At 46.3% G+C, this 71,445-nt stretch overlaps 1 protein-coding gene across 3 annotated transcripts; it reads right to left on the minus strand.

Moving 5' to 3' along the window:
- Positions 1 to 12,005: 12,005 nt before the first annotated feature.
- Positions 12,006 to 25,245, minus strand: ARRDC3 (arrestin domain containing 3). 3 transcript variants are annotated; one of them, XM_004586203.2, is made up of 8 exons: positions 24,662 to 25,241; positions 20,695 to 20,776; positions 18,749 to 18,896; positions 17,674 to 17,776; positions 17,107 to 17,363; positions 16,680 to 16,842; positions 16,252 to 16,406; positions 12,006 to 14,677 (listed from the first exon to the last, which is right to left on the minus strand). In XM_004586203.2, the coding sequence occupies exons 1-8, from the start codon at positions 24,939 to 24,941 to the stop codon at positions 14,621 to 14,623; spliced, it is 1,245 nt and encodes a 414-aa protein (XP_004586260.2). In that variant the 5' UTR covers positions 24,942 to 25,241; the 3' UTR covers positions 12,006 to 14,620. The 3 variants fall into 3 exon arrangements, with proteins under 3 accessions (XP_004586260.2, XP_058512228.1, XP_058512227.1); XM_058656244.1 differs by lacking the exon at positions 12,006 to 14,677 and having other exon boundaries at positions 16,253 to 16,444; positions 24,662 to 25,245; XM_058656245.1 differs by lacking the exons at positions 18,749 to 18,896; positions 24,662 to 25,241.
- Between the last annotated feature and the right edge of the window lie 46,200 nt (positions 25,246 to 71,445).

Consider the following 71,445-nt stretch of genomic DNA (forward strand, 5'->3'; position numbering starts at 1 on the left):
CTGTCCTAGAGGAGCTAGCTGTCATGTCCCCCGTGTGCGTCTGGACATGCTGTCCACTGCACAGGCATCAGCCACTGAGGACGCCCAGACCTGATACATGCACTCCCAGGTCAAACCACATATTCCGTGATTTTCCCTGTGGCTTGGGTTTGAGTTCAACAGTCTGATTGGGATGTCCCTTAAGAAACTTCACCCGGGAGGATCCCAGACCTGTTTCTTGTGTGCAACAGTCATTACAAGGTCAGGTGTGGTCCTGTCATCTGCACCAGGCAATGCACCTACTGGTGGATACAGTTGCTTGGTCAGTTCTGCCTCAGCCCCACATCATATGTGTCTGCTGTGGCCCGGCCCAGCCACCCACCACAGACGCAGTCCTCACACATGCTAGCAAATACCATGGCCTAGTCGGGATAACTCCTAGCAACTTGCACCATCCCACCCCCAACCTGTTTTTATGCATGCTAGCTTCTGCTGCAGCCTATTCCATCCCAGCCTGCATTCCATCTAGCTGTCTTGCACACCGCTCAGTGCTACAGCTTAACTTGGCCTGCCCTGCCCCCAGTCCTGGCCCTAAGGTATGCCAACAGGTGCAGTCATCTTGTTTAGCCTGACCCACCCCCAATCCTGGTTCTTGTGCTCACCAGTGATAGGTCCAGCCTAGCAGAGGAATGCGCAGAGTTCCCCTGCCAGGCATGTTCCAAGCTCTGCATCTTGCACCTGTCAGAGGGTTCTGTGGTCCAGCCTGGTATGACTTGTAGCAAGTCCCAGCACTTAGCTCAGCTGCTCTGTATCCATTCTGACTCTCATGAACACCAGTGGGTCCAGCAGCCTTGCCCAGCCTGGCCCATACCCAGCCTGGCCTGCCCCTAGTCCCAGCTCTCATGCCTACCAGTGTAAGCAGCAGCCCAGCAAGAAAGTCCCCAAAGATCCCCGCAGACCTGCTCCCATCCTGGGGTCTTACATGTGCCAGCAGGTGGTGAGACCCAGTCTGAGATGGCACACCCCCAGTTTCAGCATTCACTAGCAGGTACTGGCAGCCTGGCTTACCCTGGCCCTCCCTCAGGCCCAATTCTCACCAGTAGGTACAGAAGTCTACCGCAGCCTGGCCCACCCCCAGCCTCCAGGTGAACTGGCAGTTACTGTGGTCCAATTCATCCTGACCTGCACCTTGTTCAGGCAGATGCTAAGCTCTGGCCCATTCCGACCTGGCCCTAGACCCAGTCCACACAAATGCTGATGAGTGCAATAACCTTGCCTGGCCCAGCCTACCACCAGCCCAGGCTCACATGCCCCCCGAGAGGGAGCCAGGGACTAGTAGGAGGATTCTACAAGTTCTCCTGCCAGATCTGCTCCCACTTCCAGATCTCATGTGTACCAACAGGGGCAGTGCCCCTGTGTGATATGGTCTGCCCTCAGTCCTCCCTTGTATGTGCCAGGAGGTGCTGCAGACTGGCTCTGCTGGGCCTTTTCCAGCTCCAATGCCCACAAGTGTCAGGCGGTTTCCTGTCAGGTGAGTTCTGTGGTCCAGCCTGCCTCATCCCATCACCTCCCCAGCTTTCTGCATAAACTATTGGGTGCTGCATTCCCACAGAGGTAAGTCTACAGTTCCCCTACAGAATCTGCCCCCAGATCCAATTCTTTTGTGTTCTGGTGGGTGGTGTGGTTCATCCCTTGCTCCAGTACTCATAGGTAGGTGTTGTGGTATAGTACAGCCAGGCATGTCCTGCAGCCCCAGCTTTTACAAGTGACAGTAGGAAGCCCCGCCCAGATCACCCAATGTGGGCAGTTGAATTGGCTTACCCAGACATGCCCTCCAGTTCCCATCAAACCATTTCGTTTCAGCTCCCTTGCCTACCTGCTAGTGCAGTGGCCCGTTCTGTGAAAGACCCCAGAATTCATTCCTTCCCTGTCACATGCCCTTGGTGGCTCCCACTGCAATACGTCCCCAGACCTCTTCCCTGGACAACCTGCCGTTTCCCTTCCTGGGGGGCAAGGGTGGTGTGTCCCAATCCAGAGTTGCTTGCCTTCCTCATGTATCTTTCCTCCAGCAGCATAACACTTGTAACCTAGGTACTAGGCAGCCTAGGCAGTTGCGTATAATTGCGACATTGCTATTTGACACATAAAGGAAGAGTCTTTGCAAAGGGCCATTGGTGTTTTCACCAACATAGAACCTTAACAGCCAAAGGATGACAAGAGCTTTACTGGAATATCAACATTTCACAGGGTCTGTCTGATCAGCAAGGGCTGCCATAGCAAAATGCCTTAGACTGGGCGGCCCATAATAAACTTGCATTTTGAACACTTTTGGAAGCTGCAAAGACCTGCATTAGTGGGCCAGGCTGACCTGGTTTCCTGGTCAGAGGCCTCTTCCTGGTTTATAGATAATCAACTCCCATGGCAGAGAGAGGGAGAGACATCTCTCTCTTGCTTTTCTTGTCAGACCATAGTCCTATTGGCAGGAAGGGGGAGACTAAGCCCATGGAGGTGCCCAAGTATCAAATATCACCTTGGTATGTTTGAACAGCTGCTCTGCACTCAACTTGAGCCACACATTGTGAGAATTGGAGGTATGGAAGGATAGAATGAAGCGTAAAACAGGTAACAGATTCAGGGGTGGCACGATGGCTTAACTACTTAATCCTCAACCTGCAATCGCTGGCACCCCATATAGACAATGGTTCATGTTTCGGCTGCTCCACTTGTCGTCCAGCGTCCTGCCTGTGGCTTGGGTATGCAGTGGAAGATGGCCCAAAGTCATCCCTAACCCTGCACCCATGTGAGAGGTCTGGAAGAAGTTCCTGGTTTCAGATTAGCTCAGTGCTAGCCATTGTGGCCAGTGGGGAACGAACCAGTGGATGGAAGATGATTCTGTTTGTCTCTCTTTCTCTCTGTGAATCTACCTTTCCAGTGAAAATAAATAAATCTTAAAAAAAAGAAAAGTAACAGATTCGGTTTGTGCCTTAAAGGACTTCAGCTCAGTAGGGAAGCAAGATCAACAAGTCATAAACTAGAACAAATCCTGTGAGGCAGAATAAGAGCTCAGGGAACTCCAGAATGACTGGAGTTAATGAGCCTTGAAATTATCCAAACAGTTTCCGGGAGGAGTTGATACCAATGCTAGCATTTTAGAATAGTGGGAAGGGGTAAGACATGTATAGCAGGATAAAAGCCAAGACCAGGGTAGTGATGGAAAGCGGGTCAGGCAGCCAAGTGGTTTCACAGAGCAGCACCTAATGACTTCATGAGCCAGGCAGTGGGGCAAATGAGTGGGGCTGGTGGTTCGCTTATCAACAATCAGAAATCCAGGGTTTAACGTTCAGGTTGGGGGAAGCAATTGGAGGTCAATTTAGAAGTACTTGTTGTGCGACACCAGTAAATGAATCCAGTAGTTGTAATTTCATCACGAAGGAGAGCAAAGATATGAGCACCAGTAGGACTGAAGTTGGGGGAGAGTTCAGTCATCATGCAGTTGACAAAAGAGACTTGGGGGAGGAATGATGTCCCTGAGAAAAAATGAGGAGAAATGCATGGAAGAAGTGCTCAGCAGGGGACAGGTGTTTGGTGCACTGGTTAAGGCACACTTGAGATCCAGGCACCTCATACTGGGAGGGCGTAGGTTCAAGTCTCCATCCCCTAATCACCCAGTTTCCAGTATCTGAGTCCCTGTCACCCACACGGAAGACCCAGAAAGAACCCAGGGCTCTTGGCTCTGGTCTGGCCCAGTCCCAGCTACTACAGGCATTTGGAAAGTCAAACAGCACACAGAAAAACTCACTGTCACTTGGACTTTCAAATAAAAATAGACAAATAACATTAGAAAAAAAACCTTGGTAGCCATTAGCACACACCAAAGGATCTAACAGCAAACAGCATAATAATCTAGGTCTGCTTATTGACAATGGAATGAATTCAACTCTGACGTTGCCAGGGCACGCACAGCATTTAGAGCTCCGTGAAGGTGACTGTTCACTGGCTTGATTATTCCAGAAACAGTGTACGAGTATAACATCCACAATGCCTAGCATGCATCAGGGGTGTTTAGAAGTTATAGCAGCATTCCTGCTTCTGTTGAATCTAAACTTTTGGACATTATTCATTACCTGTGCCTGCAGAAATGGGGACTGCTGTGTTTCTCCCATTGCGAGGGGTTACTTAATTCAGTTTGCACGGGCATCCTCTGACAGTCACACCGTGCAGGTACATTCCAGGAAGTGTTCCCAGTGGGCAAGGAGCCTGCAGACACTGACGGGTGACCCAGTTTTCTCGCTGGAGTGGGGGTCCTCTCCCTGGAGTCCACCTCGGCCTTTGCTGACTCTTGCAGTCTGCTCCTACTGATCTTTTTCTCCAAAGCAGCAGCTGCCGCAGACAGTCCAGTTTCGGCGAAGGCTGGAAGGATAACGTGTCTGCCTTCACACCCCCGACTCCCACTGGGTCTCCACTGAACTACCCACAGCCAAGCCTCCCATTGGAGGCCTTCCAAAACCCTTCCCTGCCGGTGACAGGCCATGTTCGCCACTGTCACAGCCCCTTGTTACAGTCACCCTGCCGATGGGTGGGATTTCAGAAAACGGCTAAGAGGATCAACGACACAGCACCTGTGGTGTTGCAGTACCATCTAAGGCCTGCCCATTCAGTCCCTCCTGCTTGGGAGTGGCTTTGAACTTGCCAAACGTGTGAGGTGAGGCAGTTTTCAGACATTGCTGAAAAACTTAACTAAAAAACAGATTAAACTGATGTTCAAAACTGTAAGGATTAATCAGCTAATGTGCATATGGAGACCGTGAATGGCACCTGCTTGTTCAAAGGCTGTTTATGAGCCGGGCCAAGGAAAAGCAAACAGGTAGCGTTTCTCCACTTGCCGAATCACTCCACAAGGCTCAGAAGGAAGGAGATGAAGGTGGACGTGCCATATGCTCCTTTCTCTAAGGCAGAAGTCCATAGTCCATTTGCTATCGGCTCAGCGCTTTTTGAATCCTAGGATATTGTTTGGTAAGCCAGTGCTTCAGCACGCCAAGGAGCAGCACCTTGAAGAACTACACGAGTTAATATATTTTCCCTAAATCAGAGCAAATTTCTTCTCCTTTACTGAATCAAGAAAGCTAACTCTCAAAGAGGCCTAGAGTGCTGTAGATAACTCCATTAGGTAACACAACTCCATTATGCTATATTCCATTACAGTCTAGCCAAGGGTGTATTGGGGGGCTTATTACACACTGTGTAGTAAGAGGGGGAACATAGCAGACTTCATGCTGCTTTTCATCAAGGCTTTCTGCTTTGTCCCACATGGAAATAACCCCAGTCTCCTTATTTCCTAAAAAAAAAAAAAAAAAGCCCAAATGTTAACACCAAGGTAGAAGTTATCTTATAGGGCGGACTGAGACAGGGTAACTATAGCCACCACTTCAGACATTTATGATTTCTTTGTTCTGAGAACATTAAAAACCTTCACCATTAGCTATTTTGAAATAAATACAGAATTTTTGTCCACCATAGTTACCTTACTGTGCAATAGGAAGCCACTGGAAAATTGTTTTTAAAGATTTATTAATTTTTTTGGAAAGGCAGATATACAAAGAGGAGGAGAGACAGAGAGGAAGATCTTCTGTCCACTGATTCACTCCCTAAGTGACTGCCACAGCCGGAGCTGTGCATATCCAAAGCCAGGAGAGCTCAAGCCATTGCTATCATTTGCGGAATGAACCCAGCAAATGGAAGTTCTCTCTATGTCACCCCTTCTTGCCTGTAATTCCACCTTTCAAATAAAAAATAATTTTTACATGTGTTTATTTGAAAGGAAGATTCACAGAGATAGAGGAAGAAAAAGATCTTATACGTGCTGACCCACTCCCCAAAACTGCTGGGAGAGCTGGGGATGGATCAGGCCGAAGCCAGGTGCCTGGAATTCCATCTGGGGTTCCAGATACTTGGGCCACTTGTTGTTACTTTCCCCAGGTGCATTGGCAGGCAGTTGGAGTGGAAGTGGAGCAGTCATGTGGGATGCCACTGTCATATGTAACAGCTTAAGCCACTATGCCATGTGGCTCAGAACTGTGTATGTTTATGCTAGAATTGTGAGGATTGTAAGCAAGAGATTTATGCCTAAATAACCATACTAACCCCCAAAGTGCCTAATTATGGCATTCCTGAAGAAAGGATCCTCCTGAACTTCATCCGCATTCAAAAGGAACAGAATATCCGGCTAGAAGAGATTTCAGAAGCCCTTGGAGGAGCCAGGATCTTGGTGTAGCGTATAAATCCTCTGTCAGCACATGAGTGCTAGTTCATGATCCAGTACCTGCTAATGTCCAGGAAAAGCAGCAGAGGACGGCCGAGTGCTGGGGCCTCTGCACCCACATGGCACTCCTGCATCCCGGGGCTTTGTCCTGGTCTAGCTCTGCCTTCTGGGACCATCTGGAAAGTGGTTCTGTGAGGGGTGCAGCAGGCTGATCCCTTGCACCTGCTTGTCAGCCTAATTGACAAGGGACAGTGTAGAAATGGAGTTTCCGTGTTTCTCCCTTGCTGCCTCCTTTGGCACCAGTCTAGTTAATTGACAGAGCAGAAATGGCTGCCGAGGCTCTGGCTCTTGGCCCCTCCTGCTTTCTATCGTGCTATATAGATCTATTAGTTAACTATGGGAAAACTTTGGGCTCCTGCAGCTCCCTTCCTGGCTCCTGCCCTTAGTCATTGAATGTGTGGAAACATTGTTTTCTACAATTTGCAATCTGCTTGGAGGATGAGAGCTTAAAAACACCTGACTTCTGTCATGTGGGGCAGCGGCTCCTGGAGTGTAGCAAGTGCTGCTGTCATGAGCTTGGGTAATAAACACTCCTCCTAACATCCTACATATGGGTCTCTTGTGCTGTGCAACAGATCAATGGATGGAAAATCCCTGCTATCCTCCACCAAATCTGTACCCCCCACCCTGCCCCATCTGTAACTTTCACATAAATAAATCCATCTTGAGAAAAAAAAAATCCTGGAATCCCTGTACCTTTATTGATAAAGAACGCACTGAGGGGCCCAGCGCAGTGGCCTAGGAGCTAAAATCCTCACCTTGCATGCACCAGGATCCCATATGGGTGCCAGTTCTAATCCTGGCAGCCCCACTTCCCATCCAGCTCCCTGCTTGTGGCCTGGGAAAGAAGTTGAGGACAGCTCAAAGCCTTGGGACTCTGCATCTGCAGGGGAAAACTGGAAGAGACTCTGGGCTCCTGGCTTCAGATTGGCACAGCTCTGACCATTGCAGTCACTTGGGGAGTAAATCAGCAGATGGAAGATCTTCTTCTCTGTCTCTCCTCCTCTTTGTGTATCTGATTTTGCAATAAAAATAAATAAATCTTAAAAAAAAAGAGAGAGAGAGAGAACACACTGAGACAACAAGTCTGAGAAATTGAGTGATGTCTCTGATTGGCTGCTGGAGGAAAGGAGGCTGACTCAGGACATTTTCGAAGTGCTAGCCCCGGGCTGAGGCTGTGGCTGAATTTAAGGAACCTGGTGGTCAACTACCAATGTCAAATAAGGTAGTGTTGAGGCGATAGCACAGACCATTTTCTGGAATGAAATCAACTGCATTGAATGTTCAGCTACGGTATTGGTTAAGACATATCAAAGTTACATACACTAGGAATAATATGAACTCTTAAAGACCAGAGCCTGTACACAAGGCGGTGGTATTTCCCCCTCATTTTATCAGGTTCTGTAGGAATAAAGACATTGATGGAGGCACCTCTTCCCCTCTCCCTCCCTCTCCCCGCAAGGTCCTAGTTTTATAGACAGAGAAACAGGAAACAGAGCCAGAGAGAACTTACATGACTTATTCAAGTTCATTGAACCTCTTTGGGGATGTGGACCAGAAGTGAAGCTTCCTGTCCCCTGTTCTGTGGGCTTCCCCATAGCTGTCCCTGCCTCAGGCCAAAGTGGCAAGGTGGTGGTGCTAAAAGACTTCCTTTGTTGATTCTGATTTTATGGTTCAAGACTGAATCTGCTCTCGAGAGTGGGCCAACCATTTCCACTACAAACAGGAACTATGAGCACTATACTGTCCCCCATGGTTCCTTTCCTGGAGGGAAGGGGGGCCTGTTCAGGGATTACTCTGTGGCCCCCAAAGGCTGTGCTGAAACACTGGCCCTACTATTTTAGAATGCAAACATTCTCAGCAAAAGGAATCACCACTGATGCAGACAGCCCATACGGGTACAGAGTGAACCAATGTGACTGGTGTCCTGACCCAAACAAGCAAGACAGAGAGCAGGATGCGCGCGAGGGGACAGACGCACAGGGAGAAGATGGCCATCAGGCCACAGTGGCGGAGTTGGGCTCAGCGGCAGAGAGGGGAGAAAGGCATCACCAAGCCAAAGGCAGCTGGCCACCACCAGAATGCTGGACAGGCCAGGCACTTTCCTGGATGGCTGCCCTGTGATTTGGGCTCTGCCCATACCTGAATTTTGCACCTGTGTCCTCCAGAACTTGGGGACAATGAGTGTATGCAATTTGAAGCTGCTGGATGAGTGGCACTTAGCTAGCACTAGCCTTCTCAAGAGTGACATGCTCTCCAGCTGACTGCCTGGGTCAGCGGTGGGTACTCCTGTGGCTGCTCGTTCACAAAGAGCTTCCAGAGTCAGCTTTCCCAAATGGGAGGAAGATGAGCAAGAGAGGGAACATTGGCCCCTCTGCTCTCATCATTTTGGAATTAACTGGAAAAGGAAAATGTGTGACTGGGTTGTTTTCAGTTTGCATTTGCTTTTGTGGGCACGAGCATAGTGTCGTTTGCATGATGAGCTGTGTCTTAGTTCCCGTTATTATTGGTTTTTTGATATTCTGTCCATCTTTGAAACTGACTCTTTGGGATTCAGTTGTGTCAAGCAATCTCAATGTTTAAAGCATGCATTTCAGGAGAAGGTAGAAATGCCGATTTCCTTTAACAGTAAAAAGAAAGAGTTTTTAGTGTATCAAGAATTTTCTGATACATAAACATCCTTACATTGAATAAAGACCAGACAATTTTTCCTTTTGTCTAAAATTCATATCATCTAAAAGAATCCTAGCATAGTTTGACTCTTGCTAGTTAAATGAATGAGTTGGGAAAATTAACATCATGTTACAAGATGAAAAATGAAGACAGTGCATTTGAGTTTCTCACATCCTCTTGTTCACTGGCAACATTGTGTGTGTAACTTGTACATGGGCCCCTGCATGCTACAGTTCACTGTTCAGTTTTGGCATTGTTACTGTTCCTGGACACCATCAAATGCCAGAGTACTCATCATTCTTATTTAGATAGGAAATTGATGTGAGCATGTATGTCTTACACGTAGAAGTAGCCAGAATCCTTTTCTAGTTTGAACTGGCTATTGCTGTATCAGAAGTTTTTAATATAAATACTAATTTGCTTGTTTCACATAGGATTATTTGCTTGTAACATATAAATGCCAGAAGCTATTTCAAAACAACTTTATTGTTGTTTTGTACTATCTTGTCATTTGTCTAAGGTGACATCTGAGGCTGTTTTGAAAAAAACAGTTCTTTCCATTTTTAATGTTGTGTGTCTAGTGGCCTATTTCTAATTAGGCATGCTTTTTTGATGAGTTTTACATAGTTGATTAGAGCGTAGAGGGTTAAAGGCTGGAGGAAAGTGGGTGAGACCATTGTTTAAGCATTCCTTTTTTTTTTCTTCTTGTTTCTGGAAGAAGGGGGGAGATAAGGGGAGGAGCCACACCCACCCTCCCAACTATCCTAGGGTCCCTTGTGTGGGGCATGCTCCAAGGGTTCTGTTTAAGTGGTTTTGAAAGTTCAACAGTTCTGAATTGCTGTTGATCTCCCAACTCTGATCACGATGAAATCTCCAGAATCCACTGGCTGACATAGTCCACTTTCGAGTCTTCACCTGCCCAGATTTTCAATGCCAACATTTAGCTGGGGTAGTTGATCAATTTGTTCTGTCCTCTGTTAAGGTATCAGGTGTCGTCTGGAGGCTCCAATGTATTGCCATACCCTCCATGTGCATCTGGATATGCTGTCCACTGCTCTGTCTAAACCATTAAAGAGGCTCAGCTCTGGCAGATGCACTTCACAGTCAGGCCATGAAACCTGCAATTCTCTCTATGGTTGGATTCTGAGTCCAGTAGTTCATTGGGGGCGGGGGTGGTAATTGGCAAAGAAACCTCATCTGAGGTGATCCCAGACCTGATTCTTGTGTGTGTTTGCCAATACAGGGTCCGGCACAGTCTGTCACCCAAATCAGCCTACGCACACACTGGTAGTTGCAGTCAATTGCTGGGTCAGTTCTGCCTCCAGCCCTGTTTTCTACACAAACCAACGGGTGTTGCAGCCCAGTCCTCCCCACCACACACTCAGCCTTCACGCAAACCAGTGGGAGCTGCAGCCTAGTCGGAGCAACCCGCAATAAACCCCACCAGACCTGCCCCTTATCCTGGTTCACGTGCTTGCCAGTATATACAGCTGACTGGTCCAGTCTGTCCCACACTGGTGCCAGCCGGTGTCACTATCTATCTAACCATGTCTGCCCCTAGTCCTGGTTCTTATGCTCACCAAAGGAAGTGGCAGCCTAAGAGGGAGGTACCTACCTTTTCCCTAATGGGTTCATGTCTACTCCTGTATCTCGCATAGCAGTTGATGCTGCGGCAAAGCCCAACCCACCCACACCCACTCTGGCTTATGCATTACCACCAGGTATACTCAACCCAGCCTGGCTTGCCACTGATACAGCTCACATGTAGGCCACCAGGTATTATAGCTTTTTGGGCCTGATCTGCCCCCAATCCCAGCTCTCAGGCTCACCAATGAGAGTAGTGGCCCAGCAGGGGGCCTCCCACAGCCTTCTACTGGGTTTGCCACCCACCCCCCCCCCGCCCCACCGAGTCTCACATGTGCTAGTTAGGTGCTATTGCTCAGTCTGGCATGGCCTGCCTCACCTTGGCATTTGCCAGTGGGTGCTGTGGCCTGGCCCAGCCTGGGCCGCCCCCAATTCTAGCTCATGCTGTTGGGGGCTTTAGCCTAGCTCAGCCCTGCCAGCTCCCAGTCCTGGCCTTAATATGGACTGGCTGGTTTTGTAGCCTGACCTGGCCCAACCTACGCTCCATTCTGGTTCTTGGATTTGCTAGTGGGTGATATGAACTGACCAAGCCTGGCTCACCCCAGAACTGTACCAAATGTTGCCAGTGGGTACTGACTGTATCCTGGCCATGTCTGGGCCACCAGTGTGGACTGGGTTTGCAATGTGTCAGACTGGGCTAGACTCCAGCACCCACTGGTGCTCATGAGAACCAGCGTGGGTATAAGATGGGCTGGGCTAGGTCTCTGCCCTTGCAGAGCCATGCGTGAGCTGTGTCTGGGTGTGAACAAGGTTTTGCTAGAGCACCCAAGAACCAGAATCGGTGAGGGCTGGTCAGGAAAGGCCACTGTTCCTGCTAGGTCAGGAGGTAGACTAACTAGGGTTGACCCATGGAACCACCGGTGTGTACGAGATCTGACATTGGGAAAGATGGAGGAGCTTGGGAAACTCCTCTGTCAGGACACAGTCCCTGCAGGTGAGCGCAAGAACCAAGGAAGCAGCCCAGACACAGTTTGCTAATTTGTGCATGAATCCATAAATGTTGGGAGAAAAATTCTAAAACATGATTTCAAGTGTAGTCTGTATTTCCATACATACTTAAATTTTAGAAAAATTAAGTTTTTCAATAGGATGCAACTTCTGAATTTGTATTCTTCTGAAATACTGGAAACCTATTGTTGAGAGGGAACAGATACTGAAATGTTAAATTATTTTACCTGGTTACAATTAGGTCCTATTTAAGGCTGGTTCCATAACTGTAAATTAAACAAGTGATACTATCATAATTCCATTAAGCTCAATGTTTTCTAGTACCTATTTAGCTATTCTTACCCCAGTATAGGAATTCAACTGTAGTGTTCATAGTCTTGGCATGTATGATAAATTGTTGATATAATCAAGACTCAAAGAAACCTCAAACAAATTTATACAAAAAAAGAAAAAAAAAACACTTTATTTTCCACAAGGAAGAGCAATAGGAATAATTAAATCATTTCCCACATAGTTTTCTTAAAACAGAGCCTACAAGGACATATTCAGCACCAAATAAAAAGAAAAAAAGAGAAAAATTACAAACAGCCATAGAATATAATCTATAAAGCAAACATTTAATATTGCACTTTGTTTTGCTAACATTTTGGATCTTTTCCTAATTGAAAAATCAGGAGTCTATCATGAATACTGGAATACAGCTGTGAACCTCACATCATGTCAGGAATTGACCAATATTTAAAAGAAAGTAATGCCTCTAAATGAGAGTAAGGAAATATTTTAGTGGACAAAACTTTATTTAACAAAGTTTCATAAATTTAAAAATGATCACAACTTGTGATCCAGTGCCAATGATCAGAATATTGGTCGTTCTTGCTTCACGTCTCATTTTTAAGAGTGTATGATGATCAATAATCCAATGCTATGCATATCAACAATTGTTCCCTAGTCTTAGACATGAGAAGGGAGAAAAGGGATTTTCTGGATAATCCCCCTAAACAAAAACAAAACCACCAAATGCCCTTAATGCCAAATATTCCATTAGCTTCTTTTGAGGGGGACATTCACAAAATGATTTAACAACAATAAAAAAATATTTCACCCCCATTTCCTTATTATCTAACATTAGTTTGCTACGGGAGCCCAACCCTTTAACTGAATCACTTAAAACGCGATTCATTTTACACTGGGCTTTCTTCACCCTGTCAGCATTTTTCAAACATGAATTTTCTTCCATGTTTTCTTAAAGGCCACTTATGGAAAAGCCTATTTGTTTTGTATGAAGCTTTAAGACAGTATTTAACCAGGTCAAGCACCAAGCCAGAGTTACTGTTATTTTCAGCCACTTTATTAACGTGGGGTTAAATGGGAGGATAGATGTACTACCCGTTTCACACATATGTTGCAACATGAGATGCTGATTTGCATTAGAAACATCAGAGCCGAGTTCTTTCTGAATGAACAAAACCAGTACACTCGGTACCTTGGAATATGTAGTTTCAAATGTTATGAATGCTGGTATATTTGTTATGAGCCAACTGTTAATTACCTTTAAATGACTGTTCTTCCCATCTTCTCTATATAAACTCAAAATAAGTGATTTCTTGTGTTAACTGTTGTGTAGGTAATTGGAAACAGCATTTTTATTCACTTGCAGACTTATCCCACACACAACTGAAGCTGCTACCCCAGCAAACACCCCAACATTTGTAATCACAAAGTTAGACACTTTTGGAATAACTTGGGTTCTCACAGTCTGCCAAGATGGAGTAGCAAAGCAAATGTGTAACTTGAGCTCTCCAATGTGAGCCTCAACTTCTACATTCTTGTTCATTAAAACATCGTGCCTCAGCAAAAATGATTTCCAACATATGTGTTCCGGAGGTAATTAAGTAGCTCTATATAAAAATAAATGCACTTTCCCCAGTGACTGGTAAATTTCCATACTTCTAAAATAATAATAAAAAAAATAATTTTCAAGAGCAATAGCCCTCAGCTGTTTGCTGGTGCTTGCCACACTGCCTTTCTATAATCCACTCTTAGTTCTGCTAGTTTCTTCTTTTATGTAATGATAAAAAGGGGATGTGGGTGGGTTATCACTTTTGTGTATGTCCCGTCTCCAAATTTCCCTCTCCAAAAAACCAACCAAATAAACAACAACAAAATAACTCAACAGTGCAACAAAACACAAATAGCATTCCAACAGTTTGGCAAGTGATGCGTTCACCTGAGATTAAGTGATTTTAGGCAGTCAGTAACAAAATGCTGCTTTGCTGCAATAGTAGAAAGGCAACACATTCTTAAAAGAAACCAGGAAGGTATACAATCTTGACAAGTCTCTTATTAGCTCCTCCCCTTACGCTTCCCCCCCACGTATCTGTTGCGTATCTACTACAGTAGGCTGCAAAACATACAGCGAAAGGATTGGCTTGAAGGCATTTGATGTTTGTAAATAAATCCACAACAGGATCCAAGCTGCGGCGGTGACACCTGGTCAGCCAGGAGGACGATTCCGAGCATGTGCATACGCAGGTCAAGTCCAGGCTATATTAAATAAAACACAAAAGGCCAGTGCGTGTTTCTCATGTTAAATTTTTCTCAAAGCTTTCTTTTGTTCCTTGTCGTGCTGATCACAAACAAGTTTTAAAAGAGTATCAAGAGTCTGGCAGAAATTAAAAAAAAAAAAAGCTGTAGTGACATCGAACCGCACAATGTTAAGCATTGAGCATGTGCAAATTTTCAAATCAAAAGAAGGAAATCATCCCTCTTTGCAACGTGGTGTCTTGCCACATATGACCCTAGGCTAAGAAGACTGCTCTCAGTAGGTGCCAGTCTTAAAGGAGGAAAACTCAGATCTTCAGGCATGTTGGAGCAGTCCCAGGATGCTGCCGTTCAGGCTTCTAGAGTATCATCATTGCTTGTTTCATGTATTCGCCATTTTTCTGGGCAAAAGCATTCCACTTCCTCTGAAAACGTGTCTCCAAGATACTTCTGTGTCCTCAGCCGGAAGAGAGAGAGTTCAGAACCTACATCAACTTGATTCAACCAAGTGTTCCTTCAACGAGAGGGGCATGATGGCCTATCATCTGCTGACTGATCAGGATTTGGATCAATCTGGAAAGAATTGAATTGAGAAAAAATTTAGTTATTCAATGAGGTCTACAAAGAAAGCTGCAAATAACTAACTTTTGAGCACTAGTGAAAACTGTAATCAACTAATTAGAAAATTATAACCAAGTATTTCCTTTTCATATATGAAATATTTTGGTATATGGAAAAAGGATACTGACATTATCTTACTACTATTCAAGAACATGTCAGAATAACCCTTCTATTTCCAACATTAGTGATAAAATGTTATCACCAAATGCAGGCTTCACCTTGGCCTAAATACACAATAGAGAACATATCTTCACAGCAATGAACTTTGAGAAAGATCCTTTTCATTCCCCACGAAACTCAGCTCCTCCCTTGCTAGGCTTCGGGAAGCGGGAGGCTGCCCGGTGCTCTGGCTGACGTGAGCAGCTCAGGGATGTGACACACAGCAGGCCTAACATGGAGTGTGTCAGGAGGCAGCACTGCCGCCCCCCACTCGTGCACCCCCGATGTGCCCTGCAGTGATTTTCACATACATGCAAATTTCATGAAAATGAACGCATATCAGCTGCTTCGCAGGTAGAGAGACTATAGTCACAGAAAGGCACATTTCTTCCATAAAAATTTATTTCACAGAAATATCTGTTAGACAAGACTAATCCTATCTATTTGCATTTAAATATGAACAATGCAAAAAATGCTTCACCTTTTAAAGCAAACAAATAAACAAAAACAACCCAAACCATTTTTAGTTAAATATATCCTGAACCCTTTTTTATCTAAACTAATTCTTAATTTTCTTTGGTTTACTTTAAAGTGAGGCAGAAGTTCTTATAAATAAAGTAATACTTATAGTGCCATTATTTTAAAAGGCCCCTCTGGACCATCATGAAACTGCATCAACATGGAAATGACTGACTTTATAAGCAATGCAGTACTGTCAGAGTTAAGATGCAGCAAAACGTTATGACTTGGAGTTAATAGGATAGCAAGAATTACATCTATTGAAGAACGTGCAAGGGACTGTGAATGTGTTTTCCTGTTAGTGTCTGCTCATTCCAGGTGACAGACCCCTGCTCCCAGCAGCCCCGCCTGACACCCAGGGCCCAGAAAGCTCTGCCTCAAATGAGATACATTCCCATCACCTTTTCACGTAGGATTTTGTTTCCAAGTTTGTTTTTTCTCACTCTATCTGCACTTCTCCCAAGTAAGGGCCACGCTTTATTCACATTAACATGATATGAATAAAAACAGTCTCCTAATAGTGGAATTGTGATTTAAGAGATTATTGTAAATGTTATTTAATCAATGCTTACAAAATACTTGTTCTGTTGATGCTCAAAAATAAGAAATTATCCCTTCACCAATTAAAATGAATGAGACTGGATCACAATCTACTTTCCCAGTAATATTAAACAATCTGTGTCAAATTTAGTAAAATTTACAGTTGCAATCTTAGCTTTCAATCCAATGGCCTGAATTTTTTTCCTATTGTTTTCATGATAATCAACATCTGTGTGTGTGTGTGTTTTGTTTTTTAAGCTGCAATGCTGTTTTTTAGGAGATCCTGCCACCTCCTGAGGAGTGCTTACCTCTGAATATAGAGGTGGAGGCAAGAACCGAAACTCCTGGATATATGCAAACAGTGGTCCTTGAAGCGCTCTCTCAAAGTCATCACAGGCACTCACTGGTGCCAGATTGGTCCGCCTTTGTTCCTCCGTCACCACTTCGGCATAGCTGGGTGGCGCTGAAGGAGAAAGATACACGCAATTCGAACAGCACGTTCTTATGCATGTCAAGATACACAGAATAGTAGGTATTAAAATGGTATGTCAGGATAAAACAATAATTTACTTGGTGATTAAAACTAGAGACATACAACACAGAAATCTAAATTTAGCATTAATGACATGATATTCTCTTCAGAGAAAGCTAAGTTTATCTTTGCTAATGAAATATCAGAAACAAAGTAAAATATTCTTGATAACAATAAAAGATTAAGCTTAGACATGTAAATTACCTTCAGGTCTTTCAGGAAGGGATAAACCCAGCCAGTTCATATTCATGCTACACTGACTGCTGACACTTGAGGTTCTGCTGCCAAATGGATGTAGAGGAATGGTACCAATGACAAGTGGCAAATTAAGAAATAGATCCATAGCTCCAGGAATATCCACGTACACCTAGACAACAAAGAGACTCTAAGACTTATGTTTTAAAAATAAAATAATCTAATTTTATTGTTACTTGAGGCCCTCATTTACTTCATTTTCTGATTATATACATCAAGTTTCTCTTCTAAGTCCAATACCGTACATCTACATAGTCAATAGATACTTCACACTATATAAATATCTGAATCTGGGTATATATCCATTATAAAGAGTATAAAAATCAAATCCTGGATGTAAAACAAAATATCTTCATAACTTTAAATCCACACATACCATTAGTGAATATTCCACACGGATGATACTACAATCAAGGATTGAGGGAGAAACTGGTGGAATTTTCAGCAGTTTGCCGTTCCACGTCTCTGTCTTTCCAGAAGACAAGGATTCCCCGCGCAGGTTGGCGACCAGCTGTTTGACTTCCTTCATCTTCCCTTTGGCGTAGAAGGCCTGTGTTTGGTAAATGGCTGCCTTTGGCACCACCATTCGGGAAGAACAATTCTCAATTTCAGCAAATATCTGAATTGATTCACCTAGAGGGCAAAAAATATATATATATATAAATACATGTATTTACCATTAAAAACCCAAATCAATGTGAATCCTTTCAAGTAACCGAGTTAAAGTTCATGGATGAAAATGGTGTCCCAGGACTAACCATGCACAGAATCATGAAAATGAAGCTTTCATTTGTATTAGTTGCAAAGACCACGTATGTTACAATTTGGAAAACGAAACTGCTTAAACACAGCCTGTACTGCTCAGCAAAATCACAGCGCATACTGTGGACATTCAGCAGCGCTAGTCCAAGGGCCCGCATCGACCCCGACAGAAAGCACGCACCTGGGGTATAGCCCTTCCTCTCGATTTTGGCACTTAAGGAGATTGGGCCTGAGGTACAGAACCAGCAACACAGGGTCTTTTCTTTCGTGCCTGCTTGGGGTGACTGCAACAGAAATATAGAAAGAACAGTGCACGCATTAGTACATCACCAGAAGATTAAAAAATTAGTCCTAAACTTATAGAGAACATACAATTAAAAACACTATTTCTTTTCTATACCTATATATACTCTATTTTTTAAAACTTTCAATGACTTTATAATGAAACCATTATTTTTATCGTTATATAAATTTCTATTCAGTGAAATTTTCATTTAATGAAAGAAAAAAGGGTAGAGGGCTTAACACTCTATCCTGTAAACATTGTTTTAATCTGTTTATATACAGTAATTAAAGAACCAAGCATCCAAACAAACAAAAAAAAAACCCTTTCCATATTCCACTTAAACTTCCTTAAGATAAGGCAGCAAAGAGTTACATGGTTATAATCCCTAATGTTAACATCTTTTGAGAATGTAAAATTCAGTACTTAAAAAAAGGAAAACTGTTTATGTTGAAGGTTCATTCTTCCTTTGAAGATATTATCATTTGCTTAAATCAAAGTTTTTGAAGTCAAACTCAGATTTCATAAAAACAATTCCTTTTAAACGGAATTAAGTTTTTTCATCAAAGTGACGCTTCCCCGTCATTTGACAACTATCCCTATATTGGAACAATGCAATCAGTACAAATTTCAGACGATGGCATTTTCAAGTGAACAATATTGTTTTATAAATGACACTACTGCTGTATTCTAATCATTCAGGAAATGAATCTATGAATCTGCTTTTTTTTAATACTGCAGTCATATTCTTGGTAAGAGATACCTCATATCCTATATACTGGTATTAAATTTACTTAGTTACTATCATATCAAAAATAGGAGCATATTTCTCATCAATTTGTATGCTTTTAGCTGTACTTAAAATATGTATTTATGGAATTTTAAAATGACTACTATTTAAAGATTATGAGGATTCCATAGTTTCATATTTAAATGTCAAAAACAAAGAATGAAAAATCCAGTCCACTCTTACCAGTAATGAAGGAGTGTTGATATCTATATGCTCAAAGACTGTAAATTCCTTCTTTAACTTTACTGGTAGAAGCCAAGGCCTGTGCAACTCGGCTCTCACCCAATAGCGCACACTGCCATGTCGGCCTTCGAATGAGGTAGCAAGTGGTCTGTGCAGAATACAAAAGTCAACACATTAACCTTATACCTCCTTCTAGAATTACACAGTAGGTCAGAATACGTGTTAATCTATTGTACTGTTTAAGTACCAATAAGCATTAAATAGATACATCTTTCAAAGTTTCCAAAGGGATAAGTCATTGGGGAAAAACCTTTTGCTTTCACATAGCAATAAATTGTAAGTATCATAAAAAGTAGGCTCTAAAAAGCCAGAAGAATGCAATTCCTTTAAACTAAGAAAGGCTACTCTTAATACTGGTGGCAAAATAATGAAAGTTTAATGAGCAATGCCTGAAATGGTCAGGAATTTGAAAATAAAGACTGGTTTAACTCTATTCAGAAACCCTGGGCACTGCCTCGACATTCAGACCAAACTGCTTTCAGTGTTACACTTCTCATTAGCTATTACCTCTTTATGTAACAATTAACATGTATAAAAATCTTAGAATAGTCATTATAATTTCAAAAACTTCACAATTCACAAAGTCCACTGAAATTCTGAACAAGTGATTTACATTTCCCAGTTTACCCAAGGCCTCATTCTTTCTTGGCTGGCTTTCCTAACTTCACTTTATAGACTTAAACATAAGAATAGAACCTACTGACCTGTGCTAAGAGACAACTGTTTTTGAACTGCCAGATTTCATGACTTCTGGAAGAGCTTTCTCTTTTTTACAATTTAATGTTGCATTATTTACAAGGTAGAGTGCTAGTTTAAATTCATAAGTAGCACAGGTGTTTTTACTTTTTTTTTTTCCACCCTCATTTTAGTTTACAGGGTCCAGAAAAATAAAACTCAGCACTCCCAGATTTTAACTTGATGCCAGTCTTTCGGAGTTTATCACCATCGTTCATAACTAAGAAATAAATGACATCTGAAAAGATTCAGGTCCATCATCAGCCTCCTTATGTTCATGCTCTAGTACTTTTCTCGGAAAGATGAGAGCATGTATTCAAAATGATGCCCTTATAACTGTGGTAATTAGAGTACTCGGAAAAATCTCCTTTTTGAACTTTTTGGACCTACATCAACTCAAGGACTAGAATTTACACAGACTCATGTACCTTTGGCACTGGACATTGTTCTGCTAAGTTTATCCTCCTAAACAGTGAGCATTCAGTGCCAGTCTGCAGGTTTTAATATATGGCAAGAGGCATTACCACACAACAAGTTTGTATAATCTCTTGCAGCAACCTGCTATTTCATCAAGGATGTTTCACTTCCCCCCCTGCCTGACACAGTGCACCCGTTTGTAATCAGGTACGATGCATTCCCTTCAGGCCCAGCTCTTAGCATTTGGGTCATCTTCAAAGCAGCTCTGCACACAAGTGATCAAAATCCTACCAAGACAACATCACTGCTAAAGCTCAGGACATTTTTTTTTGTTGTTATTATTTTTACCTCCATGAATTAAGGCTATCGGTTAGCCTTTGCAAAACGTGGAATGCTATAAACTGAAACTGCTGAGATTCAGTAAATAACTCAGCATGACATGCCTGTTGTCTCACTGGCACCCTCTGAAACACTGGTGTTAAACCAGACATTTCATTTGATAAAAATCTCAGCAACTTTGCCACAGGATCCTACCATCGAGGTGCCTTTTCTATAATTTTGCCACAGATTAAAAAGTTGCTTCTTAGGTTGAACATACTGTTTTCCTCTAGCAAATTTCAATAAGGAAAAGGGTTTTTTTTTTTTTTTAACTGAAAACATCAAGTATTTGATTTTCAGAGACTTGTTTTGACCACGGGGGCCTGTGACAACTGCCTAAGCCTGCTAACACTTACGTCTGTGGAAGCTCGAAGCTAAAAGCATACTCGTGCCTTCCCGAAGAAATCGTGTGGAAGCCTTCTTCCGAATTATCTTCATCTACAAGAAAAACAGAAACTGTATTAAGCCTCTATACAGCCCTCACAGTGCCATGACCTCCAACCCATTCCTGCGATAAAGCAGGTTGAGGGCTTTAAGAGATCTGGGTTCTAGCTGCATCTTCATCAGTTTCCCTGGAGAAAGAGAAAATTTGGTGGTCAGGCGGCTTGCCTCTAAGGTGGGGGGGGGGGGATAAGCAGGGAAGGAGGGGGATAATGAGGGGCCGTATCTCTCCTTTTTCTCTCTCAAGTGGAAAAATGACCAAAACTAGAAAGCCAAAAGCTCCCTGTCTGAAGTCACACTAAGAAAATGCTACCTGTGTGTTTAATTCATCATGTGCGGATGCCACAAAAACTCTTTCATGTTAACACCTTAAAATCTGTGGGAGGGGGCGGGCGGGGAGGGGGGCGGTGCATTCCTGCCGATGTTACCATTCCCAAATCACTGGAAAACTGAGTAGCCACACTTACACACAAAAAGGAACCATGATTTTTCTATCAGTTTCATAGCTAAAAATAGCTCTTTGTTGCCCTAAGAAAAAAAAAATCACTAGAGCATCCCAGCAACACCACAAATGGGCAATTGTAGCAAGGGTACCTGAACTAACAATGACGTAAAAGGCGCAGATCTGGAAGGTGTCTAGGTACCAGGGCACCCTTTCGTCCCACGTCCTTGAAAATGTCAGTGTAAAACGAAGTCACTTTGCAGTCCCAAGAACATCTCCCAGTCCCTCCGTCCTCCCAGCCTGCACAGCGGCTGAGGTGAGGAGAGAAGGAAGGCGCAGAGGACGATGGCGTGGCAGGGGGCCGAGGGTCCCCTCAGCCCGTGACACCTCCTCAGGACCTCGGCGGGACGTGGTGGGGGACACCGGGGACCCCCGTCAACTTTTTACTTCACAGAGTGCAGCATCTCCCCCCCAAACGAGGGGCTTCCTCGGAAAGGTAGGGTTGTGTTTGTGTGAGAAGCACCTCCAAGCAGACACTTTGATCCTAAAGACCAGGGTTGACTGGCTTAAAAATATCTCCACATATTTCCCTCCTGCCTCGGGCAACTGCCCTGGGCGGCTCTCAGCCTCCCCATAAAAAACAACAAAAACCTAGCTGGGGACTTTCGGGGTGGGGGGCGTTGACACTCGCGCCCCTCCAAGGCGCCCAAAGTTTGCCCTTCTCTCTCCTTTTCTTCCCTTGTCCCTGCCTTTTTGTGCCAGCTCAGCACTCTCCTGGCAGCGAGCGGCGGCGGCGGCAGCAGCGCCGGCCGCGCCGTGGTAAACAAGTGCCTGGCTGTCAATCAAGAACTAGACCGGAGCAGGAGAGGACCGGCCTAAACCGGCGCGAGCAGATCCCAGCCGGCCCGCCCGCGCGCCGCCGCCGCCGCCCGCGCGCCCCGCTATACATACGGCATACGTCGCGCTCGCGCCCGCGCAGCCTAGCCTGCTGCGCCGGGGCGGGGCGAGGGGCGGAGCGAGGGGGCCGGAGCTTCCGCTGCGCACGCCCCAGCCGGCGACCGGTTCGATCTGGCTCGGGCCACCCTGACACCTTCACGCTTCCAACGAGGGACATGGCCGGGCCATGGCGGGGAAGGGGTGGGCGCGGGAGCTCAGGGTCAGACAATGGCCTAGGCGGCAGGGACGCTCGCCGAGGGACCCCCCGAAACCTAGAGGAGGGTGTTTGGAACCCCCTTTTCTTTCCCCACCCCCCGACCGGCCATGCTACCACCACCTCCTCGCTCCCCTCAGGTAGCCGGACTGAGGAGGAGCAGCCGGGCAGGTGGGCAAAGAGCAGCTTTGTTTCAGCTGAGAGGAAAGGGGGAGTCCTTTCTGGAAGCCACTTTCTGACACCCCGGACGCAGGGTCCGCCTAGCTTCCCTCACGTCAGTCCTCCCCGCGGGTGTTTTTGTGGTTTTTTTGCGCCCCCGGTCACGGAGCGACACCTGTAAAAGCCGGCAGGAGCGCGCCCTCCGCGTGAGGAAGACTCGGGTCCTTTCTCCCTTCCGCGTCCTGACAGGGCAGAGGAGGGTCCCCCCAGGCGCCCCCCGAGGAAGCCGGGAAGGCCCCGGCAGCGGGGGCGGGCGCTCCGAGGGCCCCTTACCGGCGCACGCCGGTTCCAAGCCGCGCCCCAGCCGGCCCCGCTCGCCCCACCGCGCCCGCCCAATCCAATCAGCGCCTGGCATCGCCTTAGCAACAGGCTAACAAACGCGGCTCCGCCTATCGCCGGCCGCCCGGGGCGGGGCCTCGGCCGCCAGGCTAGTTTGAGAGCTTCCCAGTTGAAGTCATTGAAACTCTTGCCGACCCCAGAGCTCGTCCCCACGCGTGGCCCGGCTTTGGGGAAGGGGCGGTGCGGGGGGGTCCTGGCTAGGTGCGGGGGGCTTCGTGGTCTGTACCACGAAGTCGTGGGTGCGATTATGGACGGTGTGTGGTTGACTCCACAACTCGCCGGTCCCACGGTGCCATCACCCAAGTCTCAACTCCCTCAGAGAAAGAGAGAAATGCTTTTGTTCTCGCTAATTTTATAAAAGGCTGCATTGCCCAGAAAAGGCTCCAATTCGAACTCCTGTGTCCACCCTCCAACAGAGACCAGAACTGTCATGAAGGTAGCTTGGCATTTGCTAGCAGTCGGACTGGAAATTATCTCAAGATGCGAAACTGCCTAGGCTTAGCTATGGAAAGCCCACCGAAGAATTTATTTTACCTGAGCATTAAAAAAAAAAAACTAATAATGCATGACTGCTGTAACTCAAAGCCCCCATTATTTCTCCCTTGCCTTAGTTCCATCAGCACTTCCCGGGGACGGGGTATGTATTTTGGATATAAAAATGGAGATAAAAATAGACCTCTCTTCTTTCTGAAAAAAATAGTGAACATCTCAACTAAATGCTGCATTAAAAAGCAGAAGCACAAACATTACATAACCGGTTTTAACATTATATTCTTCTTGGGCTAGGAATTAAGTCACCGCCACCACCTGACGCGTGCAGCCAATCTGCTGAGAGCTGCAGCAGCGCCCCTCCTCACCACCCCCCAGAACTGGTCCGAAACAGGATTGAACCGCTTCTAACAAAGGGTGGAAACTTAGAAAAACAAGCTTAGAGTCTCCTATATTTCTCCAATGTAACCATTTAAACAATAGAGGGTGGAATCGGAGGACCCCCTTGCCCTCTTCCAACCCCAAACCAAGTGCAAAGTGCGGTCTACTTTTCAATTCCATTGGACTGGCAGGGGTTTCATTGAACGCGCGTTCCAAAGTTAGATGCTCGCGAAGGGAAGCTGCCGGCCCCGAGACTTGATCCCTGCCTCAAGGACAGGCGCTGTGCTTTTAACAATAAGAAATGCCTGGTGTATAATTTTAAAAGCAGTGCAAAGAATCAGTTAAAAAAAAAAAAAACCAAACACGTGGGGTGTTGGCAATACCATATGTCAAAATGAGCCAGGGAAACCCCGTATCAAAGAGCAATGGTCAATTCCTTATAAAAAATCTTGCGAGTGTTAATGTTCAAATGAAATGCATCCCATAACCCTGCTAAAATATCATTCCACGTCTTCCTCCAAGCTCAGCCTTTGATCTAGGGTTGTAAAGGCCGGGGCGGGGGGAGACTAACGCTGGATTGCAGCTTTCAGCAATCCGTCCGAACACGTTTCAGCACCGTGGAGGACTCGGGTTTGGGCAGAATTTCTGAGCCAGGTGCCAGTGGGGCTCCAGTGCGTGTGGCACGGAGCGAACGGGCACCGGGGCTATGGGAAAGCGCCGCTTGCAGTCTCCCTGCAGATGCCGGCATGCGTGACGGCTTCACGTCCAGGACCCCAGCCTCGCAACTTTGCAAACCTCCAGCAAACTGCGAGCAGCTCGCGGACGCCGAGCCAGCGGGTCTGCAGACCCGTGCACCACTCACCTCTTTCGTGTCCTATTAAGATGTCTTTATGGTTGAAATACTCGACTTCTTCCGTGTAATTCTGGGTGTAGGCAGTATTGGAGCCGGCGTTTCTCGATTCGGTCCAGCGTACTTTTGCATGTCCTCTCGCATGAATTTTCAGAGATTTGACTCTGATTTCCCCAGTCACTTCTAAATTCACCCTTCCTGAGACAGTATCCCCGCTGGAATACACGGGGACATTGCTGTCATTCAGACAGTCGAAGTTTATGGTCAGATTCTTCACCTTTCCCAGCACCATGTTGGTAACAACAACAACAAAAAAATCTATTAAAAAAAAGATAATGTAAGACCAAAAAAAAAAAAAAGTGAAGATCGCTATAAAATGTGACCTTCACTGAACACTGATCGGTGTCTTGGCCGTGCAAAAAAAAAAAAAAGAAAATTAAAAAAGAAAGTCTTGCAGGCAGGATCAGTGCTTCTTTAGGAACAGTTCATGGAGATTTCTTCCCAAGCCGGGGCGGCAGAGCGGCTGCGGCTCCGCGCTCGCGCTCGTCTCAGTGGTCTCGGTACAAAGACGGGCGGCCCGGGCCTGCCAGCTCACTTTAACAGCAGCTTTGTGACAAACAAGCGCAGTGCGCAGGCGCGCGCCGCGCCGCCGCCGGGCTGCCCGCCCCACACGCCCCCTCCCGGGCTCGCTCCCGGCGGCTGAGGAGCGGCGAGCGCGCCGTGCCCGCGGCTGGACGCGGCCGGGGGTACCCAGGGGCTGCCCGGGCGACAGGTGTGCCCAGCCGGCCCAGGGGCGCGGGAGGAGGGAGGCGTGGCCGTGGCCGCGCGCGGTCCCCGGTGCCGTGGGGTTTTGCCAAGCGCCCTGGATGAGAGGAGGAAAGAGGATGGGGGGGTGGGGAAGGGGAGCGAGAAACCGGTTGGGCCAGCGACTTGGTGGCTGGCTGCGCCTGGGCTAACGAATTTCACAAGAAAAACGCAATAAAAAAAAAAAAAGAAAGCAGGCCAGGGATGAGATTGTTCGGAGGCGGGCGAGTTCTGGGCGTGGATGTAAAAATGATAGCAATAAACTGGTGGACAGGGTGCAGAGGGCCGCGGGTCCCAGCCCAGAGGCTGGCCGTCTCCTCCTCTCGCCCCTGTTCAACGTGCAGACAGGGCCTTGGCTGCTTCCTCCATGGGAGAAAGAAAAAGTCCTTTTCTGAAGACCCTGCCTACAGCTCGACCACAGGGCATGGCATGACTCTAACCCTGGTGCTCAGGGAGTGACGGTGGTGGTGTGCCTCAGAAGTGCCACCTTAGCAGAAAGGCGAGGGTGACATGGCAGCCTGCTGACCTAATTGACAACAGGGTCTCCCCACCCCCCAAAAATCTCGGTTACAAGTTAGTGAAGGGAGTGAGGTGGCTGTGGAAAGTGTAGTGTAGAATACATAGATGTTTTAAATGATTCTATTTGGATTATTAATGCTGCAAAGCCTTGGTTTTCAGCATAGTGGTTCTCCTGCGTCTTAAAGCCAAGAACTGAGTCATTTCTCTCTGATTGTGAATGTTCTGGTTAAAAAGAAAAGACAGCAAAGGCTGCCGCACATGGTCCTGGCATCCCGAGCCCACGGGCACTAACTCGGTTAGATGGCTGACAAGCCACAGAACTGCTTGCAGGAGCATGGAAAAGGTGACTGAAAATGGTGGAGCTAGGCGGCCGTTCTGGGGAGGACTTGCGACCAGGCCCGTGTCTGTACGCGTTAGACTCTTTGCAAAGGATGTTTATGTAGATTGAGCTTGTGAGGCCCGATGGACTGTACTCCGTGCACGGTCTTGCTGTTTTAGACCAAACACGGTTGTATGCAGTTGGATTTTACTGGCGAAGGCGGTGTTGGGGACTCCAGAGCCGTGTCTGGAGGGATGTGTAATGCATAAACGCTGTGGACAGTGAGTGATGCCATTGATCTCAGTGTTAGACTGCTATGCTTAAAAGTAAGAATTTGTGTTTCTGTGGTGTATTTTCCCCTGTCTCTTGGCTGACACCTGGTGAAACACCTCGGTAACGCACCTGGGGCCTGGGCTAGTTTGCGTGGCGGATACTGCTTGTCTTTTTTCTCCCCCTAGTGGTGAAGTTGTTGGGCTGTCTGCTTGCACTCAGCACCCGGGTCTCTGATACCTAAGCAGCAAGACAGAGATTCAAACACCCAGCTCAGCGTGAGTACCTAAACTCATTACTACGTTTATAGTTAAAGTTACAAAGGGCAAGCAAGAATGGCAGTATTTTGGAATTTTTAGTGAGATTTCTCCAATTAGACTATAAGTTAATTTTTTTTTAAAGTAAGAATTAGGAGCTGGGATGATGGCCAATTGTAGGATATTCCGCCTATGATGGTGCTGGCATTCCCTGTGGGTGCCCGTTCCACTCCCAATCCAGCTGCAGTTAGGGCCTGGGAAGGCAGCGGAGCAGGGTCCCACTCCTTGGGGAGTGACCAGCAGAGGGGAGGTCTCTCTCCCTGTCCCTCCTCTGTAAATCTGCCTTTCCAATAAAAATAAATAAATCTTTTAAAAATATGAATTAGCTATGTAAGTAGAACTGCACTTAATAAAAGGAAACCCTAGGGATATATTTATAATGTGCAAACCTGTTTTCATTGGTGGCTCTTCCTCTTGCATGTATCTTGTGTTTGAAGCCTTTAGGGTCTTTTGAATCATGCGCACTGTTAGCTGTCTCACTGTGGCGGTGTTGCTTCCCTGGTGAGCTTCCAGGCTACGTTGGTAACTAACCAGCCAGGGTGCCGAGAGGGTCTCCCTGGCTCTGCTTTTGCTCGAGCCCTCATTTCCTTAGCTTTGTTTACATGGCTGCTTCTCTTGTGTCCATAGTCATTTGCTTCATTTCGGTTTTTTTTTTTTCTTCTTTTTTTTCAAACCTTGAAGATATGAGAAATAGGAACTTCTGAACATCTGTTTTGCTTTTCATTAAAAAAAAATAATAAAAACAGGACCCTACACAATGGCTCAAAGGCTAAATCCTCAGTTTGCAAGCGTTGGGATCCCATATGGGCTCCAGTTCATGTTTCTGCTGCTCCACTTCCCATCCAGCTCCCTGCTTGTGGCCTGGGAAAGCAGTGGAGGGTGGCTCAAAGCGTTGGGACCCTGCACCCACCTGGGAGACCCAGAAGAAGCCTCTGGCTCCTGACCTCGGACCGGCTCAGCTCTGCCTCTCTGCCTATTGTGGCCAGTTCAGGAGTGAACCAGTGGGCAGAAGATTTTTCTCTCTGTCTCTCCTTCTTTCCATGAATCTGCCTTTCTGGTAAAAATAAATAAATCTTAAAAAAAAAAAAAGAAAGAAAGTTGTAAGCAAAAGGACCATGTTCTGATGCTTTGCGCCTGACTTTGGCCCCCTGCCCTTAGTGATCCCTGTGTGAAGGGCCGGCTGATGGGCCGCTGGAAGCGCAGTGGGGTGGCCGTTCGCCCCGGCTGCCTGGCCTGCTGCCCTCGGGCCCCCGTTGGGCTTTGCACTGCTTATAAGCTCCTCATCTGTGCCAACGAGGCTCTTTCCTGCCACGCTAGCCTACGTCTCATATGCCAGTTCCTCCCACGCTGCTGCTAACTGTGTGCGCCTGTCAGGAGCGGCTCCTGCCCCCTTGCTTAGCTTGTCTCATGGCTGCACACTGCTCCCGAGCCCGGAACGGCACCCAGCATCCCACTGCTGTCTCCTTTCCCTTCTAAACAACCCCTGCTTAGTCTGACTTGGCACAGCTGAGTAGACACAATAACTAGCTTTTCAAGTAGGAATCTCTTCTTATGGCATATCCTTTTTGAATTTTCAATCAAGTGACTATTCTACTTTGGCATGTAGAAGTGTTCAGTGGCTGTGGGCCCCGGTGCCTGGGCCCCTGGCACCGATGGCGGATACCCAGGCTGCGTGCCTGGCTTCTGGCCCCTGCCGGGGCTGCTTTGGGTGTTGCAGGCATGGGGGGTGGACCTGCAGATGAAAATTCCCTCTGAATCATGCTGCCTTTCAAATAAATGAATCTTTTTGCAAATTAGTTTGAGCTCAATCTTTAGAACTCTGTCAAAACCCAACAAGGGAAAATTATTAAAATATGTAATATTGAGATAGGACAGACCTACCACCAAGGTGAGTTTTTCACACATCAACTATAGAAACAAAAGCAACTTATTTGAATGACTCAGGCACATGGACTCTGCGCCCGGTGTGGGATGCGCAGAGGATTCTGGGCTCCTGGCCTCGGCCCGGCCTGTCTTGGCTCTCGCAGGTGTGTGGGGGGCGAGTTAGGGATGAACCCCTCTCTGCTCTTGTTTTGTCTTTCTTCCTTGCAGACAGATTAAAAATTTTCGTTTTTAAAAAGCAGTCAATCTAAACAGAGTTTAGGTGTTTGGAGACAAGAACAACCTGTAGTCAGAATTTGTTTCTCAAACAACAATATGGAATTCATGCTTAATCTTTATTTCAGTTAGTGCCTGGCAGTTTAGAGTGCTGTGGAGCTAAGGTTGTACTTTTGTTTGCTTTTAAGCATTAATTATGTATTTTAGGATTTTGTAATTCCTGGCTTAACCCTTTAACATTCGCGAAGTGCAAGAGGTTTGACTTTGATATGGGGATTACAGTAAAGATTTGGCATATTATTAGCAAAAGGAATGATTTTTTAAAAAGTATATTTAAAAGTTAATTACAGGGCCCAGCGCGGTAGCCTAGTGACTGAAGTTCTTGCCTTGCATGTGCGGGGATCCCATATGGGCACCGGTTCCTGTCCGGGTGGCCCCACTTCCCATCCAGCTCCCTGCTTGTACCCTGGGAAAGCAGTTGAGGACGGCCCAAAGCTTTGGGACCCTGCACCCGTGTGGGGGACCCGGAAGATGGTCCAGGATCCTGGCTTTGGATCGGCCCAACTTTGGCTGTTGCGACCACTTGGGGAGTGAATCAACAGATGGAAGACCTTCCTCTCTGTCTCTCTGCCTCTCTGTATATCTGCCTTTACAACAAAAATAAATAAATCTTAAAAAAAAATCTGAAGTTCCTGTTCACTCTAAGAAGTAGTATAATTTGTGTTATATGGATGTAATGCTATTTTTATAATTTGATCATAAGAGTATCCTCTCAGAGTTACTACTGCTAATATTGTGACATATTTCTGTCTAGGTGTGTGACCAAAAGTGAATAAATACATAAGTAAATAAGGAGACCTCACCCGTTCTTTTGGGTCTTCATGCAAATCCAGAAGGAGGGAAAATCTGTGATATTTAAAAAAGATTTATTTATATTTGTTAGGCAGATTAACAGAGGGGAGGAGAGACGGAGAGAAAGAACTATCTGCTGGTTCACTCTACAAATGGCTGTAAAGGTTGGAGATAAGCCTGTTTGAAACCAGGAGCCAGGAACTTCTTCCGGGTCTCCCAAGCTGCCGCCTGAGGTGCTGGCATCCCGTTTCAGAGTGCCTGTTCAAGCCCAGCGACGGCCTTCCTGCTGTCGCTTCCAGCTGCTGTGCTTGGGAAGGCAACAGAAGATGGTCCCAGTGCTTGCTTGCCTGCTACCTGTGTGGGAGACCCAGACGGAGCTCCTGGCTCCAGCATCCAGCCAGGCTCAGCTCTGTCTGTTGTAGGAGTGAACCAGGAGATGGAAGATCTTTTTTATTTCCTTTAATCTTTTTTTTCTAAAGATTTATTTGTTTTTATTGGGAAGTGAGATTCACAGAGAAAGGAGAGACAGAGAGGAAGGTCTTCCGTCCACTGGTTCACTCCCCAAGTGGCCGCAATGTCCAGACCTAAGCCGATCCAAAGCCAGGAGCCAGGAGCTTCCTCTGGGGCTCCCACGTGGTTGTAGGCTTTGGGCCATCCTCAACTGTTTTCCCAGGCCACAGGCAGGGAATTGGGAAGTGGAACAGTGGGGATACAAACCGGAGCCCATAGGAGATCATGGCGCAGGCAAGGGGAAGGCTTTAGCCACTAGGCTATCATGCCGGACTCTATCTTTTAATCTTAAAAAATCCTTTTACGAAGTTGATTAAGTTAGTGGACTAAAAATGCCCAAGGCCTCGGTAAAGAAGGCCTCTCTGGGAAGTGTTGCAGAGTGCATGGTTCCTGGTAGTGTGGGCACAGCGGAGTATGAGCAGAATGCGACACAAGCCAGCGTGGCCTGCAATGACAGGAGGTCAGGAAGGCTCCTCGGGGATCAGTAAGCTTGGCTCACAGCGGAAGCTGGAAACTGAGGATGCAGCTGCTGTGGCACTGGGCTGAAGCAATGTTTTCCCTTTATAGATGTACAGGATATGGCACGTTGCCCCCAGGTCAGGACGTCCCTGAGATTGTGTGCTTTCTGGTGTGAGGCGGAAGTGGGGAGAAGATCATTGCTTCGGTGCCTGGACTAAAAGCCTGCTTTTATGGCAGGCACTATGCTTTCATGACATTATCTTATTTGGTCTTCTTAATGGTTGTATGAAGTAAATACTGCTTTGTACATTTTGTAGGCAAGGAAACAGGCTTAGTGCAGTTCCGGAAGTTGCTCACACTCAAGCCGCTGGTAGGTGGTGCCAGGGCTTGGCCTGTGTTCTGCCTCATTGAGCTAACTGGCAAGGCGAAATAGGAGGTTGGTGATCCATCAGCAAAGTGTGCCACCCGCGAAATGCCTTCCGCCCGGCCACCCCTCACTGGGTCTGGGCTTTGTGCTTCCTGAGTGCACAGCACCTTCTAGGATCCGCTTCCTGCCAGGTTTAATGCCAGCTTTTGCACATTCATTACCTTTCCAATAACACTCCAAGGCTCTCTGGCACTTCGTAGCTCTTGTCTGGAGTACCGGAGTGTTCATCACTCATGTCTGCAGCCCTTAGCAGAGTAGCTGGCACGTAACGCACACTCAATCAATGTTTATTGATATGTGATAGACCGATCATGGAATGTTATCTTTCAGCAGTTTTCCATTGTAGGGTTGTGAATTTACAATAACACTGAATTCTCAACTATCACAGCATGGCATATGCAATTCTTTAAATAAGGACTACTGGCATTTGCTAAAGAGATTTTTTTTGGTTGTTTATTCTTTGTATAATATATTATTTATAAATAATCTACAGGGATTTTTTTTAAAAAAAGAATTACTAACTTATTTGAAAGTTGGAGTTACAGGCAGAGAAGGACATTCACTGCTCTGGTGGTGCGGTGGCCAGGGCTGCGCCGAGCAGAAGCCGGCGCTGGGACCGGGAGCCGGGGGCACCCACGTGAGTCCAGGAGCCTAAGCCCTTTGGCCATCTTCTAAAGTTTTCCCCAGGACGTTACCGGGAAGCAGGGTCTGAAGTGGGGCAGCTGGGACTTGAACAAGCTCTCCCATGGGTTGCCAGCGTCAGCAATGGCAGTTTTACCCACTACGAATCACCTCCGGACCTCAGCCTAGTTTTAATGGGAATTTAGGGGAAACACAAGTGCGTGTCACGGCAGAGAGCAAAATACCGGAGGGCAGTCTAAATGAAACTTGCAGTGTTGTTCATCTGTGTCTTTAGTGTTTGTTTTTAAATGCAGTTATTTGAGAGGCACAGAAAGAGGAGGGAGGAAAGAGAGAGAGAGGGAGGGAGAGAGCTAGAAAAGCGGGCCTCTATTCACTGGCTCACTCCATGAATGCTCAGGATAGTCCGAGCTGGGTTAGGCTGGAACTGGTAGCTCATTGCAGGTCTGTCCTGGGGGCGGCAGGAACCCAGTTCCTTGAGTCCTCTCTGGGGCTCCAGTGTCTGTGCTGACCGGAAGCTGGAATTTGGAACCAGAGCTGGGTGTGGGACCCAGGCACCGTGGTGGGGCAGGTGAATGTTTTAAGTGTTAGGCTAAGGATTACAGTATATAGGTGGTGTTTCAAATATTTAGAACAGACTTAAAAGTCTGTAATAGGAAGGCTTATTTTGTCTGATGTATAATATCGATTGCATATCAGGACACCTCAAAAATCTCATAGAGCATGAAATTTGAACTTCATTTTGATGCAAAACGTTTTTCAAGTCCACACATAGTTTTGATCATTTACATTTTCCACAAACTTTTTGAAAAACCTTCATCAGATTTCAAACATTTTTTTTGCACCAAAATAGTTACCCTCTGATTGCATTTTCTACCTACTTTTTCAGATCCCATAATTTCAGGATGTCTGTGTTAGAAATTCAAATCACCCACAGATATTTTTCTGTTCTCGCACTTCTGCAGTCAGAAATCTGGAGAATTCAGAGTTCCACACAGGTGACCCCACTTACTGAACCTCAGAAGCCTGCCTGCCACTGCCTTTGCTGGAGTTTCCCATTGGATTCCTCCCACTCCCCCTCTCCCAGGTAGGGACTGAGTCCCTACACGGCCGAGGCTCCCAGCTGGGGAGGCGTGGCTCCCGATCCGGAGGCGTGGCCTCCTATTCGGAGGCGTGGCTTTCTTCCATGGTGCGTGTAGTTCCTTCCCACAGGTGGATTGGGCAACTCCATGCGGCTTTCTCCCATTCTGTAGCCCCCAGCCCTGCTCTCTACACTCCATCCTTGACAATAGCCAAACTTGTACACACTGAATTTAGTTACAGATGAGAGGGGAAGCATCAGGCTGTAGCTGAAGAGGAGACGCCCTCAGCACATGTACCTGCAGTTACCTTGCACCCTGTTGGGAAGAAACAGGAAGGGCTGCAGTCACAGCTCCCAGTAGGTAGGACGGTATCTCGAGGATTAGACTTAAATACAGGGAACGGGCTTCCCACTTACAGAGTGGGAGGTGTCGAAGGACAAAATTACAACAATTACCTTTAATGATCTTAATTGGCTTAATTTTCAAGTCTAGAGTCAGGCAACAACAGTTCATTGCATGAAATGCATGTTTGATGGGCTGAGCAGAAGAGGTTGGCTTTCCAGATCGCAGAGAACTCAAGGAAAGCAGCAACAAAGACAGCAGGCTGACCATTTGAAGGTTCCTTGTCATGTAATTTGGGGACAGGGAGGCAGACCAGTAGGAAATTAACTGCTTCATTAACCTCTGATTATTTCAGCTTACATCCTTTGGGCAAGAATGTATGCCACATGACCTTCGTTAGAATGTTGGCCAAACATGCCTGTTGCCTCTCTCATCCTGCCATTTCAGAACACCACACAAATAGCTTTGTTTCAGCTTGGTGATGTGTGCCTTTAGCATGAATGACTCCATTTTGGTTTTTTAGCTATGTTTTGTTTAGTCTCAAGCTGTGGGCTCTTGCACTATATATTTTATTTGAGAAATAGGTCTTCCATCCATGGGTTCACTTTCCATAATCCCGCAATGGCAGGTCTAGGCTAGGTCTCCCACTTGGGTGGCAGGAATCCAACCCCTTGGGTCACCTGCTGCCTCCCAACTTGCTGGAGTCATGAGTGGAAACTGAGTTTGAGCCCAGCCTCCCTGACTGGGATGCCTGTGTCCTAAGCATATTTTAGCTGCAAAATTCCACTCTACTTCATGTACACTTATTTTCCAAGGGGAAAGAGGGAGCCAGAATTAACTTGCTCTGAGTTTCTCCCAGCCAGGAGAGGAGTGATTTTTCATTCTATGGCTACTGTTTCTCCTTGCGGATGTAGCTTTGGCAGAATCTGGTTGCAGATTTGAGGCCAGTGTAGGCAGTTCTGAAACCACTAGGAGAATAAGAAAGTGAAAAGGAGCAAAAGGCTGAAAGATTTAGGAACCATAGGGAAGTAGAAGCTGAAAATGTATTTAGATAATCACTGTGGAGTTCTTTCTAGGAGTGCGCAGGGCTAGGAGTGGAGAAGGAAAACTTGACCAGAGAACAGTTGAGTACAAACGCATGGGATGAGTGAGTTGTGGTTCTTGACTAGAGAGCAGTGGAGATGAATGTAGGAAGGTTGAAATACATCATTCCTTAATGTATTAAGAAAGTAAAAGGGACGAAGAGAAATCAGGAAGGACAATAGATGGTTCATTGCCAATTCCAAGATTCTGGTATAGTTTGGGCCCCAAAAAATCACAAACCAGTTCTGTCTAACTTACCTGTGAAGGGAGTGTATTTATGTTAAATGTATCAGGCACTTCAGAAATTAAAAATCAAGTGAACAGTTGTGTCTCGGAAATGCACAAAGCCATTGCAGTTCAGCGCTGAGACTGAGCTCCTGCAACGTGAAGGCATGACCCAGCCTCTCATCTGTTTCCCCTAGCACAAGGTGTCCTTGCCTGGCTTTTATCAAGAGCTATTCACCGCACTGAGAGAGTTGTACAGCTGGCTCTACAAGATTCAAATCACAAAACTCAAGAAGTCATTTGCTTCTCCCGTGGATACAATTTGTTAGCCAGTGTTGTTCAGAGGGATTTGTGTAGGGGAATTCCAGGTCCAGGCAGGAACTTCCAGATCTGGGAACTTCCTTTAAGAACCCTACTCCTCTCCCCAGATCAACTGAAGCTCACCTGGCCATCGTGTATTCCTTAGGGAGCACAGTAGCCCTGCCCAACCAAAGGAAGACCACAAGCAGCACCGACCAAACAAGACTTTGGGACATGACTTGATCATGCACCAGTTAGCCCCAATATCAATCTGTAAGAAACTTCACCTGGAATTCCTTGGGAAGCTGGAGGTTATGAGCTGATTTCCTGGCTCTGCACGTCCCAACAAATATGTACTCTCTTCTACCCCTCGAGGTCAGTGATTGAAGAAGCAAAGCCACAGGCAAGCAAGCAGACAATACTGCCAGCTATTCCGGGGTTGTTCGGCAAGTGTCTTAGGAAGCAGTGGAAAACATCTTCAGAGGCTCATTGGTGGGAAAAATCAGCTCTAGCATGTCTAGTCCTCTGTTACCACTCCTGATGCCAATACTGAAAGGAAATGGCATTAATCTGATTCACTATGCAGAGGATACTATCAAAAGTTTTTATTCAAGTTTTTCCTAGTTGCCAAAAAAAAAAAAAAATCTATACATTGTAAAAACCGCCAAAACTGGAGCTAGAATTGTGACACCACTAGTTCAACGTCCCTTGCCACACTGGCATCCTTTATCAATGCCAGTTCAAGTCTAAGCTGCTCCACATCCGACCCAGCTCCCTGCCAATGTGCCTGGGAAAGCAGCAGATCTGCTTGGGCCCTGTACCTGTATGGGAGACGCACTGGATTTCCCGGCTCTTGGCTTGAGCCAAGCTCAGCCCTGGCTCTTGTTAGCATTCGGAGAGTGAACCAGCACGTGAAAGCTTACTCTCTTTCTGCCTTTCAAATACATAAAGAAATCTTCAAAAAATGGCTAAACTTACCCCTCTTCTCTGATTGACCAATGGATGTGAAGTAGAGACCCAAATGTTGCTGTCTAGGACAACAAAGGGTAGAAATGAGTGTTGAGAGCTTTCTACTTGCTAGTGAGTTAAAGCATAAAGTAGCACATTGAAAATTTCAAGGGCTTATACATACAAATCCAAAGTTAATACTTCTTTATTTTAAAAGATTTATTTATTTTTTATTGGAAAGTCAGATATAGAGAGAGCAGGAGAGACAGAGAGGAAGATCTTCCATCCGCTGATTCACTCCCCAAGTGGCCACAATGGCTAGAGTTGAGCCAATCTGAAGCCAGGAGCCAGGAGCTTCGTCTGGGTCTCCTACGTGGGTGCAGGGTCCCAAGGCTTTGGCCGTCCTTGACTGCTTTCCTAGGCTACAGGCAGGGAGCTGGATGGGAAGCGGGGTGGCCAGGACACAAACCAACGCCCAAAGTTAATATTTGGGGCACTGGGCCCCGAAGTTAATATTCCTAAAAATGTGCTTTTCCTCAAAAAGACGTAGGCCTGAACTTAGATAATAAAATCAAATGGGAGTGACTTTTTGTGTTCTTTGAAAATACCTTCTGTAGTCACTACATGCAAGAACTCTCTTTGTTGTTACTGAAGGGTTATGGTTGTTGTCCCATTCACTGTCTGCTATTTTAGGGACAGTGTATAATTCCCATTCCAGAAGGAAAGCAGCAGCAGCAGCACCAGCAACCAGAAAACCACACGTCCAGGCTGAGCTTTAGCCACCTCGTCAGTGTAACCAGTTTTATTGTGCAGATTCTTGTTGGTTCACGCTGGCGGAGTAGTGTTTATTTTTTCCCACTAACGATTCCCAGTGGTGCTTGCTTTGTAGAATCTCTCAAGTCAATTTCTTGGTCACATTATACAACTTTCTCACAGCTTTTGGTTATTTAAAAAAAAAAGCCAAACCAAACTAATTTCACTGTGCTGAAAAAAAAAATCTAGCTCAAATCTGATTCAAATATTATTTCCTTCACTTGCTTGGCTGGGGAATCTAACTCAGGGAACAGGAATGTTGGGTTTGGTGGGTGCTTGTGGGAGACTTTCATGATCTTGCTGCTGAAGATCTCCCTCACACCTCTGGGAACATTTTGGGGTGTTAGCTTCCTATTGGCATGCTACATTCCTGAAGAGGCCTGGGGAGGAATCCTCTCCCCTGCTGAGGTTCCCCTTTAGTTTCTTTGTAAGATTTTATTTTATTTTTATCTGAAAAGCAGAGTTACACACAGAGAAAGAATCAACCATATCCGCTGGTTCACTCCCCAAATGGCCGCAGTGGCTGGAGCTAAGCCAATCTGAAGACAGGAGTCAGGAGTTTCTTCTGGGTCTGCCACGTGGGTGTAGCGGGCCAAGGACTTGAGCCATTTTCTGTTGCTTTCCCAAGCCATGAACAGGGAGCTGGATCTGACGGAAGTGGAGCAGTGGGGACAGGAGCCAGTGCTCATATGAGATGTTAGTGCTGCAGGCAAAGACTTAGCGTGCTATACAACATCCCAACCCCTTCAGATACCATTTGCAGAAAACCCTGGGGCTTCAGCCCCACTTCACCCCTGCCCTTTTCTTGAATACTCACTGAGTGAAACATGAAAACCCTTCTGTGCACCTGCTGATAGTACCTTAGGTCAGGCTCCTGTACCGGAAAACCCTAACCTGTCCTGAGCAGCTGAAACTACAGACGTTGCTTTCTCATTCTTCTGGATGTGAGGAAATTCAAGAACAAGGTGTTGGCCGGGCTTTGGTCCAGGAGGGCCCTCTTCTTGTGTTTGTAGATGGGCTGTTGACTTGCACAGCTTCACAGGTGGGGAGCAGAGTGCGTGAGGATGTGCCTGCATCTCTTCCTCTGGGGGCACTCATCCTTTAAACAAGGGCTGACTCCCAGGACCTGCGTACTGGCCCACAGCTCCACCAGCTGGGCACCAGCATCCTGGGGGTTAGGACTTCAACACGGGAATTTAGGGGTGGGGGACTGGGCACGCAGCAAACGAGGATGGTGGAGTGTTGTCTCTTTCTATGCTACTTTCCGGGCTCTCCCAGATTTTTTTTCTTCTTCAGAATGTCCAGAAAAGAAGCAAGAATGATTCGTAGTGTTCTTAGTGGCTTTTGGAATTGTAGCCTCCACAACTCCAAAAGGCACATGCCAAGCTAGCCTGTAGCTCCTGCTCTGAACTTAAAAGCAGGTTTGGGGTAAGTGTCTAGGTTTTTCTGCTTTGCAACTTTGCATTTGGGTGCAGGCTGCTGTCCATCATCCTCTTTGCAAGCACTCCCACTCTGTGTTCCCTGAGACTCCCTCTTCCCTTGACTTCCGGTGGGTTGGAGGTGGGGGAGGTATTTCCTGCTGACCCAGGGCTGAGGTGTTGGTCCCCCTGCCTCTGAATAAGTGTTCAGGGTCTTTGGTCCACTGGTGAATGAGTCCTTTATTTGTTTATTTGTTCGTTTTACTTGAAAGTCATTTACAGAGAGAGTGGGTGACAGAGTATGAGAGAACTCATGTGCTCCGTATGGTTGCAATGGCCAGAGCTGGGCTGGTCTGAAGTGGGGAGCTAGGATCTTTCTGATCCCCCATGTGGATGCAGAGCCCAAGGACCTGGGCCTGCTTCCGCTGCTTTCCCAGGCCATGAGCAGGAAGTTGGATCAGAGGTGGGGCATCTGAACTTGAACCAGTGCCATGGGGAGAGGATTAGTTTGCTACGCCCTCGTGCTGGTGTTGAAGAGGGCTTTGAAAGCAGGAGGACTTACACCTTTTAGTGATCATCTCTTGTAGCCATCATAACCAATTCTGAGATAATGGGTAAAAATCCTGTTCAGCATTCAATGATCATATCACAAGATGAAACCAGATGCTATCATTCATGTATTCTTGATACTGCGGTCTGCAATGAAAAAGAAACAATTTGTAATCCACAAGATGGGACAAACCACGTTTTCCCAAGGCCTGAGATCAAAAGTTAGGTAACTTTCAAATAGCGTGAATGTTTCAAGGTCATTGGAAGTCCTTGTAATGAAAAAGGCTATTACTGTTGGGCAGGTGCATGGTGGGGGTCAGAGGGAGGGAAGTGAGCCAGGTCTATCTTGACATTGTTGGTCGAACATGTAGCTCAGTAACAATACTTACTTGTTTTTGTTAGCAGATCTTTGGATACAGGCAGAATTTTTTTTTTAAATAAACATTTCCGTTTGTAGAACTTTTCAGAGACTTTTGCCTCTAAGCTGATGTAAAAATGTGCTTATTAATTTTAAATTGCAAAGTTCCCTTAACAGAAGTTTGAGTGAAGAAATATTTTAGGCTCTGGCTTAAAAATTAAGGTCCTTTTAAGCATTCCCAATGGCTAACAAATAAAATGATTTTTGTTCCCAAAGTACAACTGCCTATAAACTTTCTCAATTGAATTCTCTGCGAGTGATGTTCTTGCTATCCAACTCCTTATTAAGAACTCAATCACTGGCTGGGTTAATTAGAGATAAGTAATATAACTTGATATTAATCATCCTTCTGCCAGAATAAATTAACCTTTTTAGCTCAGATTTTCTGAAATTCCCAGCCTTAGCGACGCTATTCTTGAGGCATTCACTCATAAAATCTAAAACTCACTTGAACTTGGAAATATCAATTGCAAACAGAATTCTGAAGCATAATCCTCACAGAGATTGGCTCAGATCAGTGGGAGAAGCCCGATTCAGGCACCTCGCAGGCCTGCTTCCTCTAGGCTATGTGACCCAGAAAAGTTATCTCTGAGTCTTCATGACTTGGCTTACAGAATGAGGTGGATTAGATCTCCCTCGACTTGGGGCAGTCAGATAGGGTAACTCCTGCAGCTGTGCATGGCCGGAATTTGGGGGTTTTTAGTAGTATTTTGAAAGATGATGATGGCAGAAAATTTCACTGTCCACTGTGGATATTCATGGACCACTAATATCCCGGAGTCCTTTCCCTGGCTGCTCTGTTCACCTTGCAGGGACAGAAATGACGACACAAAAGTGTGTGTGAGATACAATTCTGGCTGCCTGTGGCTTCCACATCCCAGGGAGCAGAAGTGTCTGTAGCCCATGAGAGCAGAGGTCACAAAGGCAGTTCAGGGTGCAGAGTCATGACAAGCCGGGCAGTTTCACTGCAGAAAGGGACGTGCCTTGACATCAGCTTATGGACAGGGTGACTATTAGTTCATTTGCTCTTATAAGGCAAAAATGATACAGTGGATTTCGTCAGAGGTAATTTGGGAAAAATTCAAACATTTGGCTTTAATTAGAAAAGCAAGAAAATATATCAGAACTAGATTCCACTTGGGCAGGCTTTGTTTATCCTTCTCCTCTTGAGTTCAAGCCAAAAATCCTCAGTTTTGAGTAGTTCTCAAATGTTTCTCCAAATTTGGGCAGAGCCTTTGGCCTATTTAGAGAGAGATGCAGCTTAGTTCAGCCTTAGAGGAGCCAGATGGGGGACATGCATGTCAGGACCCCCGAGCTGGGGGGAGCGGGGCGGGCAGGAGAGGGTGGGAGTGGCTCCTAGTGAGCGTCCCACTGGTGCACGGAGGTGGAGGGAACCCCATCCGTGCATTGGCAGTTCTCCTGGCCCAGACTGTGTGCACTTAGAAAAGGTCCAAGCTGGGACCTGCTACATGATATCCCATAGGAGCCCTGGCACATGTCACAGCTGACCCAGCCCCCTGCCAATGAACCTGGGCAGGTGGCAGAGGATGGCCCACATGCCCGGGCCTCTGTACCTGTGTGCGGATACAGTTCCAAGCCCCTGGTCTGGGCCTGGTACAGCCTCGACTTTCTGTGTCCATTTGGAGGGTGAACCAGGAGATGGAAGATTTCCCGCCCGTTCTCTCTCGTTCTCTTTGTAACTCTGCCTTTCAAATGAACAGATTTTAGTATTATTTTTTAAAAGTAGGTGAGTTTGGTGTGAGAGGTAGAATTTAGGACAGAGCTGAGTTGTTGGAGATTTGAGAGGAGAATGGGGTGTGGGCTTCTGGGAAGCCCAAGACATATAGCTCAGACTGCAGACGGAGAAGAGCATTGGGTAGAGAAAGACTTGGACTATCAAAAATGTCTCCTGGGAGATTTTCATAAAATTAATGTTTTGAGTAGATGACGATGACATAGCTGCAGCATAACACATGGGTCAGAGAAGTCTCTCTTTTTGTAAAGATTTAGTTATTTATTTTGAAAGGGGAGAGACACAGAGTTGGATGTTCTAGCTGTTGGCTCACTCCCCAGATGGCATAATCAGTCAGGATGGGGCCAGGTGGAAGCCAGCAGCCCAGAACTCCTTCTGGGTCTCCTTGGCTGCAGGTACCAACTGCCCGGGTGCATTTCCTGGAAGTCAGATTGGAAGTGGGGCAGCTGGGACTCTAACCAGTGCTTCTGTGGGATTCTGGTGTTTCAGGTGCTAGCTTAGCCTGATGCACTACAGTGTCAGCCTCCAGACAGGCCTTCTTTTCCTCTTGGAAAGTCAGATACACAGAGAGGAGGAGAGTCAGAGAGGAAGATCTTCCCTCCGGTTATTCACAGCGGCCGGCTGGAGTTGCGCCACTCAGAAGCCAGGAGTGCTTCTGAATCTCCCACGCATGCGCAGAGTCCCAAGGCTTTGGGCTGTCCCCGACTGCTTTCTCAGGGCACAAACAGGGAGCTGGGTGGGAAGCAGGGTTGCCGGGATTAGAACCGGCGCCCGTATGGGATCCTGGCACGTGCAAGGCAGGGACTTTAGTATATGTGCTGCCAAAGTGAGCACGCAAGGCGAGGACTTTAGGTTCTCGGCTACTCTTCCAGGTCCCAGATGGGCTTTCTTAATGTACAGGCACATGAGGGCCCACAGATCCTGCTGTGGGAACCCCTTTACTCTTGTCTCGCATTCCTTTCCAGATCAAATAGGAGGATACATGCTGTCCCTCTGAACATGGGATTTAGCATGTTTTCTGTGTACTGCTATGGTGTGCATTTTTGAAAATCTACTATTACTACCTAGATATCTTTCTAGTTCTTGCTGCTGCATTGGATATTATCAATGGACCGTTGTTAATTTAACCTATTCATGGATATTCATTTTGTTCTTATTGTTTGTATTGGTAACAAGTACTTTTTTTTTTAACAAAAAGATTTATTTATTTTGATTGGAAAGGCAGGTTTATAGAGAGAAGGAGAGACAGAGGGAAAGAATTTCAATCCACAGGTTGACTCCTCAAATGGCTTCAATGGTCAGAGCTGAGCTGATCTGAAGCTAGGAGCCAGGAGGTTCTTCCTGGTTTCCCACATGGATGCAGGGTCCCAAGGCCTTGGGCCATCCTCCACTGCTTCCCTAGGCCACAAGCAGGGAGCTGGATGGGAAGTGAAACAGCTGTATATATATTATTATATATATGTATATATATTATTATATAGTTACATAAGTATAATGTATAGTTATATTGTTATCTGCTGTGTTCAATAGAATTATTGTTTATCAATTTGTCAAGGCTTTGTTAGTTTATTTGTTTAAAAGACAGAACTAGACACTAGATGCGAATTCTTCCATCTGTTGATTCACTCACCAAATAGCTTTAATAGCCAGAGCTAGGCCCGGTGGGAGCTGGGAGCCAGAAATTCCATTTGTGTCTTCCATGTGGTTGAGCAGGACACAGATACTTGGGCTATGATCCATTGCCTCCCAGGAACATGAGCAGAAGGCTGGGATGGGGAGCAGAGTAGAAACTTGGTCCTAGTCATTCTGATATGGGAATGTGGGTGTCTCCAGCAGCAGCAGCTTAACCTGTTATGCCACAACACCCACCCCTGTTGTTTATTTTGATGTTCAGTTTATCTTATATTTGGTCATTTCTAGCTGTCTGCTGTGTGTCTGAACTCCACCATCCTGTGAAAGCTTCCTTGTTTTTTAATCCAAAAAGATGTTCTGGATTTAGAATCAGCATTTATTCAGGAGACTTTTAGTGAGGAATGGGGTTTAGAAGGCAGGATCTGAATGCGTGGTGTTCTCTGTGCTATTGGGTGTGTTTGCTCCTAGACCATCTGAGTGAATAGGCGTTTGTGTCATCGATATCTATTTATTTGGAAGGCAGATACACTCGCACACAGAACGAGAACTCCCATCAGATGACTAACTCTACAAATACCTGGGTTGGTCTAAGTCAACGTGAGAAGCTGAGCGCTTAGTCCGGGTCTGCCACGTAGGTGGCAGGGGCCCAACCTCTACCTTACCAGGGTCTGCGTTAGCAAGGACTCAGACGACAGGAGCTCAGTTTCTTGAGCCAACACCACTGCTCCCAAGGTCCGCATTAGTAGGAAATCAGCTACAGAATTCAGAGCTGGTACTCGTGTCCTTGCCAACAGGCCGGCAGTCTTAACTGCTAGCTAGGCCAAATACCCACCCCTCCCTTTCCATCTTTATAACGCTGTTCCTTGACAGAGTTTCACACTAGCCCTGATACGTTGATGTACTAGGTGAACGCTCTAGAATGTAACTGACCCCTCATCACTGCCATTCCCTACATAAGCCTTCCTCACCCCACAGAGCCAGCTCCGCCCTACCTCTCTGGACTCTCTGCAGTTCATTTGGCTTCTCCTGTGCTTCTGGGCACACCTTCCATTTCCATTCTGTCATTTGTGAGGTTGAACAAATGAAGCGAAGAGTACCAATAGAAACACTTCCCCAATTCTTATACAAAACCTTCCGTACAATCAATGTAACCCAACAGAAATGCTGTCAGCTGGGTTGTATGCACAGGGTGAATACACTTGTTGAGTAATTTCCAGTTGAGCAGATATGGATTCAGTTCAATGTATGTGTTATTTCAAGTACTGAGGAGCCAGTGGTCACAGACAAATGTCTCCTGGCATTGATCTTGGGCTGTTAGTAGCAGAGTTGGACGAGTCAGATAACATGTTGGTTTGGAGTGTGGTTTCATGCAGTGAAGCACTACATGTGGAGATCCCGTACAGGGATGGTGTGAGCACTTGCACCTGCTACAGTAGCAGGGTAGACCTGGGGGACCAAATGGGAAGAGACGCAGGGGTGTCCCACGTAGCTGAGCAGTCGTTTGCCCACGGCAGGCTAGAGCGTAGCCTCCCAAGCCTTCACCCTGCTATCCCCAGGAAAGCTTTGTGAGCCTCTTGCTACTTAACCCTGACAGTTAGGTACCACACTCAGGCCCAGACATATTTTCCTTTGCAGTCTCAGTTCTTAACAAAAGCAACACAAGTGACCTCATCACTAACCAATGATGCACTGTCTCTTCTACATGTTTTGAGAAAAGTTTTGTTTTCTGTATTGGAAAGGTAGAGCTACAAAGAGAGGAGGAGAGAGAGTGATAGAGAGGGAGAGACAAAGAGATCCTTTACCATGGGTTCACTCCCCCGATGGCTCCCATGGGCAGCGCTAGGCCAGGCTGAGCCAGGAACCAGGATCTGTCTTCGGTCGCCCACATGAGGGGCAGGGGCCTAAGCACTTGGACCATCTTTGGCTGTCTACCCAGGTTAAGAAAGTTGGGGGAGGTGGTTTGCAAGTTAGGGGAAGTGGGTTCTGTCTTACTATGAAGAAATTGTTACTCCCATGTCAGCGTATGGGCCCTCTGGTGCTTTCCCAGGCAATTAGCAGGTGCCGGGTGGAAAATGGAGCAGCCAGGGTCCAGCCCAGTGCCATATGGGATGCAGCTCAGTCCAGGAGAAGCGATAGGAGCAGACATATTCAAATGACTTGTGTCTACTGACAAGGAGATGTCATTTGCCTGCACAGCGACCTCGTGTGGAGCTGGGCCGGCGTCATCTCACTGTCCTGGCCAGTCAGTGGAGGGTGCTGGTGTTGAGCAAGCCCTTGGCGGCCTCGAGTGCCGGGAACAGGCAGTGATAGCTGCCTCCACACAGGCAGGAAGGAGTGGGTGGCTTTTGTTTAGCTTGGGGTTACGCTGGCTCTCAGTCACCACGGAGGCCTCCTTTGCCACTGGAGCCAGCCCCGCTGCTCCTCCCGCCAGGGCCTGGCAGGACACAGTGAAAACAAGCACATGACCTGGAAAGGCTGCTTGGGCAAATTTACTTTGACTTTTGAGCCGAGGCAAGCAGCTTTGTCTCACACCTGCCGCTCTGGGTGGAGCGTGTCCAGGGACACCAGCTCATCAGGAAAGTCCCTGAGGGGCCTCTGGAGCAGTGGGGGTTGGGGGGAGCAGATGCAGGCTTTTGTGTGAAGAGGTGTCCAGGCACAGAGCAGCATCGCTGGTCCCCTGCAGGACAGGGTGAGTCCTTGGCTGTACACCCAGCCTGCCAAGAGGCAGAAGTGGAAGTGTAGTTTGTGGGTCAGGCCAGAAACAGCAGCCGTCGGTCATAATGAGAAGATTCTTGGTGTGGAATCTCTTTCAATCCAGGAACACAATGATACACACACGTCCCAAGTGTAAAATCTGGAAATCAGGATGCAGTGTTATATTATCCCAAGTGGTTTCTGAATCTTAGACCTGTGATGTATAACACCTGGACCCTTCTTCCTTCATCAGTAAAACAGGTAATTCTAATGTTTGCCTTGTGAAAGCGGTCTGCTACATTCCGAGTGTTGTACAAATGCTGTTTCGTTATTTTAAAAGATCACCCTTCGTGGGTGAAAGACATCTCCCATTTTCAAGCGTTGGCAGTGGCTTAGGCTGGGACAGGCCAAACACTTGGGCTCTCTTGAGCCGTGTGCCCAGTTGCACTAGCAGGCAGCTGAATTAGAAGTGGTGCTACTGGGACTAAAACTGTTACTCCAGCGTGGATGCTGGCGCCGTAAGTGGTGACCTAACCCACCATGCCACAATGTTGACTCCAGTCTCTACAATTTTTAAAAAAGATTTATTTATTTTCATTGCAAAATCAGATATACACAGAGGAGGAGAGACAGACAGGAAGATCTTCTGTCTGACAATTCACTCCCAAAGTGGCCACAATGGCTGGAGCTGCGCCGATCCAAAGCCAGGAGCCAGGAGCTGGATGGGAACTGGGGCTGCCGGGATTAGAGCCAGTGCCCATATGGGAGCCCAGCACGCTCAAGGCGAGGACTTTGGCTGCTAGGCCACGCCGCCGGGCCCCAATCTCTATGATTTAATAGATCTGAAATATATTTTACATTTAAAAATTGTGCTGTTTAAAGACTTCCAACAGTAGATGTTTGCTGTAATTATACCTAACATTGTAATGAACATGATCAGTATTGGATTCTTTTTTTTTGGCTTGCTTATTTATTTGGACCCAGAGGTACAGGGAGAGAGAGAGAGATCTTCCATTCTCCAGTTCACTCCCACAGTGGCCAGGGCTGGCCCAGCCTGAAGCCAGGAGCCGGAGCTCCGTCTGTCTGTCACCTGGGTGGCAGAGGCCCAAGTGCCTGGGCCGTCTGCCGCTGCTCTCCCATAGCACCACCAAGGAGCTGGTTCAGACGCACACTGGCACCCACATGGGAGGCTGGCATCTCAGGTAGAGCCCTTACCCATTATGCCACAGCACCGCAACACCAGCCTCAGATTTCTTTTTTCATCTGAAAAAATTCATGCGTTCAGTTGATTTATGTGCAGTGGAGAAAATAGCTTGTATAAAGAAATGTGCTTTGAAAACAAATTCATGCAGAAGAGTTTCAATTTTCTTTTTCTACCCCCAGGAAAACAGTCTTTATTGTGCCAGAAGGGAAGGAATTGGGAATTAGGTAGAAAGGGACCTGAGGATAAGATACGCTCTACATTTTGGTAACTCTTGATAAGTACTTGGAGTCTAATCTAGCGAGTGCTTCTCCCTTGCCTGAGTTACGCAAGTGCGGGTTACTGCTGGAGCGGTGTTGGTTTCCTACGACCGTGCACTTGAACAGGCTGCAAGGGAAGTCCAGACGCTACTGAGACCAGAGCTACACAGGGCGGGGCTGAGCCCACCAAGGCGGTGGGAGGACGCCCTCCGCGAGGGCGCGGCAGGCGGGTCCTCTTCCTGCTCGTCGCAGTTCTTGGTTGGCTTTGTGGAGGACGGTGTGTGTGTTACACAACCCCCTGCAAATTCACGCCGCCAAGCTCTCCTTGAGGCCACCCAAGCTCCTTTGTGAGGGCTCGCCTCTTTCCTGTTGCACCTGAGCGGCTGGGCCAGCTGGAAGCTCTCCTCGGGCGCCTCCTTCCACTTCCACTGCCTTCTCCTCCTCGCCTCGGCGTTCCCCCTGCACCCTGCCCCGCAGGCGCTGCTACTCCTGAAGACACACAGGTGCCTTCGGTCACCGAGCAGGTGGAATCACTCGGCTCTGGTCTGAAGACTCAGAATTCCTCAGTGTTCTCCACTGGGACCGCCCCTTGCAGGCCGGGACTCTGAGAAGCTGGTCCCCGGCAGGATGACAAAGATGTGTCCGTGTTGTTAGGTTGTCTGTAGCTGGAGTATTCGGGTTTCCCATTCCTACAATATGTTTCCTTTTTTTAAAAAAAATAGTCTCCTTGTAAACATTTTCAAAAAAAATCATTTGTTATTTATTTGGTATGAACGCAGACAGCTCTCACATCCGCTGGTTCAGTCTCCCAAACCCCAGTGACAGCTGGCCCAGGGCCAAAGCTGGGGGGCTAGAAACTCCATCCAGGTCTCCCCTGGGGGTGGCCAGGGCCTCGGGTTCTGTGTGAGCAGGAAGCTGTGGTTATCTGTGCAGATGGGTCCAGAACCAGGCACTCTGATTTGGAATACAGGCATGTTTTGACGGGGGCAGGGGGTAAAGATTTATACATTTGGAAGGCAGAGTTACCGAGAGACAGAGGGAAGAGGGAGACGCAGATCCTCCATGCACGCTGGTGGGATGTGGGCGTCTGGTGGTTAGCCTGGCTGAACACCTGGCTCTCCTGGGAGCAAACAGGCAGACTTCACCCCGGGCGCTGAGCGTCGCTGGCGGCAGTGAACACACACCTCCCTTGCGTAAGACAGTTTTTACTTGACAGGTGTCTGTCTTCCATCCCCTATTCCTCCTACCCCCTCCTAAAATTCTTGCTGCCCAGGGAAACTTGACCCCAGCCAAGTATTGAGCATGATTCACACTCAGCCACCTGTTAATTCCCCTCTGCTGTCTCCGGTGTCCACCTGCTCTTTTCATGTAAAATCTCTGCTTCCCGTGACGCCGCGTCGCCTCTCCTGTCCCTCGGTCACTCGTGATGTGATATGGCAGTGCCGCCAAATAGCCATGCCTGCTCCATGTTCTACTTCTTGTATTAAAACATGAAGAAAGTTAAAAACCATCTGCTCATGAGATCGATCATGCAGAAACATGCATGGCAGATTTGAGAACCTCCCGCAGTGAGTGTGGCAGGTGGAGATCGGAGCTCCTGGCTGCACCCTTGCCCGGGGACGCAGCAGCCTTGCAGGCCGCAGGAGTGGCTCCAAGGCTCACGGCCACACCGCAACCCCTCTGCTTTCTGCTCCCAACCTGTGGCATCCTGGCTGTCTTGGTGTGGATCTTCTTTTCATGGTGTTAGCTTTGGATTCCAAACAACCTAATCGGAGTGGGAGTCTTAATGCGCACCTGGTCTGTGCTTGCGGGCCTTTGGAAGGAAGCCAGTTCCTGACTGAAGCTTGTGTGATAAAGGTTTGGCACGGTGTGGTTTTCAGCTGGGAAAAGTGCAAAGCAAGGCGCAAAGCGAGCACCTTGGATCTGAACTTTCCCTGCAGGCGCCGGCTCTAATCCCGCAGCCCTGCTTCCCATCCAAAGCCTTGCTCGTGACCTGGGAAAGCAGTCAAGGATGACCCAAAGCGTTGGGACCTTGCACCTGTGTGGGAGATCCGGAGAGGTTCTGGGCTCCTGGCTTTGGATTGGCGTAGCTCCAGCCGTTGTGGCAACTTGGGGAGTAAATCAATGGACAGATCTTCCTGTCTGTCTCTCCTCTCTGTATATCTGACTTTCCAATAAAAGAAAATAAACCTTAAAACAACCAACAAAAAGGAAAAAACCACCTCCCCCACACTCCCCCCCAAACCCCTCTCAATATCCATCAAAGACTTCTGGCTCTAAGCTTACCTTCCAGTGTGCCCGCCACAAGGATTTTTGGGTGTGTGGCGCCATCTGCTGGCTACATGTCATGTTTGCATAGTTCTGGACTTGGCCAAATACAAGCTCTGTACTGTGCAGAAAATTTGCCTTGTACCCTTAAAAACATGCAAGCATGTCTTGTTGATCTGGATATAAAGTTTAGAAATGAAAATATGCAGCTGAAAAGAATTATTTTCTAATAAACACTACAGAGCGAATCAGTCAACTACTGAAAATGTCAATTCCAACAACTTGGGAACAAACCAACGCCACTCTCATGTACAACCTAAGCACTCTATAGCTATATGACTGCTGGGTGAGTTCTCCTACTTTTGAATTTAATTTCCTTTTGAGAGCATCACACGTTTAAAATTGCCAATATTTTCTTAGTACAAAAGAGCATTAAAAATGCCAGATTTCTTTTTTTTTTTTTCTCACAAAGAAATCAGACTTGTTCAATAAATAGTAAGAGGAGAACAGTTCGCACCAAGGGAGCTTGGGAGATGGGCCACGCACTGTCGAGTACTTTGTAATCTCATTCTGTGTACCAAGTGAGCTGGTTATTATCATCCCCCTCCTGTTTTAAGATATTTATTTATTTTTAAATTTGAAAGAGTTAAAGAGCAAGAAGAGACACACAGAGAGAAAGACCTTGAATTCGTTGCTTTGCTCCTCCGATGGCCACAACAGCTGGAGCTTCTTCTGGGTCTCCAGTGTGGGTGTAGGGGCTGCTTTCCTAAGCCATTAACAACATCTGGATTGGAAGTGGAGCATCCGTATGGGATACCAGAACTACAGGTGGAAGATTAGCTGGTTGAGCCACCTCCAGGGCTCAAGATTCCCATCTTTTTTTAGAGGAGAAAATGATCTGGTTGAAGTCACATACTCTGGTTTACAAGTGGCTCACGCGTGGTCAAGTTTGACATCAGCATCTAGTGAGTAAGACAAGGCCTGCGTGCTTGCACGCTCAGCCAGTCCGCAAACATGCGGTGGATCATTCAGCACCCTTCCCGGACCAGCTCTCACTGACTGCTCCGCCTCAGGGTTCCTGGGTTAACACGTCTGCTCAGGACGCCAGAGGCTGTGGGAAGCACTCCTCGCGCTCTGCCGGTTCCACCCCTTGGCCCAGGCTCACACAGACCGAAGCTCGGAGTGTAACCCCAACATTGTTTTTCCTCAGCCCCCCAATTTCTGGTTGAATGGCACAGCCATGAAGCCAGCTAACACAACCAGGAAACAGGAAGTCAGCCCCGACTCCTCGCTGGTGCTCCGGGACCCCAGTTCCACCCCCACCGGTCTCTCCACTGTCCTGGTTACGGTCAGACTTCTTCCCAGCCGGCCCTGTGCGCTGTCTGGAGGGGGGAGGGTAGAACCTACCTCCTCCTTTTTCTCTTCTGCTGTGTCCCTTCCCTCAGGTCTCAGGCCAGTGAGTCAAACCCTTGAGGAAAAGTTTGTTGCTGACCTGCGATCCTTGAACACAGATTCCCTCCCGTGGCCTTTGCTGTGCGAGCCTATCCATCTGATTGTGGCACTCCAGTCATTTTGTTCCTAGTACTTACAAAGCCTATGTAGTTTTCCTTCCTTTTCTACTTGCGGACTGCGTGTCCCCTTCCTGCTCTCTGTTCTGTGACCCAGTAAGTTTTCCTGGGTGTTGGCTGCAAGTCTGTGGTTTGATATAGAAGGTGTCTGAGAAATGTCCTTCTCATTAAGACAGCAGTCATTTCCAGCAACGATGTGAAATCACTTAGTTATATTCGGAATGCTAGCTGGTGCATAACCATTTACAATAAAAGCATTCTAAATGAATTTTTAGAGCGAAAAAGAGGAGGATGAGAGGGTACATCCATCTACTGGCCACGATAGCCAGGGTGTGAGTTGGGCTGACGCCAGGAGCCAGGAGCTTCTTGGACTCCCGGGTGGGTGGAGGGCCCAAGGAGTAGGGCCTTCAGCTGAGGCTTTTCCACAGGCATTAGCAGGCAGCTGGGACAGCAACCATTAGGGCTGCCTGTGCAACAGGCAGCGGCTTAATGCGCTACCCCACAATGCTGGCCCCTATAACATGGTTTTATGTAGTTGCTGATTTAGATTGAATTTTGCAGATTTCAAAGTTAGTTCAAATGTGCAATTTAGCCTGATACACTTGATGAAAACTCTGCCACCTTAATTTGTGTTTTGTTTATTTGTAGCCAGCAGATATACGATTATGCTGATTTAAAGAACAGGTTAATGAGGTGAACTATTAGCTTTTCAACAAGTGGAGGCAATTTGCTTCATTTGGGTTTCCACACACATTTACTAGGTCATTCATAATTCCAACAAAAAGCAGTACACTAACAAGGAAATAAAAGCCCTTCTGAAACATGAAGGCCAGTTTCAGTGTTTGTTTGCTTATGAAGTGGTACCGTGTGGTGCTCTTGAAAAGTGACCATTATCTCCCACAGGGAGCAAACACCTTCATGGATGCAAACAGGTTTGACCAACCATGGCCCAAGGGCCCAAGAGCTTTCATACGGCTTAAATGTTAGTTTTTGAAAAGATTTATTTATGTTTATTGGAAAGTCAGATTTACAAAGAAGTAGAGAAAGAAAGATCTTCCATTTGCTGGTTCACTTCCCAACTGGCCACAGTAGCCTAAGCTGAGCCAATCTTGAGCCAGGAGCCAGCAGCATCTTCCAGGTCTCCCATGTGGGTGCAGGATCCCAAGGCTTTGGGCCAGCCTCTGCTGCTTTCCCAGAACACAAGCAGGGAGCTGGAAGGGAAGTGGAACAGCGAGGATATGAATCGGTGCCCACATGGGATCCCAGCAGATGCAAGATGAGGATTTTAGGCACTAGGCTATTGTGCCAGGCCTAGTCTGCGCATTTTAAAGGACTGAAAAAAAAATCAAAAGAAGAACAATATTTTGTCGTAGGGGGAAATCATATACATTCTTGGGTAGGTGCCGAGAGATGGGTGTGTCCCAACAGGAGGCTGAAATGGCCTAGCCAAACACTGCAGTCTCTCCGTGGGCACTGCTTACTCCGTGGGCACTGTTGACTCCGTGGGTACTGTTGACTCCGTGGGCGTTGCTGACCCCGTGGGCACTGTTGACCCCGTGGGTACTGTTGACTCCATGGGCGTTGCTGACTCCGTGGGCACTGTTGACCCCGTGGGTGCTGTTGTCTCCGTGGGCACTGTTGACCCCGTGGGTACTGTTGACCCCGTGGGTACTGTTGACTCCATGGGCGTTGCTGACCCCGTGGGCACTGCTGACCCTGTGGGCGCTGTTGTCTCCGTGGGCACTGTTGTCCCCGTGGGCGCTGTTGTCCCCGTGGGCACTGTTGTCTCCGTGGGCACTGCCTCTCCATCTCCATGTACCACACCCGTTTCTTGCTGTGGACACGTTCTAGCCTTCCCACATGCAGAGGCACTCATCCCTTCCTCTGTGCTCCCCAGTGTTTTATCCCGGTGCCAGCTGAACAGGGAGGAGTCAGAGGCAACGAGATTCCTCTGTGGGATTCCTTGAGCACAGCACACCAGATTCATGTCCACTGCCACCCAGTGGGAGTCTGGGACTGAGTTCCCAGCTCCTGGGTAAGAACCGGTATAGCCCTGGCTCCTGTGGGCTTTTGAGGGCCGAATCAGCGGACAGGAGCTTTATGTCTGCCTCTCAAGTAAATAAAGCTTTGAAAAGGAAAACAGAAGGCTAGGATCAGCTGGTGATGATGCTTGGCAGAGGAAGCCTCCTCCACTCACATCCCCCCAAAGATGTGTTCATGCCTAGAGACTTGCCTATGTTCCCTCTGGCAGCAAAAGGGCTTGGCTGATGCGGTTCAGGTTGAGGACCTGAATTGGGAAGAATGTTCTGGATTGTCCATGTGGGCCCAAGTGTGTCCGACAGAATTGGCTTCTGGTTTGGGATATGGAAAGCAGAAGCTGTAAGCCAAACAATGTGATGACCTCTAGGTGCGGGAAGCTGACCCCAGTGTTCGGCAGCTGGGAGCTGACCAGCTTGCTCCTGTAGAAAGTCAAGGTGCTGGATTCTGCCAACTACAGGATGATCGGGAAACAGACTCCTCACTCTCCTCGAAAGGATTGCTGTGTTGGCAAAGAAACTCTTGGCAGACTTCCTGTCCAGGGAATTGCAAGATCAAAGATGTGAGTCGTTTGGTTCCAGCCAGTTGATGGTAGTTTGTTAGGGCAGCGAAAGAAAATGAGTGGGTATGATCTCTGGCAGTTCTGAACTCCAGCTTGGCACAGGTGGCCAGTGTCTTGGTAGCGGCTGAGTCTGTGTCTGGGCCTGGCCTGGCCTGGGTCTGTACCTGCACTGTTGTTGTGTCCTGTTTTCCTCTGGCCCATCCCTCCTTTGCCATGCTCTATGGGGGATTTGCTGGCATTCTCAACGTACTCTGACCCTCAACAGACTGCTGGTGGCCCACGGGCCCTTCTGGTGACTTCTTCTGTTGGTTGGAGGTTTAAGCAGAGGGGACTGTCACTCAGAAGATGTCAGAGACTGAGTGTACCTGTTGGTGTTCCTGCAGTAAGATTACATTGGTCAGAAGGCCCTCAGCTGCCTAGTGAGGGCTTGATTTACTCGAGTTGTGACAGAGCAGAGATGTTCCGCTGCTTCCTTCATAGGTGGGTTAGGGCAGCCTCCTGCCAAGATGCTCATGCTGTCAGAGAGCAGTTTGAAAAGCACGGACACTCCAAGTTGTCCTGCCTTTGTCCCCGAACTCAATTTTCCATGTTCTCTGTGGTACCTGGGGTAAGTGAATTACCTTTGCTCCTTCTTGACTGAGAGAAGTTATCTTGAATGCTGAAAGTTCTAGTATTACTATTACTTGCTATTACTTATTGCTAATTTGTAGAGTTGCTTGAATTGATTCAAACATTTGTTGCGCACAAAGTTGTGTTCTTCAAAGATTTGACTGTAGTTTACCTTGAGGAGAATATTCATAGATGTGTATTTAAATCAAAATAAATGTGTCACATAATTAACACTTGCTAAGGGTGATAAAGATACATGTTGATGTTGCTAATCTATTCTATTTTTAACATTGCATGCTGGCAAAGATTCTCTTGTTAGCAAAACAAGTGATTTGCAGTTTTGTTGTGGACAAGTTACTAAGTACCAACTCGCTAGATCATGGATCCATACTGACCCTTCTCGAAAGCTATTCACAGAGGCCAGTGTTGGGATGAGTCTAAAGGTTGGTCAACATGACCTCAGCTTCCAGACAGCGTGGAGTGGACTTTGGTCTTCAATTATTGCCCATTTTATAGTAACCTTTAAAGTTCTATCTATGCATGTACTTAATAATATTTTTAAATTAATAATTTTAAACATGTTTAAGATTTGCTTCTTTATTGGTCTTAAAGACTAAATGGCAAAGACAGCTAAAGAGAGAGCGGGGCGGGGGGGGGGAGGCAGAGACTCTTGAGTCTGCTGTTTGACTCCTCAGATGTCCCCAAGAGGCAGAGCTGGGCTGGGCACAGCTAGGAGCGGGCAGCCCTGTCCTGGTCTCTCTCCACGCGCTTGAGCCAACACGTGCTGCTTTGCTTAGATGCATCAGCAGGGAACTACATCAGAAGTGAAGCAGCTGGGACCTGAGCTGGCCCTCCAATGAGGAGTACCCTTGGAACCAGCGGCAGCTCAATCCACTGTGCTACAATGCTGGCTCTAAACAAGTTATTTTTTTGCAAGAAGACTTTCTTTCCCATAAATGGGAAGCACCTGTGGAAGGCCCTGCTGACACACACAGTGGGAAGTGTCAGTGCCTCGGGACGTGATGCTCACTTGCCAAGGGTGGTGGTCTCCTTGCTCCAAAGGGAGTCTGTAAGTGGTACAAGGGTCTGAGGTCTCCCTCTTCTTGTGATCGGCCCTGGGACAGAATGGGAGAGGAATGTCTTTCTCTCTGCCCTTCCGTCCCGCCCCGAGAACCGTAGGGACAGTGTGGGTCCACCAGCTCTGCAGGCTTTGGTAGCAAGGTCAAATTGTGCCACTCGTTATTTCTGGATGTCTTCTTGTCGCAACATGGGCACGGTTGCACAGCTTTGCTGGATGAGGTACCCATAGCACACTGCAGTGTTCCCTCTTGCCCTTTGTTAGCTGGGGCTGCTGCCTGTGGACCGCTTGTGAGTGCACTGGGGAGCACTGGTTCTCAGACTGACACACATTAGAATCACGTGAGAACCTCAAGAGTGACACTGAGACACAGGAATCGTGACTTTCTGGGGGTGTCTGGCCGAGTTTCCAAACCTCTCCAGGTGTTTCCCATGTGCATGCAAGACTGAGAACAGTCTGGAAGGTGCCTTCTACTTACTCTACTCCTTATTTTGTCTTAGGCTTCCAAGCAATTTGTTTTCCTATAAAATTTCCCAAAGGACTCAATAAATGATAGACAAGTATTTTGAGGTCTCCGTGTCTTGGGAAACTGTTACAGATTGACTTTTTAAAGCCACGGGGGCCTGTTCATTTTTATAAAAGTTGCTGGGATACTGATCAGAACTCTCGGAACCGGACCGGGAAGAGGGTCCAGTTTTGGAGAACTCTGTGGGAAGAGGATCTTAGTGTTGTCATTTTAAAATCCGGTTCCTATATTAGGCACTTTTGGAAGTACTATCGATTTTTCAGTCTACTGTGTAGGTTAGGGCAGAACATAACATTCTAGACAAACCACAGGGCATGAAGAGTGAGACTGTCCGCTTTGCTGAGGGCAAGAGCATCCCTCCTGCCTCCTTTGCTAGGTACATACAGCTTTGTTTTTATTTTTAAATGTCTATTCTTCATTTTTGTTTATTGAAAAGACAGAGTGACAGCGTGAAAGGTCCATCTTCCACACAGTCAGTCCCTCCAAATGTCCACAGCAGTTGGGATGGAGCCAGGTTGAAGCTAGGAGCCAGAAACTCTGAGCAGGTCTCCCAAGGACTCGGGCATACACGCCCTGCCTCCAGGTGTGTTAGTAGAGAGCTGGAATTGGGAGTGGAGCTAGGATTTGTACCCAGGCACTGCGGAGGGGCATGTGGGCATCACAGCTGAGTCCTGTTGTGCTGTCTTGTGCCCGCTGCCGGAAGCTCTCAGCGTAGTCCTTTGTGGTTTATGATGGGTGCTCTTCCTGAGCAAATTCTTTTTAAAACTGATCTGGGACGTGGATAAGAAGGCAGGGTTTTCTTACTCAGCAGCTGGGCAGGAATTTAATTATGAAAAGTAGAGATGATGTAATGTACCTTTGGGCTGTCTGAATGGCTGGATAATTTAGTCAGCATTACTTTCTAAAAAGGCTTGGAAGGAAGTCAAAGCACAAGAAGCAACTGCTCTGGTGAGGAGGTTCCTGGCTAATTTGCCCACTTCGCACCACCGAGCGTGGGTGCTGGTTTGTGCTTCTGTAGCTGGGACTTGCTTACAGAGGGGTGGTATAAAACAGGAATGGCTGTGGATGTGTGCTTTGTATTTAATGCAGGGTTGCAAGCTGGAGCTACTGCTCCCAGGAGGAAGGCCTTTCCCTATGCAACCCACTTCCCAAGCAACTGCCCAGGGAGGTGCAGGTCCAGAGAGCACATTGTGAGCAAATAGTTCCTTGACACCGAGAACGTGGAGGCAGTAGAAAGAGACGGGTAGGGGCTGCTGGGAGCCAGAAACTGGTCATAAGTGAAAACAAGTTAATGAGAGAGGGGTTTCTAAACATTTTCACAGGGCTTGGCATGATGACTCAGTGGCTAAATCCTCACCTTCCAGTGCCGGGATCCCATATGGGCACCGGTTCTAATCCTGGCTGCTCTACTTCCCATTCAGCTCCCTGCTTGTGGCCTGGGAAAGCAGTGGAGGTCAGCCCAAAGCCTTGGGACCCTGCACCTACCTTGGAAACCCAGAAGAGGCTCTGGGCTCCTGGCTTGGGATTGGCTCAGCTCTGGCCATTGTGGTCATTTGGGAAGTGAACCACTGTATGTCTCTTGTTTTCTCCATTGTATCTGATCTGCCTTTCCAATAAAATCACATCTTGAAAAGCAATTTGTTTGCAAAATTTATGTATTTTAAAAGTGGAGCAAGAGAGAGAAGTCTTCTTTCTACTAGCTCATCCGCAAATGGTCCCAATAAACGAGGTCTAAGCCAAACTGAAGCCAGCAGCTGGGAACTCCTGGGTCTCTAGCATGAGTGGCAGCGGTTTAAGCAATTGAGCAGCTGTTGATTTCCATTTAGAAGCTGATTTGCTGAGCTGGGATTGGTTGAATCAGAATACTGAGATGGGAATGGTCTAAACAATATGCGGATGGAGCAGGTGGCAAAGGGGAAAGTAGCAAAGTGTTCAGTCATCATTAGCCTTGCCAGGTGCGTGAGCAGGAAGATGGATGAGAAGCAGAGCAACCACGACTCGAGGCCAAGGGATGCTGGCAAAGCAAGTGGCAGTATCACTTGCTACGCCACAATTCTGGCCCCGATTTTGTCTCAGATTAGAAAATGATCCTAATCACTTGCTTGGCGTTAGAAATTTGGCTTGGAAATGAAAAGACACATTTACAACTTGTCAATAATATTTTGATTCTCTCTGTAGAGAACATGATCAAATTGCCATCATTGGAAAGGGTGGTCGAAGAGTATGTGGATGAAAAGTATAGAAAACCACCTGAAAAAGGCATCACGTAGCATCTTTGGTATTTCTTTTCTCTTTCCAGACAAGCGTGAGATTTTGTCCTAGGTTGCGTTTTGCTTAAAGCTTGGTCTTTACATAGCGTGGGTCTCTGTTGCCACTCTGCCTGAGGCACAGCTTTTCTTCTACTTCTCCTCCTCCTTCTCTTTCTTTCTTTCTTTCTTTCTTTCTTTCTTTCTTTCTTTCTTTCTTTCTTCCTTCCTTCCTTCCTTCCTTCCTTCCTTCCTTCCTTCCTTCCTTCCTTCCTTCCTTTCCTGCTTTCCTGCTTTCCTCACCCCATCCCTTCCTCCCTCCCTCCTTTCCTCTCTTCCTTCCTTCCTTCATTTCTTCCTCTCTTCTTTCCTTCTTTGATTTATTTATTTGTATTTGAAAGACAGGGTTACAGAGACAGAAGGAGCAACAGAGACAGAAAACCTTCCATCTGCTGGTTTACTTCCCATATGTCCGTAACAGCTGGAGTTGGGCCAATCCAAAGCTGGGAGCCAGGAGCTTCTTCCAGGTCTCTCACATGTGTGCAGAGGCCCAAGGACTTTGGCCTATCTCTGCTGCTTTCCCAGGCCATAAGCAGGGATCAGCATGGGAAGTGGAGTAGCTGGGACATAACCAGACCACATGGGGAATGCTGGCACCACAGGTAGATGCGTAGTCTTCTGTGCCACATGTGGAGACTTAGCCTGGAAAGCCACCAGGCCAGTCCCACATGTCCTTCTTGGGCAGGCCTTCTCTGGTCTTGGGATCTTAATTTGGTATCCCATCTTGCTTCTTCCTTCTGCCTTTCTGTCTTGTGGTTCTACTGATGACCAGTCACCCCAAGGTGAAATGTCTGTCTCTGCTGCCGAGTGGCTCAGCCATAGCCCAGCCCCATGCTCCCAACTTTGGATTGACCTGACCACTGTCTGCAGAGAGCAGACCTTACACTTCTCGCATGCTTATTAGTGAGGGGAATTTGGGGGTCATGTTGCCCATTAGGTGAAGGAGAAAAGCACCGTGGAGGCTTTTTAACATCTCCTGCTCTAATGATTTTCTCTTCCGCTGTTGGTTTCTGTTTAGAAGCTGATTTGCTCAGCTGGGATTAGTTGAATCAGAATATTGAGATGGAAATGGTTTGAAAAATGCAGAGATGGAGGAGATGGCAATGGGGAAAAGTAGCAAAGTGTAAAAGGGATTTTTAAAAAGATTTGTTTGTGAAGCAAACAAGAGAGAAAATCAGGGAGGAATGTAGGGAGGAAGGCATGGGGCAGGGAAGAGAGAGAGAGAGAGAGAGAGAAAATCTTCTTCTGTGTACAGGTTTACTCCACAATGGCTGCCATGGCTGAAACCACAAGCCTAGAGCCCTGTGTCTCCCATGTGAGTGCAGGATCCCAAGGACTGGAGCTATCCTCTGCTGCTTTCACAGGCATGTGAGCAGGGAGCTGGACAGGAAGAGGGGCAACTCCAACTCACACTCTGATATGGGATGCTGGTGCTGCAGGTGGCAGCTTGGCTTACTGTGCCACAATACTGGCCCCCAAGGAGAGGTTTTGATTCATAGAGAGGTAGATGGGAAAACTAGGTGTCCGTTCCAAGATTGGTCATGGAGACATCAACCAACTTCCTTGGCTGTGGGACTTGATCAAAAGGCTTCCAGGCTATCCCCCTTAGTCAACCCAGCTCAGGAAGTGAGTTACCTCACTGGAGCATGGAAGCTCCTTCCCGAGTCTTCCCGTTTAAGGCACTGAGACAGCAGCGTGAAGGTGGACAGTTTCCTGAGCAGTCAGTTGAACTAAAGTGTATTCCGCAAGGCTTTTTCAAATCACTCTTGCTGTTCCTTTTCTTAGGTAAAGAGAAGCAGAAAGCCACAGGCAGCAGTCTCCCAGAGAAGAGAAAGAAGTGAATTCGGTTTCTAAGACCGAAGGAAGATGGAAGAGTAAACCAAAGTTTTATGGATGCTTTGAAAGTTACGCAGAAAAACGGTATGACACGTTTATGATTTGATTGTATTATTTGGGTCTAGATGATTTTGGCATTGTGAGCGAGAGGGGCGTGGCAGAATATGTTTCTGATGTAGCTGATGCCAACAATGTGCCAGTGATATAAGTAAATGCAAAATTGTGGGAAATCACTGTCTTGACAAAGAGAGAGAATTTCCTTGCTCATTTTTTTTGTTTCTAAACATTTCTCATATTTACCATTGAACCAACCCCAAAGTCACGACCCTGGTCAGACATGTCCACTTGTAGAGACAACAGTGACATCTTTACCTCAGCACGGTTAAGAAGACCATGACCTTGACACACGTGCTGCCTCAAGTGCCGTTGCTTATAGACTCAGCTTGGTTCTTCTTCAGAGCTTCTCCTGGGGTTAGACCCGATGTTGCTACCAGTTTCCATCCAAATTCATTGACAAATGGAGCAATTTTTTTAAATATAAATCAGAAATTTCTTGATTTGGAAAGTCTTGTCAGAAGGAAAGCCAAGGAAGAGCTATGTACACTTGCCAGGCAACAACTCGCTGCTTGGCTTTGCGAAGGGCTGTGAAGAAGCACTACTGTCGAGAGTGGGTGGAGAAATTTCTGTAACCGTGTCCTGAGGCCAAAGCCTGTCAGTAACGAGCCAGATTCTCTTTAGAAGCCAACTGGTTTTGCGAGTGATGGCTCACTAGGGCAAAGGCATCGGTGCTAAAGTCCTTTGCTGGGTCACTCTCTAGCACCGTGGTGGCTGCATGCCAAACTCCAACCTGGCCATCGAGCAAAGTCTACGCTTCTGCTATTTGCATTTTCCAGGACTTCTTTTCTTTTGCCCATTATTTTGCTAGTGAGCTCTATTTGATATGTTGCAAAGGTCTGTTTAAAGATGAGCAAAAGTCTGTTTATATGCTTGCACCTTTTATTCGACTTTTTACATCTGTGAAATGCCATTATCACTTAGCCACAATAGAGAGGGGTGAGGGAGAGTTTTGTTTTGGAAGGTATTTTTCCTAATTTTTTTAAAGATTTATTTTTATTTTTATTGCATAGTCAGATATACAGAGAGCAGAGAGAGAGAGGAAGATCTGTCCGATTATTCACTCCCCAAGTGGCCGCAATGGTCGGAGCTGAGCCAATCCGAAGCCAGGAGCCCAGAGCCTCTTCTGGATCTCCAATGCAGATGCAAGGTGTCAAGGCTTTGGGCTGACCTCGACTGCTTTCCCAGGCCACAGGCAGAGAGCTGGATGGGAAGCAGGGCCGCTGGGTTTAAAACCAGTGCCCATATGGGCTCCAGTGCATGCAAGACGAGGACTTTGGCTGCTAGGCTACCGTGCTGTGCCCTTTGGAAGGTATTTTCAAGCGTTTTTGTTCTTTTCCTTATAAAGTCAAGAAAACACAATTAGATCATTTATTAAATCTATCCTGAGATGGCCAGGTTATCCAAATTGCATGTTGACATCTGTGTCAATGGCCTACCCTTCATAATCTCTGTCTGATTTCTAGGCCTAGCCTTCTACACACCACAGTGACCATGTCAGCTCTGGGGTAACATTTTGGAGTTCATGTACAGTAAATTCACATTGTGTGATACACATTTCCGTGGGTTTCCATGGATGGTGACCATGGGTAAAATACCGGACCCACCACAGTCCCAACATAGGACATTTCCTTCAGGCCTCAAGTTCTCTCATTGCTCCTTTATAGTCCCCGCCGCCTCTGATATGCGTCCTTCTCCTATAATTATTCTTTCTTTCAGAGTCAGAGAATATTATCCAATAACCTTATAATGATATTTATTGTTGTAATTTCAATACTACTTGAAACAATTTTTAATAAATTACTCTCCACTTACATAATAATAACCAAAATTTAGTGCATGCTTAACATTTGCTCTATTCTTGTCTTGCTGAGTGGTTAACACAAATATACTCATTTGATATTTGTTACAGTTCCATTGGGTGGATCCTTTTAGTAGCCTAATGAAAACCCGAGGCACAGGGATATCAAGAAAGCTGTCCTAGGGATGAAGCGGAATGGCAGAGTTAGTGGCCAGAAAGTCCCAGAGGACGTGGTTGTCATCACTGAGTAGTTACAAATGCAAGTGAGGGAAAGGACCATAAATCTTTATAGCTCCTCATAAAGGCACCTGTCCTAGATAGTGGGTTACTGAAAATGTCCCTGAAGAAGTGACACTTGGGCAGCAACACTCACGCAGTAACTAGGTCAGAGTTGTACGCAAGGGTCTGTGGAGGATGCACGTGGAGGAAGGCGCCGAAGCCTTGAGACAGGAGGCGGCCTGCTTCAGCAGGTGGCGTGAGCAGCTGGGGGAAGCCCTGGAGAGGCAGGCCACTGGCCAGAGCACACTGGCCTTGGAGGCTACATCCAGGACATGTGAGGCCTTTCTGGCTTCTGTCCCTCAGTATCAGTGCAGAGTCTGCCCTCACCCAAGCAAAGCAAGACAATGAAGCAGGATAGTAAGTATGCGTGGTCCTGAACTTTGGTATTCCATAGGCTGGGCCTCATGAGGGCGCAGGTTGGACACCAGGACCCCTGTGTTAATCTTGCTGGAAGGCATTCCTGGATCATAGGCCTTGCCTCAAGAGGTCTCTGGGAATGAACTGGGCTCTGCATGATGTGCACTGGAGCACGACTGAGATGGGTTCAGAGTACGAGTAGGCATGAAGCTGTCAAAAATTTCTTAGGATTTGGAGTTGTTAAGCTACAGGCTGTGCAATACTTTGAATCTAACCTCCCCGAGCGATTGAGAAGTATCTCAGGAAACAACAGTAAAGGTGACATGTGTCACAGTCTATTCATCTACAGGCTTCGTAGACCCAGACTCGAGCAAGTGTGGGTGTGTTACAGTGTGATACTGTTTTCTAGAAAAAGGACATCTGACTCAAAAAGACAGGTTAGCCTGGCCAGGATTTCACCAGTAGTTAACGGGATGACTGCCTCGTGCTAGTGTTTTCTGACTCCTAACCTACTTCAGGAGGAGTTTGACACACGTAGAAGACTTCAAGTCTTCCGTGGAAAGATGGAATAAGAAGATAAGTTATGTTGGCACAAAATAATTTGGAAATACATAGTTTTTCATGTTGTAAACTTTTTAAAAATCTTTTTCAAGATCCCTCATATTCTTGAAAACATTCTGACAAAAATTCAAAAGCAATTTAATATGGTTTCAGTACACACTTATTTATTATAAAGTAGATCTAGTTCCAGAATGCACAAAACTGAAGATTTCCTAGATACCAGAAGCATACTTTCACTAAAGTAACTGAAACATCAGTAACATAAGGTTTATGATAAGATTTAAAAGGCCTCTTTTTCCCATAATTTTGCATTTGACTAATTTTTGAGACCGTTCAAATGTCTGGGCGCAGAAGAAAACTCAAGAAATTTTGAGCTCAGGAGGACCGAAGGCACTTAGAAAATAAGATACTATTCTGGTGTATTAATTACTACTTCAGAGTATCCTGACCAGTTAAAGATCCTTTGGGACATTTACCCCAATTTCAAATCCAATTAAAATGATATCCATTACCAAATTAACCCATGCACACTCAAATCTTGATATAAAATGACATAATCTCAAGACACCAATTAATCAAACACACAAAAAAGAAAAATGTCAAGAAAATGATGAATCCACTCTTTGATTTTCTAACTGAAAGGTCTTCAAACTTTTTGTATATTAGAGGCATTATACAGCACATCAATTCTTCATTTCATTTGAAAGATTACATTGCAAAATGCTTCACCATATGCTTGTTTCAATGCAGTGAAAAAATGTACTTTTTGAAACATATGGTGATATAATTATTAGGTGTCTTTGAATACAGCAAGGTTGAAAAGAGAACTGGCTGGTCCAAATTGAGGCAATTGCTGCTCTAGCACCTATCTTTGAATATTTTCCCTGGGTGATCATGGTTTGGATATAGACAAATCTGAGTCTTTGAGGCTGAGAACACCTGCTGTCTCCTCCCCAGCCGTGAAGGGTGGGGTCCCTTCCCTTTTGCGGGGAACACTGCTGGGATTCATGCTTGCTGGCCACCTCTTGCCCAGAGGGCTTTGGCATTCCTCCAGCCTTGTGGAGTCGTGACATGTTCTGGGAGTCTGCTTCCTTTCACCTTTTCTGTCCCAGCCTCTGATGTCCCATGACATCACTTTTGACTTAGTCATGGGCCCTCCCGGATTCAAGGGAAAGGTGTGTAGAACCAGTCTCTAGGTGGGAGAAGGGTCATGCTTGAGGAATAAACTGTTGGATGAGAGATCTTTGTGTTAGAATTACCATCTGCCTTGTGGTGAAGTACCCATTATCTCACTTCTTTTTTCTTCATCTTAGCCCCTACATTCCGATTGCATTTTCATAAGCTTCCATACATGACGGAGCAAGTGCTATGTATCTTTCTGTGTCTGGCTAATTTCTTGTAATGTGCGATCCTCCAGTTCCATCTATTTTGCTACAAATGACAGATAGGCTTTTACTCTTTTTAATGATTGAATCATATTTCATTGTGTATCTATATCAGAATTGCTTTATCCATTCTTCCATTGGTGGACACCTCAATGGATTCCATATTTGGCTATTGTGAGTGGTATCACTGTGGTAAAATGTGTTTGTATCATTTCTGTGAACAACCTCAGCAGTGGGGAAGTTCTGCTGTCAGTTTGTAGAAGACTCTCCAGCTTGTTTTTCACAGTGGCCACACTAGCGATCACTCTCACCGTTAGTGTGCAAGAGTTTATTTTCTGCACATCATTTCCCCCCATTTTTTGACCATTTCTATCCCTTCTTTTGAAAGATGTCTCTTCAAATTCTTTGCCCATCTCTCAGCTGACCTGGTTGGTCTTGCTGCTTAACTGAACTCCTTACATACTGTGGACGTGAGCTTTTTGCTGGGTGAATGATTCACAGTGCTTCCTCCCATACTGTCACGTGTTTTCTTTCTGACAAACTGATGTCAAACTCACATTTGAAATTATAGAAATTTAAATTATATATTATATCACATTATAAATTATGGATGTATATTTTTAAAAATAATTTATTTGGAAGCTGAAGATAGCAACATACAAGAGGAGAGAGAATTTTTATCACTGGTTCGCTCCTCAAATGCATGTACCACCTAGGATCAGATCAAACCCAAATCAGAAATCTGGAACTCACTCTGACTCTCCTGCATAGGGGCAGGGACTCAAGTAGTTGAACCATCACATGTTGCTTCCTAGGGTGTGTATTAGCAGAAAATTAGAATAAGGAGTAGAGCTGGAACTCAAATCCAGGCATTTCAACGTAGATACCTTAAATACATTTTTAAACCTATGCACACAAATGCAGTGATTTCAAAATCTCTCACTAAAATAATTTATCGTTTTAATTCTGTTTCCATACACTTTTCCCCCCGGGCCGCTCTGTGCTGTGTAGATTATAGACTGATGAGATGGCAGAAAAAGCAGCTTCTGAGAATACCAGAAGAAAGGAAGGACAACTTGGGCTACTGCAGCATGGGGGGGGGGGGGGGAAGGGTGCGATCCTAGAAGTGGAAACGTCCTAGGTTCTCACTCTTGAATCTGGAGGTGGTGGAACCAATGTGCCTCCATACAGGGGAGCTGGTTGGAACCTCGAGATTCCAGCGTTTGCACTTCAGTCTTGCTGTTCTTACTGTTGTACTGCCCGTGGTGTCATCTCCCAGTGTTGAAATCTTCTCATCCTTAAAGAGTCAGCTCAGATGCAGTTGGGTTGCTGGGTTTGCAAATTAGAATTGATCTCTCTCTCCTACAACTCACTTTTTACTTTCCCTTTCTTTGTAAAACTGATTGCACAGCAGTTTGTATGCAAGTATGTGTTAGTTAGCCTTATTAACCCAATCAAAGCTAAGTCATGGGTGTCAAAAGACTTGGATGACAAATCTCAAATGGATATCCAGAGACAGTTTTTGAATGAATAGGAAAGTGTATCAATAGCTTAGTGACAAATCTACATGAACATTTCCCTTCAATTGCCTTTAACCTCGACTAAAGATTTTTTAATGTCCTAATAAAATCTGTCAGGAGAGCATATCTAAGATGAAGCTTAAAACTACTTTAGTTTTGTTATTAATGGTGATATTACCTCAGAATATTAAGATGAGACAACAGACTCTTTAGGCTCTTTCCAAGTAATTGGTTTCCTCATCTATAATTTTAACCAGTAACTTGAAGTATTTTTTGTTTTCATTATTTGGTAAGCATATCCTGTGGGTTGTAAGCAGCTTTTTCTGTTAGCTTTGACACATTTTTTTTCTTTAGTTGGGTGTAGGTGCACTTGTAATCTTTAGATTTATTCAATTATTATGGTAGGGAATCTCTGTTTTTACATGCATGCTGCTATTTTCATGCTCAGCCAAGACAGAAAAATGAACATGTGCAAAATCAAATCTGGATCAAGTAAAAATGTATATACACTGGGAGCCTGTAAGTTTGAAAATACAGCTAATACAAGCGTGTGGCTGCCAACCTTCACCACACCACCACGGTCTTCATGGCCAACAATACAGTGACATCAGCCTGGCTTAGCCACCACCACAACATGGCAGAAATGACACTGTGTGGGGTCCAACTCTGGGCCAGTGAAGGCCAGGCAGAGCCTTTGTCACTTTGATCCCTTAGAACAACGCCTCCAGGGAAGTACAGGTGCCATGGTGTAAGGACACTCAGGGGCCTTTCCAGAGAGTTCTGCATGGAAAGAACAAAAAAACCAGAAACACCAGTTGGAGAATGAGCCAACTGGGACACTCTCCACAACCACAGTCAAAAATGAATGTGACGTCAATGCAGGCAGCTGAAGTGCTACCTTGTAAGAGGTGATGAGCCACAAGTGCCTGGCTTACCTGCTTGTGATTGCTGACCTGTGAGGGCAGGAGAGAGTAAATTCTCATTGATATTTCAAGCCTCTGAATTTCAGAGGCATTTGTTACATAGCCATTGATAACGAATACAAAATCAATGTTTGCTAAATCTACCAAGTTCAAATACAACGCAAATAACTATGGAGACGAAGGACACTGAAGATTTCTTTAGCTGATAACTGTAAAGCTGACAGCACAGATATTTTTCCAGGATGCAGTACAGCTGTCAAGAGCTGAGTGGAAATGTGTTGGACATAGATTTGGCACGAAAATGATTGCTTTTTACTGTATGATGACTTGAAGATGGGTACCATACTGTACATATGTTCAGCTGTGACAGCTAAAGTTATTTCTCCAGCAGACTTTTGCAACAGGTCCCATCTATATACATTACTTATAGCTCCATCGGCAAAACCCCATGTATCCATTTATAGATCACATTATCTCTGGGAACACAGCATCTTCGTTTCTGAGAGTGCAGAATCAGGCTCAGTGCCTCTCCATGTGGGGAGCTGAGGCTGCGTGCTCGCTGGGATGCACGCGTCACCACATACTCTCTAATGAAGCAAGGTAAAGAAGCAGGAGGGCCTTCATTCCTTCACCATGCAGCTGGTGTGTGATGCCAGATGTAACGTCGCCGGCACGCTTGCCAAGTTCCCAGGATCGTGTCAGGATTCATTGAAACTCAATCAAGAAGAGGAGGTTGATTTCTCAGAAAAACCCCAGATTCCAGGAGGCCAAGAAGCAGGTGGAGAGGAAGGCATCTTTTAAAATCAAACATTCTGTGAAATATGAGATGATTATTTACATCTTTCATTCTTGCCTTGTTGGTTCGTGTGATTCTCCTATGAAGAAAGAGTTAATGGCCCTACTTTCAAATCCCTCAACTCCTAGAGAATTACTTTATAATGAGGCACATAAATTCACTAGAGCTATAATTGTAAAAAAAAAAAAAACACTATGTTATTTTGAAGCAAATGTTACAGATGCCTATCCAAAATGCGCAGTAGGCAGCATGTCTTCTCTTAATAGTCTCAAACATTTCCTTTGATGCTTTGATATTTTGGTAAATTATAGTGGATTCTAATAGAGACCAAACTTCCACCTTTTTTTCTGGTGTGTGTGTGTGTGTGTGGTAGGGTACAGTTATTGTCTCCTTATGCAGTATTGTGACAGGAAACATTTCAGGGTTGGGGATGTTCTTTTTCCTCTTTTGGGGAGTCTTTTCCAGGCTGTGCAAGGATCATTCTGGGTGACTTTGACCATCAGAAGCAGCTGTGATCTAGAGCTGCGGGAGAGAAGAACACACTTTCAGACAGTGTCTGCCATGTGCTGGGCACTTGAGCATCTTGCTCAATTGTCAAAGATGCCTTCTGTCAGCAGCACAATTTCCCCCTTTTTCTATGTGTGCATTTTCAAATTAGGGCAAGATATATATATATCACAATTTAATATATTAACTATTTGTAAATAAGCATTTCAGTGGGAATAAGTACACTCATTGTTAGGCCACCCTCACCTTCAGCCACCTTCCAGAAGGTCTTGGAGGGATTTTAAATCATGCAGCATGTCTTACACATAATGGAACCATTTGTCTCCCAGGGGAAAATCATCCAGGAAGAACCTATGGTAAAAAAATTACGTACGAATAATTCTAAAAGCTCAGGGAACACGTAATTGGAAAATACACTTATTTTGGTGCAGTTTTTCTTTTTAATTCATGCATGATGCTGTAAATTCTAAACTCACCACTCTCCTTAGGTAGTATTCTATTGTTTCTTCAAATTGTTAATCAAAAATGCATGCTGTGGAAAATGACCCATGGATTCCATTGTTTTTTTTTTTGTACCAAAATACACTTACATGTCAGTTCTGTTTTCCCACCAACTTTTTTTTGGAAGTACTCTAATCTCAGTTTCTTTCATTTAATTTGATAGAAACTCAACAAATATTCTGATACCGACTGAAAACAAGGAGTCATGATAGGCATTTTGGAGGACATACAAGCTCATGAAATCACGTCTGACCCTGATGTGCAGTCTGGAATTTTGCAGTCTGTTCTGGACTCTGTTGGTGAACTCCTGCCTTCAGCAGGTCTAAAACACCTTATGCTGTGAGGCCTCTGCTAGGCATCTGATGGGAATGAGGCAGCATCCTGGTCCTCCTGGAACTACACGCAAATCCCTAGCAGGGCAGCTCCCACCTGTACCTCCCAACTCGAGGGCAGGAGATGGAAGGGCAGTCCTAAACTGTACACAAGTCCCAGGGACAACTTTTTATTACATGTTCATGCATTATACTTTACACGTGGGTGTAATTTCAGTGAATTCTTACAGTGACCTTGTAGGTAGTATTCTTCATTTCTATTTTTTAAAAATTTATTTATTGACAGGAAGAGATACAGAGAGAGCACTCTATCTGCTGATTCACTCCTCTGGTACCTGCAAAAGCTAGGACTGAAACGGGCTGGAACCATGAGCTAGGAACTCAATCCAGGCCTCCCAGAGTGTTGTTACTGGGAGCTGGAGTCAGGAACCAGGCCCAGGTATCGACGTAGGCGCTCTAATGAGACACATGGGTGCCTCAGCAGCTAGGCTAAGCACCCTCTCCACTTCTGTTCTATAGGTGTAAATCCCAGCCACACAGTGTTAAGGCCTGCAGTTCCAATGGTACGATTGTATTTACTTCTGATATCTTATTCCAGAAGCTCCATGTGTAAGCTTACTCCACACAGCTTCTTTTGTGTTCCTCTGTGAGAGCAGACATGAGGGCTTCATGGAGCTCCACCAAAGCAAGTCACGTTCCCAGGCAGAAAGGAGCAGAGGCCATGGCACAGCAAATGTCTGGTATTAGTCTGGGGGAACTGGCTCTACAGGGAAGGGGGCAGTAGCTTGAGGACAAATGTTTCTCTCATGAAGCAACACCAGTAGCCCAAAGAGTGAAAATCAGGTACACATCTCCGGTTAGATTCTGCAGGAGAAATCTTCATTTAAAAAAACAACAAAAGTCATGACAACTCCCGTCCATTGTGTTACTGGTAGAGCCATGGGAAATGACGCTGATCCAACAACCCCCTAGCCATTAGTACCTTCTGACAGGAGGAATTTTTTTTTTTCACTTAAAAAATATGATACAGTTCCACATGCTCTGGGATTTCCCTTACCCCTACTGAAATCTCTTCCCCCTCACTGATTTCCCCTATAGCACTACAATAATACAATCTTCATAAACAGTCATCAGTCCATCATTCCTGACAGAAGGAGTTGTGCCCACTCCCTCATTCACCTGCTGAGACCACAAACCCCACTAACTCAGAATGTAATTACGTAATTACTTAGAGATAGGATTGCTGAAGAGTTGGTTTAGTTAATATAAGGCCATTAGAGCAGTACTTTCATCCAAAAAGGGTGTCCTGACAACAAGAAAAGGTGGCAACTTGTGCACAGCTACTGTGTGAACCGGCACTGGGGACTGGAGGACTTGTTTTGTTGTGGTAGTCCTCCTACTAAGCTGGTACATGTGTCTAAACTTTCCAGATTTTACCAGGTAGAGGCATGGCGTGGCTGTTCCAAGATGGGCATTCAAGAAAGAAAACACATTTACACTCAGATAGTCCCTCATCCATGTATGTAAATATATACACTTACACACATGTCCATATGCACCAGGAGAGGGCACAGGAAGAGAGACATCTCTGTCCCTTAAGATAGAACTCTCAGAATCTTTTTTTTTTTAAAGATTTTATTATTATTGGAAAGCCGGATATACAGAGAGGAGGAGAGACAGAGAGGAAGATCTTCCATCCGATGTTTCACTCCCCAAGTGAGCCACAACGGGCCAATGCGCGCTGATCCGAAGCCGGGAACAGGAACCTCTTCTGGGTCCCCCACGCGGGTGCAGTGTCCCAAGGCTTTGGGCCGTCCTCGACTGCTTTCCCAGGCCACAAGCAGGGAGCTGGATGGGAAGTGGAGCTGCCGGGACTAGAACCGGCGCCCATATGGGATCCCGGGGCTTTCAAGGCGAGGACTTTAGCCGCTAGGCCACACCGCTGGGCCCGAACTCTCAGAATCTTAAAAGCTTAATGCTTCATATTCCACACCGGTTGTTCTCTCTAGCGCTTTGCTTCTTCGCGTTGGAGCAAGAACTGCATGGTTATTCTAATCATTGTTTGAATGACTTTTCCCCACTATGCTACTTGTATCATGGGGAGGTGACTTGGGCAGCCTGAGAATCTGCGCGGAGGGCAGCCCACACTGAGTGGTCAGGAATTCTGCGGGTGAGAGAACGAAGACAGGAGCAAGTGGCCTTCTGAACTTGTGACTGTCTTCAGCTGGATGATCACCCGATCAACACACACATCAGAGAAAAATGAAAGTATCGTACTTTTACAGAATAGCCTTTTATTTCTCACTTCAAATGACTAAAGTAAGCCCAGGAGTAAATAGTTCCTTCATGAGGATACTTTGCTTAAAGCATTTGTTTTTATTTGATGACATACAAACCTGAGGTCTGGGCCATTTTCTGCCATTGAAAGTCCCATGACTTTTCTTAGCAAACAAGGTTCAATATGCCAGCCAAATTCTAGTAATTATGTGTTTTCTCTTTTGAATTCCCAGAGTGTGGAGAAGGAAGATAATTATTTTCTTTCCCATGTTGGCCATTATGGTCATTTATTGAAGCTACCAGAGTGGAATGTAGCTGGTGGAAAATGTCCACTTGGGCCATTGCTGTAGCTGTATTTACAGGTTAGTGAAGTAAGGATTTAAGGAGAGTTTGAACTTTAGAGTAGATTTAGTTGAGATGGTTAAGTGGATTTTATTCTTGAAATGATTGAGAGTGAAACAAGAGGGGATAACTTCAACATCCTGCATGGCTCCTTTAGCGGATCTTTTCAAATTTCCATTCATTCACTTAGCAGCACTAACATTGTTATGGGAATGATGTCTGTTAGTTGACTTATTACTCAGACCTATATGGTTGATGTGATTCTTATTTCATATTTTTAGATATAACGGAGTGAGCTTAGGCCATCACTAGAATCTAGACTTTTCTTCCTTTTGTGTTAGTTGTTAAACATCCATAGAAAATGGAAAAAAGGATTAAAA

Source organism: Ochotona princeps, chromosome 28, assembly GCF_030435755.1.
Source record: "Ochotona princeps isolate mOchPri1 chromosome 28, mOchPri1.hap1, whole genome shotgun sequence".
Lineage (NCBI taxonomy): Eukaryota > Metazoa > Chordata > Mammalia > Lagomorpha > Ochotonidae > Ochotona > Ochotona princeps.

Excerpts from the sequence above, each read along its gene's own strand:
- ARRDC3 (XM_004586203.2), bottom strand. The coding sequence starts at position 24,941 with ATGGTGCTGGGAAAGGTGAAGAATCTGACCATAAACTTCGACTGTCTG. Across the intron at positions 20,777-24,661 it reads CTTAATAGGACACGAAAGAG|ATGAAGATAATTCGGAAGAA; the intron begins GTGAGTGGTGCA and ends TTTTTCTTGTAG. Across the intron at positions 18,897-20,694 it reads AGCTTCGAGCTTCCACAGAC|ACCACTTGCTACCTCATTCG; the intron begins GTAAGTGTTAGC and ends TATTCTGCACAG.